The 70,715-nt window shown below is 45.1% G+C and overlaps 7 protein-coding genes across 9 annotated transcripts; 1 reads left to right on the top strand and 6 right to left on the bottom strand.

Moving 5' to 3' along the window:
- Positions 1 to 13,063: 13,063 nt before the first annotated feature.
- LOC147242272 (trace amine-associated receptor 1-like) lies at positions 13,064 to 15,913 on the bottom strand. Its single transcript, XM_086189603.1, has 3 exons — positions 15,814 to 15,913; positions 15,136 to 15,451; positions 13,064 to 14,062 (listed from the first exon to the last, which is right to left on the bottom strand). The coding sequence occupies exon 3, from the start codon at positions 14,048 to 14,050 to the stop codon at positions 13,064 to 13,066; it is 987 nt and encodes a 328-aa protein (XP_086045729.1). The 5' UTR covers positions 14,051 to 14,062; positions 15,136 to 15,451; positions 15,814 to 15,913.
- Positions 15,914 to 18,316: 2,403 nt separating this feature from the next.
- LOC147242271 (trace amine-associated receptor 1-like) lies at positions 18,317 to 19,288 on the bottom strand. Its single transcript, XM_086189500.1, has one exon. It carries the CDS (start codon positions 19,286 to 19,288, stop codon positions 18,317 to 18,319), a length of 972 nt encoding a protein of 323 aa, XP_086045626.1.
- A 2,561-nt stretch (positions 19,289 to 21,849) lies between these two features.
- On the bottom strand, positions 21,850 to 23,033 carry LOC147242270 (trace amine-associated receptor 1-like). Its single transcript, XM_086189466.1, has one exon. The coding sequence runs from the start codon at positions 22,840 to 22,842 to the stop codon at positions 21,850 to 21,852; it is 993 nt and encodes a 330-aa protein (XP_086045592.1). The 5' UTR covers positions 22,843 to 23,033.
- Positions 23,034 to 24,940: 1,907 nt separating this feature from the next.
- On the top strand, positions 24,941 to 28,444 carry LOC147242269 (uncharacterized). 3 transcript variants are annotated; one of them, XM_086189456.1, is made up of 6 exons: positions 24,941 to 25,049; positions 25,140 to 25,280; positions 25,391 to 25,471; positions 25,561 to 25,691; positions 25,779 to 26,028; positions 26,176 to 28,444. In XM_086189456.1, the coding sequence occupies exons 1-6, from the start codon at positions 24,966 to 24,968 to the stop codon at positions 27,334 to 27,336; spliced, it is 1,848 nt and encodes a 615-aa protein (XP_086045582.1). In that variant the 5' UTR covers positions 24,941 to 24,965; the 3' UTR covers positions 27,337 to 28,444. The 3 variants fall into 3 exon arrangements, with proteins under 3 accessions (XP_086045582.1, XP_086045583.1, XP_086045581.1); XM_086189457.1 differs by lacking the exon at positions 25,140 to 25,280 and having other exon boundaries at positions 24,945 to 25,049; XM_086189455.1 differs by having other exon boundaries at positions 24,945 to 25,280.
- Positions 28,445 to 33,780: 5,336 nt separating this feature from the next.
- LOC147242268 (trace amine-associated receptor 9-like) lies at positions 33,781 to 34,773 on the bottom strand. The gene has a single exon (XM_086189553.1). It carries the CDS (start codon positions 34,771 to 34,773, stop codon positions 33,781 to 33,783), a length of 993 nt encoding a protein of 330 aa, XP_086045679.1.
- Positions 34,774 to 36,689: 1,916 nt separating this feature from the next.
- LOC147242267 (trace amine-associated receptor 4-like) lies at positions 36,690 to 37,682 on the bottom strand. Its single transcript, XM_086189599.1, has one exon. It carries the CDS (start codon positions 37,680 to 37,682, stop codon positions 36,690 to 36,692), a length of 993 nt encoding a protein of 330 aa, XP_086045725.1.
- An 18,457-nt stretch (positions 37,683 to 56,139) lies between these two features.
- LOC147242266 (trace amine-associated receptor 1-like) lies at positions 56,140 to 57,126 on the bottom strand. The gene has a single exon (XM_086189571.1). The coding sequence runs from the start codon at positions 57,124 to 57,126 to the stop codon at positions 56,140 to 56,142; it is 987 nt and encodes a 328-aa protein (XP_086045697.1).
- Between the last annotated feature and the right edge of the window lie 13,589 nt (positions 57,127 to 70,715).

Genomic DNA, 70,715 nt, shown 5'->3' with positions numbered 1-70,715 from the left:
ATCAACCATTCCACCTGAACACACACAGGATAAAACTGCAAACACAGTACAATTTTACAAACAATATCAGCCAAATCATTCACAAATCATGATGCCAGCTTGGTGTGTACTTTGTGTACTTATGTTTTGAGGAATCTAGTTAAATCTTTAATTTGCTGACTTATTCTGTATTTTGTTGGTTAGGGGTAGGTGTATCAAATGTGACCTTTTTATCGTACTTTCACTTTGTCAAGTGCAATGTCACATCAGATGAGTGTCATTCAGTGTCACTGTGTGTGTGCCCTCTTAATTTGTCCTCCACAGAGCCTCACACCACAGCAGTCTCAGCATTTTCAATTTGTATTATTCAGCCCCTCCTGTTCCACTCTCACACCTCCTGTAATTGTATCCATGCTTTTCTTTGCCATTCTTGTCCATGACAAAGGACCCTAGTCGTCATTGAAAACAGTCTATTAACAATGTGCAATTGCGTCCCTCTTTATTCCAATGTGAGCGTTATGCAGCATTGTCAACCATGCGTGAGACGGTTTAACGAATGCTTTATTGTTTTGGTCCACTTCCTGTATTTGGTCCTAATCAAACCTTCCCATGTTCCACTGACAAATGGACCAAGTTCCAACTGTCCTCATCCTTAAAGTATAACTAACTGACTTTTTGAGGACTGATGTAAGATGTTGTCTGGAGGCCCCTATTTTGTGAACTATGCTGGATAGATTCCTAACCCTTTCAGGTAATTCACAAACATGCAACAATCGATGACATTTCAAGAGGAAAACAGACTCGGGTTGTGAAAACCTCTGTCAAACTGAAATCAAAAATCCTAAAGTGACCCTCCAAACAAGTTGAGCCGATAGAAAAGTGATAATTCAATGTAAACAACAGGATCTTCTATATGTCAATCAATGAAGCTTCTACAGTGTACCTTGAAAAAGAAGGTTCTTAAACATTTGACATAAGTGAATATAAAATTTTAAAAATTAAATCAGAACTGCTTAAGTGCACAGAATATCCTTTGGCTATGATATGGAATAAAAACATGATGTGCCAAAACATATTAATATGCATGCAATAAAAACGACAAAGAATAATACTACAGGTGAGGTAGTAAGGAACCTTCACAAGTGACACAAGAGACACAACCACGAGTGGATGGTGGAGATGGCTGTGTTGCCTCCTGGTCCAAAAAAATTCTTAGTAACTCCTGCAAAGACAAAAATCCGTAGGTAACCGAGCAAAACAGATCCTAATAGAAGAAAATATTTCTTTTATATTAATGAGTTATGTTGCGCTAATTACATCCAATTTCAAAGTTGACCTTTTTAAGCATATTTCTACACATTGTAACTGTTTAAGTCATAAAATGAAAATAAATAACAATAAATAGTAAATTTTACTTTAAATGTATGTGTTATTATCGGTTTTTTGAATAAAACAAACTAATACATCAAAAAATAACTAAAATGTAGGAACGTAAATGTGCTGCACTAATTTAGTCGGTTTAACAATCATCCACTCAGAGTACTAATCCACCTCCACAATCGTCCATAATAATCCGTAAAAGGCCTGATATGCATTGGTGTTGTTTCGCACACTTCACGATCGAGTCCTATAAACTGAGGACACAGTAAAATAGATAAATTGATCAATCCATGCATCCATTTTCTACTGCTTATCCTGCTGAGGGTCACGGGGGGGGGGGGGGGGGCTGGAGCCTATCCCAGCAGCCTTCAGGTGAGAGGCAGGGTTCCCCCTGGACAGGTCACCAGTCCATGGCAGGGCCAACACATAGAGACAGACAACCATTAGCTCTCACAGCCACACCTACGGTCAATTTAGAGTCTGGATTAACCTGGTCCCCTCTTGAGGTCTTTGGACTATGGAGGAAGCTGGAGTACCAGAGAGAACCCACGCAGCCACAGTGAGAACATGCAGACTCACACAGAAAGACCCCGTGCCCGAGCCGGGACTCAAACCAGGAACCTTCTTGCTGTGAAGCGACAGTGCTGACCACTGCACCATCGTGCCGCCCCAATAAAAGCAATTCTAGATATGATACATGACAAATATTTAACAGCGTTGGAGCTTCATGTCGGATGGGGAACTCCCACTGGATGAGGAGGTAGCAGATGCAACAGACATCTGCCTAGCAGCACACCCTCCCTTCCAGATGTAATGCCGATGCGCTGGACCTGTCGCAATACAATTCTGTGCAGCCTGCTTTCATTCACCAAAACAAGTGCCACTTCAGTCAAACAGTCTCACCATGTTCACGTGCAAAATCAGTTCTAACCCTAACCCTTTCATAAAGCAAACAGTAAAGCTTGCTTGAAATTCATCAATTAAGCGGCATCCCAAATCATGAAAATCACCTCACCTTTATCCTGTGACCATTTTTCTTCATCCGAAATCTTGTCTTTTTTGGTGTGCTGTGCCAGATGAATACATTTGTTTTGACTCCATGTTAATTCTGATTCTCACCAACATGAATGACAGGCAGCTTAGCATGTCATCGACCCATCTTACCTGTCAGCAGAGGTCACTCCTCAAATATTGAGGCTGGACTTGCAACTTGAAGGGCCCCCCTCGTGGGGGCCAGATGCACTTACATCATCTGCATATAACAGGGGACATCTGTAGATGTGTGTGTACTCACCCAGTTTTATCGTACTTGGAGTCTATAAACTGATTCATAGATATGTGCACTACTGTAAATTAAAGGCTCTGCCTTCCTTTTAGTTTGAATTTGCATCAACAAAGTTTCCATAACAACATATCTTTTACAAAATGGAGTTGTTAGCTTTACATACTTGGGAAAACATACCAGCAAAGTCACCAGGGCAAATGAGAACATCCAAGCAAGGCTCAGCAAAGCTTGTGAGGCTTTTTTTTTTTCATCAGATGATCTGGTCGTCTTAGAAATACAATGTCAGGACCAAAGTTTGACTCCATAACAGCAACGCATGGCTCTGACTGTTGGCGAGTGGTAAAAGGAGTCCTATTCAGATCAATGTATTCCACAATGGGTGGCTAAGAAAAATCTGCCGCATCTTCTGGTCCAACAAAGTGTCAAATGAGAAGCTGTAATGCAAAAATGACTGCAACACTGTGATCCGTGTAATAAAATGGTGGCAGCTCAGATGGCTAAGCCCCACACTCTGATTGGAGCAGGACAGGATACCAAAAGCAGAACTAAGATGGTAACTTCATGGTAAATGAAAAAGGGGACAGTCGATGAACACCAGGCCCAGATCAGTTGAAGCTGACATGAAAGAAACAAGATGTTCATGGTGCGAGGCTCAGAAGAGAGCAAAAGACAGAGATAAACAGCACTGGATCATCCAAGCCTGGTTTCCCACTTGGGGAGGAGAGGATCTAGTAAGTCAGGCTGAAAGGTCCTGGGGAAAACAAAGCAGACGTGGTTACTGAGGGCAGAGGCAAGAGGGGAGTCAATGAAATCAAGCAGGGTCGAGGCCGGGGAGTCTGTCCGAGAGAGGTCGCTGGAGGTTTGGGCATGAATGCTTCACAATCTGGCAGGGAACAAAGGAAGAGGGAGACTTATATAATGTGGGAACAGGTGCAGGTGATTGGGCTTGATTGGCATAAGAGGTAGGCTGAGTGAGTGAGAGGTGATACATTCAGGGGGAAACGGAAACCAGAGATGACTGCTGCAAACCGTGACAGAGAGAGGCCATTACGGCCCAGTACTTTCAACCGTTTGTGACCTGTTTTCCATGATCACCATCAGAAATCACTGAGGCTTCACTAAATTTAAGGGACTAAATGGTGTTAAATGACTTAATAAATAGTGAGCCATTTGCACAACTGCTCTGAATGCAAATGAATGGTCAACAGAAGCTCCTTGGTGTGTCATTACCATTACTTGTTGCACTTTGTAGTTTGGCCTTGGTGTCTCGCAGTCTCTCTGTGTTTCCACAGATCCACCAGAGCCCCAACCGCCGCCTGCATCGCACCCCCCCCCCCCTCTTATTCCCTACTGTTACACCGGCCTGTGCTCCCCTTCCATGAACCAGTCTGCCATCCAGTCCCCCATCAAGCTGGCTTGCTCTCCCTGCCTCCCCTACCAGAAGCTTCCTTCTTCAGCTGTTATTAACATTTCCGTGTTTCCCACATTTTGTATTATAAACTGTTTTCTTGTCTGTAACAACATCTACTGCACGTCTGTCCGTCCTGGGTGAGGGATTCCTCCTCTGTTGCTCACCCTGAGGTTTCTCAGATTTTTCCCTGTTAAAAGGGTTTTCTATGGAGTTTTTCCTCAGTCGATGTGAGGGTCTAAGGACAGAGGATGTTGTTATGATGCCATGAAGCCTGGAGACAAACTGGTGGTGAAAATGGGCTATACAAATAAAATTGCCTTGCCTTGCCTTGCCTTGCCAGAGTTAGGAAGTTTTAAATGGAGACAGAATTACGAAGTGGCACAATGAATGGTTATATATCCAAAATTTATCATTCTCTGTGTTAGGTTGAAGAACCCTAAGGGAAAGGTCAGGTTTTGGCAAACACCAAGGAATATTACAACATCATCATCTCCCTGTTTGGAGTTGTTATTGAAAAGATATTGATGTCCCGGGAATTACTCCAATGTTTGGAAATGTTACCGAGAGGATGTTAATGTCACCAAGAAGTTGTTAATGTTCCGAGAAGTTCATTAGACCAAAACAGGTATCAGTTGTCAGAACGCACGCACACACACACACACTCACATACACACATCAGTCCCGGACGGTCCAGCTCTCTGGAGTTGGAAGAGCATCTCGGAATGTTCCGGTTGGAATGACCCAGGCACACACTTACACATTTACACGCATATCCAAACACACACACACACACATCTGTAATCAAAATACACGCCTCTTTGGCTATAAACATAGCTCGATGAGATGTGTGAGGGGGGCTTTTCTCGACGGGGGCAACTTCTGTTTCTCTGTGTTGTAGAACTTGAGAGACTTTGAGAATAAAACCCATCGGCTGCACTCTGTCTTTTCCTCTGGTCTATTCTTACATTTTTGTCACTTGGTGACCGGTTGAGGTTCCGATCGAATCCTCTATAATTAATGTGGTGCTCCAAGAGTATAAGACTAGGAATTTTGCATATTCATGTGCATCTTTAAGCTGCATACATTTTGATGACTGTATTGGTGGCAGCAGTATTTGGACTGTTCTTTGGGATATTGGTTCAATATTCTCTTTGGACAATCGCTGGACTTTCTACTTCACCTTGCCATCTCTCTTCAGCTAGTTAGCAATGTCGACTATAATTTACGAATGCTCTATTTTGTGGATGAGTAATGTTGCTGCCACTGCCATTTTGCAGGGGTAGAAGGCATTTGCCCCACAGATTAAACACTTGAAAGGGGCAGGCGTTACACAGATGCTTTGGTTCTTCTCCACATAGATGACAGGATGAGGGATCCATGCAGCCCTGTTTGCAGGAAGGATACTCCATCAGGGACTGGTCTCCATGGAGAAGCATGTTGGAGCTCCACGTCTCAGAGGAGTATCAGCCAAGGTTGGGAGTGAGGTTTCTGTCCCACCCCTCCCAGACTGGGTCACCATGACTCAACAGTATCGATGAGCAGGTGTGGAAAAGTGGTCGTGTTGAGGCCAAGTAATTAACTAGTAACAATCCTCCGTCCCTGGGCATCTTTTCGAGAACAAAAATTCATTTCATTTAACAAAGGCTTTTTTTTAATTAAAGAAGGTTGGAAGTTTCTTTGAAAGAGCACAAAATAATATAACAGGCCTAAAATACTTTATGAAAACAACAACTAGTTTTCATTTCAAATTAGACATCATGGTTTTATTATTAGAATAGATTAGAAGTAGAATTCAGATTTCTAGTCAAACTGATGACATTAATTTACCTGTGGCACTTTGAAATTGAGTTCAGTTACAAAAATAAATGAAGGAGATGGACAGCGAGAGAGAGAGAAACATAAACTTAGGTTCAATGAAAATAAAAACATTTCGGTCAAGGGCTGCCATACACACTTCCCTTCGACTGTAACCCACAAACAGATACAGAAATATGCCCGAGGTGACAACTGAGTGGAATACTAGAGCATATAACAACATATGATTTATTAAAATGAAAATCTCAATATGGGTGGAGCAGTGGTCAGCTCTGTCGTCTCCCAGGTTCCGGGTTTGAGCCCCGGCTGGAGCATGGGGTCTTTCTTTGTGAGTCTCCATGTTCTCCTTGTGCCTGTGTGGGTTCTCTCCGGTTCTCCAGCTTTCTCCCACAGTCCAAAGACATCAAGAGGGGACCAGGTTAATCCAGACTCTAAATTGTTGTCTGTCTATACGTGTTGGCCCTGTGATGAACCGGCAACCCATCCAGGGTGAACCCCACCCCTTGACCTAAGGCTGCTGGGATAGATGGATGGATGAAAAATCTCAGTATATGTAATAAGTCACAAATTATCACACCGGGTCGTGGGGGCAGCAGCCTCAGCAAGGAAACCCAGACCGTTCTCTCCCCAGACACTTCCACCAGCTCTTCCGGGGGAATCCTGAGGAGTTCCCAGGCCAGCCAAGAGATATGATCCCTCCAGCGTGTCCTGGGTCGGCCCCAAGACCTCCTCCTGGTTGTATATGCCTGAAACACCTCCCAAGTGAGGTGTCCAGGAGGCATCCTCACCAGATACCACCTCAACTGATTCCACTAGACATGGAGGAGCAGCAGCTCTACTTCCGAATGACTGAGCTTCTCACCTTATCTCTAAGGGAGAGCCCAGCCATCCTGTGGAGGAAACTTATTCGCTTGTATTTGTGATTTTGTTCTTTTGGTCATTACTCAAAGCTTATGACGATAGGTGAGGGTTGGAACATAGACTGAAAGGAAAGAAAGCCTCGCTTTTTGGCTAAGCTCCCTCTTTACCACAATAGACTGGTTTAGCACCCACAACACTGCCGATGCCGCCCCAATCCACCTGTCAATCTCTCGCTCCATCCCACCCACACTCATTCTCCGTGGCCTCACCGAACTCCTCCCATGGCTGAGTTTTTGCCTTGGTGACCGCCATGGCTGCACACCGCTTGGCCTGCCGGTACTGGTCTGCTGCCTCTGGAGACCCACAGACCAGCCATGCCCTGTTGGCCTCCTTCTTCAGCCTGCCTCGAGAGCAGAACATGGTCCATTTGGACTCAGTGTCCCCCACTGCCCCCGAGATGCGGTCAAAGCTCTGCTGGAGGTGGGAGTTGAAGATCAACCTGACAGTTTCTTCCGCCAGGCGTTCCAACAAACCCTCAACACTCATTTGGGCCTACCAGGTCTGCGTGGCATCTTCCTCTGCCACCTGATCCAACTCACCACCAGATGGTGATCAGTTGACAGCTCCTATCTTCACCCGAGTGTCCAGAACATACGGCCGCAGGTCAGATGATATGACTATAAAATCGATCATAGACCTATGACCTAGGATTTCCTGGTGCCACGTGCACCGATGGACTTCCTTTTGTTTGAACATGGTGTTCGTTATGGCCCTTCTCCTAGGTCGAGTCTGCCTTGGGTGACCCTACCAGGGGCAAAATGCCCCAGACAGCATAGCATTCTTGTTTCCCACCCTGAATATGACATTAAATATAATGTGACCACTGTATGAATATGGTCTATACTGTATTTGATAACATTTCGATAAACTATTTATTGTAAAAGACATTCGTGATAGCAAAGTACATGATTTATTCACTTTAATAAGTCATTGCTCTTTTTTAAATCTGGTAGTTGTACATGATTACCTCATGTGTCTCACCTGCATTGATTACACCATCTGTGTCGTGTTTCCCCAACCTATTTTTCCTCTGTTTCCTTTTGTCGGTGTTGTATCATTGTCAGGTGTTGTCGGATTGTTAGTGTTGCTGTCAGTGTTCCCAGTCTCAGTCTCAATTTTTCCTCTCTCGTGTTCCCAGTTTCTCCACATTCAAGTGTAAGTATTGGTTTTGTTGCTACTTTATTCACGTCCAGGACTTAGACCTGTTGACCCCTTTGTTTGGTACTGTAATGCCCTGACTGCAGGAAGGATAGCCGGAGGTCTCAGTTCTTTCTAGAGCTTTATTCAACTGTTAACAAGTGCTGCTGTCACAGCCACAACTCACGCTGAACTCTCTCTTTTAACAAGGTGTAAAAGCCACCGTCTCCCCAAGCCATTCCGTTCTCCTCTCTCACACACTCATGCCCACAACACACGCCCCCTTAGCTCCCCCTCCCATACCCATGAAACAGTTAACCCCTTGCATGCCACGAAAATCAACAACATAAGCATTACACTGGCCCCCCCCCCTTTATGAAGCCCCTCGCCCTCGAGGGGTCATTAAATAGCCTTCAAACCGTGGCCTGCTTGGGGCCAACCCAGACCCACCTCCAGATGTCAACAGAGGCTGAATGGGTGTCACAGAAGATGAGGTCGGGGAATCTGGGTCTGCTGAAAGTTCGGGGCTGATTCGCGGGGCAGAACTTTGTTCAAATGAAGGGGACGCCCCCCCCCCCCCTTATAAGGTGCCAACCTATCCTGGTGGAGGGCCACTTTCCTGCCCCTAGGGGGCACCTGAACCCTATGAACCACTTCCCCCACCCGCTCTAGCACCCAACAAGGGCCATCCTAATGTCTGTCTAGCTTTGGATGTGAGGGTCTAAGGGCAGAGGATGTTGTTATGATGCCATGTGAAGCCCTTTGAGACAAACTGTTTGTGAAAACGGGCTATACAAATAAAATTGCCTTGCCTTGCCTTGCCTTGCCTTTGGGCAGTGTCCTTTCTTCTGTTTGGGTGTGTAGACCCAAACCAGCTCCCCAGACTTGAAGCTTCTGCCTTTGCTCCTCAAGTCATAGTTTCTTTTCTGTCTCATGCCAGCCTTCTCCAGCTGATCTCTGGCAAAAGTATGAGCGGTCTCCAGATGATCCTGCAGTTTCCTCACATACTCCGGTCCTGGAGGGTCTCCAGCAGTGTCTGGTGGCCGTCCAAAAGCCAGCTCAGCTGGAGTCCAGATCTCTCTCTCGCAGTTGCCACAGCCAGTTGCCACAGCCAATTGCAGCACACGGACGCTGGGACAGAGCATCAGCGTTGGCATGTTGGGCCCCAGGTCGGTGAACAACACTGAAGTGAAACGACTGTAACTCCTCCAGCCATCTTGCGACCTGGCCCTCCGGCTCCCTGAAGGACATCAACCACTGAAGGGCGGCGTGGTCCGTCCTGATAGTGAAGGGTACACCGCACAGATAGTATTTGAAGTGCCAGGCAGCCAACAAAACAGCCAGTAGTTCACGTCTGGTCACACAGTAGCGCCTCTCGCTCTTGTTAAAGACACGGCTGATATAAGCCACCACCCGCTCCCCTTCAGGACCCACCTGGGCCAACACTGCTCCCATTCCAACGTCGCTGGCATCTGTATCCAGTGTGAATGGCAATGAGGGGTCTGGTGTGGTGAGAACAGGGGCATTTGTGAGGGCCTGCTTCAGTGTTGAAAACGCCACCTGACAATCTGACGTCCATGTGAAAGGCTGGTTATTTTGGTTATTTTATTTTTCACAAACCTTCGGTAGTCAGAAGCAAGTCCAAGAAAACTTTTGAGCTGCCTCTGGTCGCCTGGAACTGGCCAGTCCCTGATAGCCTGGATTTTCTCCTGGAGTATGCTGATGCTGTCACCATTCACTTTGTGGCCCAGGAACTCTACCTCTCGTTGCATAAAGTGACACTTCTCCAGGTGCAGCTTCAATCCAGCAGCTGCGATCCTTCTCAGCACCAGCCTTAGGGAGTCCAGTGCTGCCCTGAAGGACCTCCCATGAACGAGGACATCATCCAAATACACAAAACACTCATGTCGAGGAACATTGGCCAGAACACTGTCCATAAGCCTCTCAAAAGTCCCAGATGCATTACACAGTCCAAAACTGAGGACTTTAAACTGCCAATGTCCCCTGCTGGTGCTGAATGCGGACTTTGGCTGAGATTCCTAGTCAAGGGGAACCTGCCAATACCCGCTGTGCATATCAAGTGATGAGAACCATGAGGAGCCTGACACCAGATCTAGTGTCTCATCGACTCAGGGAAGGGGGTAACAGTCCTTTTTGGTCACTTTATTGAGGGGCCTATAGTCCACACAAAACTGGAACCTTGGGCTTTACTTTCTAGGGACCATGGACTGTCTGATGGCTCAATTATGCCCGCTTCAAGCATGGCTCGAACTTCACTATCAGCAGCCTCCTGTCTTATCATGGGCAGACAGCGGAGCCGCACTTTGATGGGCCGTGCATCCCCAGTGTCAATATGGTGCTCAACCAGGTGTGTGAGGCCCACTTCATTCTCACTGAGGACAAATATGTCCTGAAATTCCCATAGGACCTGCCACAGGTCCACTCGCTGTTGATCATCCAGACAGGCACAGTTCTTTTCCCAGATGCCCCGGACAGCCTCCATCCGATCTGCCGGGACATCCACCTGTTGCAGAGGTGGGACTGAGTCATCTGACGACATTACAGCTTGAGTGGGTGGTATTGGTGAGCTTGGCTGAATCTCACCCAGCTGGGGATCAACTATGTCTGAATGTGCAACGATGCAGAAGATAGGTGCCACAGGGAGGTCCTGATTGTAGGGCGGGATCTTTTGGATTGCCTGCCCTTCAGGCAGGATGAGGATGCCTGCCCCAATGCTGATCTAACACGGTGCTTAAACTCACACCACAGAGAGTCTTTCAGATTAAAAAGTCCAAAGCATGTCTGCAGAGCTCCAACCAACATAGAGTAGTCCTCTCTCTCCTCTATGCTCAGGTGCAGGAGGCAGTCTGCAGCTTCCTCCATCAGTGAAAGTGCCAGCTGCACGGCTTTAATCTTCTCAGACCAGCCCGCTGTAGCTGCTAACAGCTCAAACTGCGCTCGATAGGCTTCCCAGCTTCCTTTGCCGGAGAATAGTGGTGTTGTCGTGCGGGCCATGATGAGCTGCTGGGCGCCGCCATCTTTGTTTACATTTTCGCCCGCGTTGTATTCATGAGCGGACTGCGCGCCATCCCAATGGTGGGGAATGGCGCCGTCCAGCCGCTGCGAATATAAGTTCTCTGAGGCGCTTTCTGGCATGTTTATAGCGCACTCGTCGATTTCTTTCTTTATCTGCAGTCGGGTACCTGAGCTGGAGAACATCCTCTCTCCCCGTTCAGAGCAGCGGCTCATGTAGTGGGTTAATCTCGAGCTTCTGACAACAATGTAATGCCCTGACTGCAGGAAGGATAGCCGGAGGTCTCAGTTCTTTCTAGATCTTTATTCAACTGTTAACAAAAGCTGCTGTCACAGCCACAACTCACGCTGAACTCTCTTTTAACAAGGTGTAAAAGCCACCGTCTCCTCGAGCCATTCCGTTCTCCGCTCTCACACACTCATGCCCACAACACACACCCCCTTAGCTCCCCCTCCCATACCCATGAAACAGTTAACTCCTTGCATGCCATGAACATCAACAACATAAGCATTACAGTACTTTGTATTTTCCCTTCTGTTGGTACTTTGAGTTCCTGTATTTTTACTTTGTCTTTTGAACATTAAATACCTTCTGTTGAACACACCAGGAACTCCCGGCCTGCGGGCATAGGGCCAGTTGGCCGCCCTCCTGCTCAGCTGCAGTCACGCCCAGTTCCCTCTCCAGTCAAGCTGCAGCCACTTTCGGACACCATTCCTGTTCTGGTGTCTGGGGTCCTAGCAAATGCCATTCCTGTTCCAGCATTGAGGGGTGCAGCACCTAACTCTGAGGTAGAGGTCAGAGCACCAAGAAGGAGGAGGCGAAGAAGCTGATCCTCAAACTCTGGTGTGTCTGAGCTTGTGGCTCCCGGTCTCCAACCTGTCCCGGCGGATGCCATTCCTGTTCCAGCGCCGGAGGTCCTGTCGGATGGCATTCCTGCTCAGGTGTCAGGGGTCCTGGAGGGCATCACTCCTGTCCTGGTGGACACCACTCCCATTCCTGCTCCGAAGGTTCCGTCGGATACCGCTCCTGCTCCTCTTCCTGTGGTCCTGGCCGACGTCGCTCCTTGTGGTCTTCAAGGCCTCCCAGGCCACCCCCCAGACTCTCTGTGCCTTGCTTCTTGGCCCCTGGGCCTGAAAATGTATTTCTTTTTGTTTGTTCTTCTTGTGGTGTCTTGCCCTGATTTGGTAACTTACCCGCTTACGTCGTCTACTTGTATCATCTTAGCCTCAGCGGAATACAGGTCTATCTTTTTTACTTTTCTTGGGTGTTCTGTTTCACCACTTGAAGCCTTGCCTGTCTGTCATCCCTTACTTTTAGTTTAAGCAAAAACCACTGACTGAGCAACAGGAATAACGCTGCGTAACTCTCAGCCAGTGAGTCAACCCACACTAACATGGTACCCAGTGCTAGTAGAAATGCACCCGTACCGAGCTGAAGTGAGCCAGTGGAAACATACCCTTTGTCTCTCAACTGGCCTAGGAATGCCTCTGGATCCTCCATGAAGAGCTGGACGAAGTAGTCGGAAAGGGAAATCTGGATGTCTCTGCTTAGGCTGCTGCCCCTGCGATCTAACCCCGGGAGCGGAGGAGGATGGCTGGATGGATGGTATGTTTTAATGAAGGATTTACCAACTGTACTAAAGCATTGTCCTCCATGTGAGCCATACGAAACATAAGCATGGACATCCTGGTTCAAACAGGATAGAAATGAGGACGAAATAAACTCTCTTCTTTAACTTCATCTCGATTGAGGTTTAGTGAGAAGACTATAACACACAGGCTCATTAAGCTCATAGTCACTGCAATATGGTGTTTTTAGTTTAAGACATCACAAGCTGACAGACTGTATAGCTGTCAACGTATTTTTGAAATGGATGTATGTCAGAACAAGTCAAATCGGGCTTTAGATACATATGTACATACACAAGCACATACATTTTTTTCTTATAATTTCAAAATCTTATAATGGGGGTACATAATATGAAACATTGTGTAAATACCTTCATCTTATTATATGATGGTGGTATTTCATCGCTAAATGCCTCAGCAAGCCATCTCAGCTGGAAGATGTCTACTAAAAATGTAGGCATCCCATTTCACAATCAAAACAGTTTTGAATCAGCAACATCCCCCTGAAATATTTTTCCAGTAATTACCATTCTGAAAGCAGATCGGAACCAGTTGTAAAAGAAAGCATAAATAAATGGATTCAGCATTGAGTTTGACAGAGTGAGCCAGTTAAGTGTTTCAATCACAGGAACAGGTGTAGGATTATAAAGTAATGGCTGAAAGACGACACAAAAAAAGTATGGAGACAAACACAACATGAAAACACCCATAACAGTGGCCAGTGTTTTGGTGGCCTTCCTCTCCATCTTACTGACAGTTGCTCCAAATTTTGTGCTTTGAATACTGTTCATCTGTTTCTGAGCAACCAAGAAAATTTTCAGATAGATGCAGATCATAACGATCGCTGGCAAGAAAAATGCAAAAACAGGTCCTGTAACGTTTGCCAAAACAACATCAACGGAGCACATTTCTTCACATGTTCCTTGACTGTATCCCCCAATTATGATTCCCATTCCAATCAGAGCAGCAATTCCCCAGGTCACCAGGATCATTATGAAAGTAACATGACCATTTATTTTTGTTCTGTACGTCAGAGGCTGACACACCGCAAAATATCTGTCAATGGAAATACAACATAAGTTCAGAATAGATGACGTGCAGAGTGATACATCAAAACTGTCTCTGATTTTGCAGAATAAATCTTCATGATAGAGACATGAGGTTACAGTGAACGCCATGCTGAAGGGAAAAACTAAAAGTCCAACAAACAGATCAGCAAAGGCCAGAGAGAGAATGAGATAGTTAGTAGGAGTGTGGAGCTGTTTGAAGTAAATGATGGAGATTATTACCAGAAGGTTCCCAAAAACTGTGACAACAGATAAAATGGCAAGAAAACTATATGTCAGTACACATATCATTGTAGGGTTTCTGGAAAATACGTAAGATATATTAACTGGTTCATAGCAGGGATGAAAGTTATTCATCAAATAAGTCTCGTTGGAGGTCACATCTGGTCCCATCCTGGATGGACTCTGCAATAAGGATCCATAATATAAATTACATTTCATTCAGCATGAAATAAAAATAGAACAGGCATTTTCTCAAAGTAAAAAAAAAGAAATAAGGAATTATTGTTCACATTCTTCCCTTACCTAACATCAATATTGTCCGAGCTTCAGTGACGTGTATCCAAGTCCCTTTTCTATTGTGAAGAACCATTGTACTTGGTTCAGCATTTATCAAACCCTACTTCAGTATCATAACCAATTCAAACATTTATCATCCAATCAGATTTAAGTGCCTGCTTGCGTGTGTTGCAAATACAAAATAATGAGCAATCATATACCAGGTGTGTGTGTGTGTGCGTGTGTGTGTGTTGGAAAATTTGGCTGTCTTGTCATCTGGTAATTATTGTGTAAAACACTCACCAAAAGCAGCAAACCAAGCAATTTTCAGTTACATTTGAAAACAAAGCATTATGGGATAAACTGATCTCATGTACTAGGACTTCATCACTGAAAAAAAGTATTGATACTTCGAAGTATTACAAAGATTGCATTGCATAGCATAATACAGAGAAACAGTACATAAAAAAAATTACATCAAATATCTCCCATTGCTTTTCCTTGGACACATTACCCAAGTAACATTAGATGTTACGAGGGAACATGTCACTACACATCGACACATTACCCTGCAGGGCTGATTGACATGGAAAGTTTGACAAGTTTGGTGAGTTTGACAACGTGGAGCCCCTGGCATCATCTGCCACTCTGATGGCTGGCTTCACAGCTGAACAGACCCTTCAGGCCACACACACGTACCTGCTTGCAGACAGGTTTGGTGTTTGGTGAAGTTAAGTTCCATTACTGTTTTGCATCACTATATGGCAATAATAGAATTCCTATGTCACCCTATCCTCACTGTAAATGAGTTGGAACTTTTTTATTTCCACCGAGTCAGTCGGCTCTCCCTGCCTGTGCAGGCTTTCCCAGTCTCTTCTCCATCCATGGAAATTCCTCTTGAACCCGGTGAATTTAGGTAGACTGGCTGGTTTTATTCTCACCACTGGTTGTGGGACCACCGTAGGCTAAAGCTCTCTTACCCTTGTTTCCTCCTCTGTGATTCTTTGGGTGGTGAGGAATTCTGCCCTTCTGGCCTCAAAGTTGTTGCCAAATATTCTCAGGTCCTTTCCTCTGCCCTCTTGGCTGTCTGATCAGGTTGGATCCATTTTTCCCAGTTCTACACGCTTGCCATTGCATCATGGATAAGCGTCTTCGCTCCTTCCCGCTGCAGTTCATAACAGTCTTTATTGATAGCAGTGATAGGGCTTGCATGGGCTCTCTCACGGGCTACTTCTGCTTCTTGGGTTGCAGTGTTTACCTCATCTTTCCCATAACTTGGCCAGACGTTCAATTGGACTGGAATAGAAAGGGATGAAATAAAATAGGTTGATAACCTTAAAGATAAACAGAAAAGACATGCATTAGTTGTCAATAAACTCAACTAAATACCAATAATCATTTCCCTAAAAGTTTTCCGAAACGGTAGATGTTAACAATACTTGATTCTCAAACTCAAAGTCTTTCAAATAACCAAGGACCTAAAATAGTTAATGATTAAAAAAACAATATACTTAAAGTACCATCATGATTAACTATTTCAATTAACATAAAATGTCAATAAAGTACATAAACCTAAACTAGCAGAAGCAAAATAATCCAATTTAAACTGCATGCTACTATTAACCCATTCAAAAAGTCATGGAGAAGCATGGCTTCACCTCATCATCCATATTTAAATTTGTTCTTTTCTACCATGTGCATCTTCTGATTGATCAGGAGCTGTGGTCATGTCTTGTTTCAGAGAGCAGGTGAGAGGACACACTGAGCTACCTCCAAACATTTCATGCCATGCTTTCCAAGGGTGGTGAATATGGTCTTTCTAGAAGCACTTGCTGAGAGTTTGGGTTCCACCAACTCTTCAGTGTGTGGTTGCCCTCTACAGGTTTGGAATGCATTTCAGTGCATCCAGTGAATGTGCACAGTGAATTGAGATTTTACATGTGGTTGCCCTCTACAGGTCTGGAGTGTATCAGAGTGTATCTTGTGAATGTGAATTGGGATTGACACAACAGGGCTGCATGGTGATGCAGTGGTCAGCACTGTTGCCTCACAGCCAGAAGGTTCTGGGTTCGAGTCCCGGCACGGGATCTTTCTTTATGGAGTCTGCATGTTTTCCCCATGCCTGTGAGGGTTCTCTCCGGGTGCTCCGGCTTCTTCCTACCGACCAAAGGCATACAAATGGGGACGAGGCTGATTGGATACTCTAAACTGACCGTGAGTGTGAATGGTTGCTTGTTTATCCCCTGCTGTTAAACCGGCCTGGGCTCCCCTCCCATGAACCAGTCTGCCATCCAGTCCCCCATCAAGCTGTCTTGCTCTCCCTGCCTCCCCTACCAGAAGCTTCCTTCTTCAACTGTTATTAACATTTCCGTGTTTCCCACATTTTGTATTATAAACTGTTTTCTTGTCTGTAACAACATCTACTGCACGACTGTCCGTCCTGGGTGAAGGATCCTCCTCTGTTGCTCACCGTGAGGTTTCTCAGATTTTTCCCTGTTAAAAGGGTTTTCTATGGAGTTTTTCCTCAGTCAATGTGAGGGTGTAAGGACCGAGGATGTTGTTATGAAGCCCTGTGAGACAAACTGTTTGTGAAAACGGGCTCTACAAATAAAATTGCCTTGCCTTGCCTTACCTTGTCTCTGTGTTGGCCCTGTGATGGACTGGCGACCTGTCCAGGGTGAACCCCGCGTCTCACTTATAGCTGCTGGGAAAGGCTCCAGCCCCCCCCCCCCCCCCCCATGACCCTTAATAGGAATAAGTGGAAGAAAATGGATGGCTGGATGGATTTTACACAACAGATAATATGGCCATATGGCACCTGATGAAGTCAATATGGTCAGCTGTTATGGGGCTGCTACTGGAAGTAGTCCGGTTAAATGAGGTTTACACCACCCTCCTAAGCAAGATATCCACAGGACAGCCATGCCCTGCCATCCTTGCCACATGGAGACTGTAGTTTTTGATGCTGTCTACAGGCTTTTGCAAGAATTCAAGGTGCCTGACAGGGGGTTTGACAATGTCAGTGTAGACTTGTTGGGGCTTCTATTGTTCTCCCATGGGTTGTCTTACCTCCTCGTCATGCTAGAGAAGACACAGTGGCTGGAGGCTCTCAGCCACACGATCCACAGAGGGGCCTCATCATTCAACACATCTTGGATGGCCCTGTTTGGCATCCCATCTTATCTTTCCTCTGATTGGGGGTCCATTTCACATCCAAGCTTTGGAATGGGGTAGCTAATATGCAGGGAGTGAAATCCTTCAGTGCCACAGTGTACCACTGGCTGCTTACTTCCGTCCATGAAGGCTGCTGTCATGGCCCTGCACAAGGACAGCAGCTGGTTGGAGAGGCTGCTGTGTGTCACACTTGGCCTAAGTTCTATCTTAAAGATGTCCTCCATTCTTAGTCCACTGCAATGATTTCCAGCCAGCTGTTGTGGGTCCCTTGGGAGTTCATGCTTGGAGCTGCAGCCCCCAAGGCCACAGACTAGCTACTCCTGAACATTGCCAGAATTTTGCACAGAATGCATAGTTCTCAGCATGGCCTGTGTAGGCTCATATTCCAGACTACCATGTTCAACTGACCTTTTAGCAATCATTTTGAAGTAATTTTCTTAGCAACAGGAAAAGATCTTGTCCAGTTGGCCGTGAGGAATTCATTCTCAGATTAGTTCTTGTTGGTGTCGATAAACCAGATACATTGCCTTGTCTTCAGTGCATCCAAGTATCCATGGACTAATGAAGGACCATCACCTTGTGATGAGCAACAGCAGGCTGTGACTTATTGTGGGATCACTTATCAAATAGAACAGTATGGTACAGCTCTAAAATCAGGTGACTGTATGCCAGTTATGGATTAAGTGACAAATATGTTGATGATGGCATATTTGGTTCAAAATCATTTGAAAAAAATCTCTTTATGTCTTCTTAAAAGCTGTTTTTTTACTTTTTCATATTCATCTATTTGATCAGTGTCTTTGAAATAATGGAGAAACATGTCCAGTTGAATCCATACAGACTGGGGCTCATTGGATGCATGACATTCAAAAAAAGATTCATTCATTCATGACTACAAAGAAAAAAAATTACAAAATGAGATGTTGAAATTTATCAGGAGAAATGTCTTGATTGTTTTAATCCAAATATCAGCAAACAATTACATAATCAAAACAGTTTTGAATCAGCAACATCCCCCTGAAATATTTTTCCAGTAATTACCATTCTGAAAGCAGATCGGAACCAGTTGTAAAAGAAAGCATAAATAAATGGATTCAGCATTGAGTTTGACAGAGTGAGCCAGTTAAGTGTTTCAATCACAGGAACAGGTGTAGGATTATAAAGTAATGGCTGAAAGACGACACAAAAAAAGTATGGAGACAAACACAACATGAAAACACCCATAACAGTGGCCAGTGTTTTGGTGGCCTTCCTCTCCATCTTACTGACAGTTGCTCCAAATTTTGTGCTTTGAATACTGTTCATCTGTTTCTGAGCAACCAAGAAAATTTTCAAATAGATGCAGATCATCACGATCGCTGGAAGGTAAAACGAGAAGACAGGTCCCATAACATTTGCCAAAACAACATCAACGGAGCACATTTCTTCACATGTTCCTTGACTGAATCCCGCAATTATGATTCCCATTCCAATCAGAGCAGCAATTCCCCAGGTCACCAGGATCATTATGAAAGTAACATGACCATTTATTTTTGTTCTGTACGTCAGAGGCTGACACACCGCAAAATATCTGTCAATGGAAATACAACATAAGTTCAGAATAGATGACGTGCAGAGTGATACATCAAAACTGTCTCTTATTTTACAGAATAAATCTTCATGATAGAGACATGAGGTTACAGTGAACGCCATGCTGAAGGGAAAAACTAAAAGTCCAACAAACAGATCAGCAAAGGCCAGAGAGAGAATGAGATAGTTAGTAGGAGTGTGGAGCTGTTTGAAGTAAATGATGGAGATTATTACCAGAAGGTTCCCAAAAACTGTAGTAACAGATAAAATGGCAAGAAAACTATATGTCAGTACACATATTATCGGAGGGTTTCTTGAAAATACATAAGAAGAATTATCTGATTCGTAGCAGGGATGCAGGCTGTTGTTGAAGGTCAAACCTGATTCCATCCTAAATGGTTTCTAAAATACGGAAGCAGTATATTAAGAATAATTGTGAGATATTTAATTCAGCAGGAAATACAACTCAAGCAAAATAATTTACAGGGTTTAATGGTAGAAAAAGACTCAAATAGAACAACAACATTGCAGCAACAAATCATTCCCTTACCAAGTAGCACCTCAATGAAGCACATGCATCAAGTGTTGTGCGTCTGAAGTCACTTTGTTATTATGCAGAACATTTAAACCTTCAACACTCAAACTCTCTCTCATTACCATAATCAGATAAAAGTAGTATCATCCAATAAGCCTGGAACACCCACATCCTATTTGCATGATTTAAACAGACTCATACACCAACTTTGTGTGTGTGTGTGTGTGTGTGTGTGTGTGTGTGTGTGTGTGTGTGTGTGTGTGTGTGTGTATACCTACATCTGGCCATTATCTCTCTGGCTTTGTTATCTACTCTGTCAGTAGCATGAAGTTCTGGGGGTGGGGGTGGGGGGGGGTTCTAGGTTCATTATGGGAGAGCTTCCAACTGCTTCCACTTACCTCGCCTCTTCCACAAAGCAGCAGCAGGCATATGCTGAAGGCCTGAGCATCCTCAACCAATCATCATGCAGGTTGACCATTCAAAGTTGTCTTGCAGACCTCCTATGGCCAAGTAACCACTTGTCACATTCTGAACTGCCCTCAATGTGGATTACATCTTGGTCTCCAAACTCTGGTCACTTCTGGACATCAGCAGACTCAAAAATGAATGCGTTGCCATCATTATCCACAAGAACTAATCAAGAACTAATGCTTCTTTTATCTCTCTCATTCATCTTTTAATCCTGAGGAAAAGGAGTATATTAGCTTGTTAACGGGTTAATTAGCTTTTTGTAATTTGTTTTTAATCACAAGAAATTAAGACAAACAGGACATTTATAAATGTTTACCAGTTACTCTGCTTTTCAGGCTACACTGTCTTCTCTCTTAGATATGCTGCTATAGGCTGAGACTGCCGGGGATCTCCCATGGTGCACTGGGCTTCTCTCTACTCCTCTCTGTGCTCCTATATGTGTCATACATAAATCACACTCATATGTATTACTAACTCGTCTTCTTCTCCGAAGCCTTCAGGCTCCCCTCATCCCTGATCCCAGGTGCTGCTGGAGGAGGCTGCAGACCTGAAGAGGCTCAAGCTGCCACCCGTAGCTCCACCTGCTCACGTCCCCGTCTGTCCATCAGTCTCTTCCCTTCTCTCTCTCTGTATCTCTGTCCCTCTCTCCATCTGTATACCTGTCTTCCTCCATTATCTGTCTTTGTCTCTGCCCCGCTCTCTGCACCGGTCAAAGCAGAAGGCCCGCCCCACTGATCCTGGATCTGCTCCACATTCCTGCCTGTTAAAAAGAAGGTTTTCATCGCTGTTGTTGCAGGATGTGTTTGCTGATGGAGAATTGTTGGGTGTAGATTCATTGAAGGAGTGAGGTACTGGACCTGCTCTACTAGTAAAGAGTTATGAGAGAACTTTTGTTGTGATTTGGTGCTACACAAATAAAACTGACTTGACTTCTCCAAGTGTTTTCAAGTGTCAGCCACTCTTATGGAATAATGGAGCTGAGAGAAAGGCTTGATGTGACAGAGATGTACTGAGTGAAGTGACCATCTCTCGAGCTTTTACCTCACCTCAGAGACGTATCTCAACCTCACGATCAGTGAATCGACAACAGCACAGCCGCTTAAAAAGTTAACTGTAGAGCGTGGCTAGGCAGGCAAGACGTCACCAGAGATGATCCATGTCCCCTGACAGTCGTGACACCAGAAATTGCTGCATTGTTAAGTGGTTAAAATTTGAGAGTATGAAAAATCATGATGAAATACAAGGCAAATCTGTGAATGTGAAATCTTGTCAGACACTCATACATTGCACAGCATTTTACAAAAGTTCAGAAATACGGGTTTCATGAAGAATATACCGTATGTCCATGTGTGTGATCAGGCCCAAGCAGCGCTGATTTACTGATCAGTATAAATAAAGTCGGTCAAAATTGTTGTTATTGTTTTCACGTCTAAGTTTTTTGGGACTATTTTGCCTCAGTTCAATTTTTTTTTTCCCCCTCTGGTTCCCAAAATGCATTCACAATGAGCACAGAACAAGACATGGGCCTTTTTCAAAAAAAAAAAATCAAATACTTAATTTGCAATGCAGCAAGAGGCCTGAGTCGTCTGGGTCATTCCCAGTGTAGCGTAACATGCAGTTGGAAGCTGATATCTGCACGTTATGCTATCAGTGGTTTGACATTTTCATACATCAACAGGGTACACATGATTCAAGCCTGTGCAACACCACACTTCCATTCATGTTGGTAAAATGATTCAATCAGAGCTTGAGTGAAAAAGAGTCACTTTAGCAAGTGACAACCTCATTTTGCAAAAATGTAGATGCTCACAAGAGCCTTGACTTTTATTCACAATTTTTAAATACCAATACAAACATAGTTTTCTCACTGAATGCATGCGCAGCACTGGAGACATTTTTAAAAATTATTTTCACATCAACATTTATATTGAAAAAAAGAATGAAGTCAGAGGAGTTTTGAGTTAGTAAAATTACCATAAAATATTTTCCCAGACATGATCATTCTGAACGCCGTTCTGAACCAGCTGTAAAAGAAAGCGTAGATAAATGGATTGAGCATGGAATTCGAGAGTGTCAGCCAGTTGAGTGTTTCAATCACAGCAGTTGGCGCTGTTGTGTATGTTAAAGGCTGAAAAATTATACAAATGAAGTAAGGAGTCCAACATAAAATGAAAACTCCCATAACTATCGCCAAAGTTTTGGTGGCTTTTCTCTCCATCTTACTGACTGCTGCTCCAGACTGACTGCTTGTGTTGTGGATGCTGCGCGCTTGCCTCTGTGCCACGAGGAAGATCTTTAGGTAGATACTGAGCATGACAATGACAGGTATATAAAATGAGAAAATACATGCCAGAGTGGTTGATATCAGTGCATCAACTAAACATCTTCCTTCACATTTACCTTGATTAAATCCTGCAATTATGATTCCTATTCCTATGAGAGCAGAAACACCCCAGCTCACCAGGATCATGATCCCAGTCACACAACCGTTCATTTTACTTTTATATGTCAAAGGCTGACACACTGCATGATATCTGTCAATAGAAATACAACAGAGGTTTAGAATAGAAGTTGTGCTCAATGCAACATCAAAGCTGCCTCTTATTTTACAGAATAAATCTTCATGATACCAACATGAGGTTACAGTGAACGCCATGCTGAAAGGAAAAACTAAAGCTCCCACAAGCATGTCAGCAAAGGCCAGAGAGAGAATGAGACAGCAAGTAGGAGTGTGGAGCTGTTTGAAGTAAATGATGGAGATTATTACCAGAAGGTTCCCACAAACTGTAGTAACAGATAAAATGGCGAGCAAGCTATAAATCAATACACAAGTTATAGAAGGATTACTGGCAAATATGTAAGATGAGTTATATGGTTCATAGCAGGGATGAAAGTGATGAATAATCAAAGTCCTGTTGAGGGTCACATCTGGTTCCATGCTTCGATATTTCTGCAAGAATGTTCAATATATAATCTGATAATTTTTTCACGTTATAAAACATATTAAATTCAGATTATATGTAAAACTACGACTAATAAAATATATCGGTCACTGTTTCCTCACCTCTGTTCCATTCATCAGATCAGCGAGTGCGTCAAAAGTCACTTTTCCATTTTCTGGATGTTTGAACTCTGTACATTATTTATTAACCTCTATCTCATCACCATAATCATTACAAAGACGAATCATCCAATTAGGTGAAGGCGTCTACTTCCTGGTTACATGAGATGTATTTGTGTCAGTGTGTGTTGCTTGTCTCCACTGTATTTCCCAGCTATCATTGTGTAGACAATTTAACTTAAGATTTTTTTTTTGTTTTGGCTCTAGTTATGGTTGAATTATACTTTTAATATACCGAATATACAATAATTTAGCATAGCATGAGATTGCCACCGTGTCAAGGAGTCTTCCTCACAATGAAAGTTGACTGAGAACACAATCTTCCTATCAGTGTAAACATATGCAGCATCTAAAAATCTTTCTCTATCTTTCACAAGAATAGAAATATTTATTAATCCATCACAGGGGAAATTTAGACGGTTTAAGCAGCATTTACGGAGGGAAGAACTGTCCAAAGACATGCAATTGGGGACGAGGTGTGGATGTGAGTGTGAATAGTTGTTTGTTTCTCTGTGTTGGCCCTGCGATGGACTGGTGACCTGTCCAGGGTGAACTCTGCCTCTCACCCGTTGAGCTGGGATAGGCTCCACCCCCCCCCCCCGTGACCCTTCCTGAAAAATAGGAATGTTTTATTGCACCACAGATATTGCACATTTGTGTAAACAGACACGTGAATGTGAATGTTCACTGAGTGCTGTTTTACAGCCTGATGGCTGCAGGCAGCAATGACCCTCCTTCTTGCACTGAGGGTGCAGCAGTCTTGAACTGAAGGAGCTGCTCAGGGTCTCCAGTGTGGTGCTGGGGGAGGGAGGTGTTGTTCATGATGGATGTCATCTTGGCCAACATCCTTCTGTCTGCCACCTCCTGGATGGAGTCCAGTGAACAACCCAGGACAGAGCTGGCTCTCCTCACCAGTTTGTCCAGTGTCTTCCTGTCCATGACTCCACTATCCCAGCACATGATGGCGTAGCACACTGCAGAGGCCACCACAGGACCTTGAAAGTCTGGAGTCGGGCCCTGTTAACCCCTAAGGACCTCAGTCTCCTCAGCAGGTGGAGGCAAGTCTGGCCCTTCTTGTAGAGGGCATTGGTATCCAGTCCAGTTTATTGTTCATGTGAACTCCCAGGTACTTGAATGAGTCCACAATCAAAATGTCAGAGCCATGGATGTTCATAGCTGTGTGTGTGTCTGTGTGTGTGTGTGTGTGTCTGTGTGAGTGTGTGTGTGTGTGTCTGTGTGTGTGTTTGGTCGGAGGCTCACAGCTGTCCTGAAGGTCCTGAAGGTATGGTAGAGTGCTGCTCCTTGTCTTTGTGGGAGGCCACAGAGGTGGGGTTGATGATGATGATGAAGGCTGATGGAGTGCATCATCATCATCATCATCATCATCATCACTGGCAGGTTGAACCCACTCAGCTGCAGGAACTCCATGAGCTTTATTGATCACTTGTGTCCTGCTGTTCTTGACTTATTAAATCAGAATAAGGGGAATTTTCAGATCTGATCTCAGAGCCTCATTGGCTGTCAGGTTCCACTCCGCTCTCTCCTGTCTGTTCTACCAGTTAAAGGATTCAATCTTTTTTTCTACATCTCTCACTTTTTTTCAGCTCTTTGCAGCTTCGCTGTCACTTTGCAGTTTCTGCAGGAAATTTTTCTGAGGGCCTGAACACAGAGGACTACATGTTCTCACACTCACTTCCTTCTTGATCCACCTGAAGGTGAATGTGGAGGGAGGGAGCACGCTGGTGTGCGGCCAGAGTGCTGATGTCAGTGGAGATGACAGAAGCAGATCACAGCATTCAGTCAAGATGACAACATCAGAGGCAACATTACTGACAACAGTGATCTTAGGATGACAGATTCAAGGACACCGGAGTGTAAAGGAACACGTTTCCTACTCTCTACAAACAGAAACCAGTCTACCAGTCTACCAACAACTCAGAATGGTTCCCTATCAGGAACTGGTGAAGTTGGGACAGGGCGCATTCGGCCAAGTTTTCAGGGCCAAGGAAATGGAAACTGGCAGAGTAAGTAGCTTTAGCTGGGATAGGATCAGACGAACTGTTGTCATTGACTTAGTTTCCATGTATCAGCATCTGCTCTCATGTGTCCCTCAGATTGTGGCTCTGAAGTTCATAGAAAAAGATGGTCGCTCATATCAGGAGATCCGTCTCCTCAAGAGGGAAATGACCATCATGAGCAAAATCCACCATCCCAACATTGTGGCATTGTTCAGCTGCTTCCAAATGAAAAAATATGTAAGACAGCGATGAATCTTCCCTCTGAATGCCTCCTGCTCTCAGGTGGATCCTTGATCCGCTGCACCATCGTCTCATTGTGTGACCAAATCTCTCCACTGTGTCAACAGCTTGTTTTTGTGATGGAGTACGCTGGAGGCTCCAACCTGCTCCAGGCCCTTCACAATCGTGGGACCTTCCCAGAGAACCAGGTACTCCTTCATTACACACAGTCACGCCGGACATGACACTCACTGAGGCTTCACCCCATCAACATTTGCATTTCTCTCCCTCTTCCAAGGTCCAGAAGTTTACCTGCCAGCTGCTCTCAGCCTTCCACTACTTGCATTCACGTCACATTATTCATCGGGACATGAAGACGAACAATACAGTGCTGGGTGACGATGGGGTTGTGAAGCTGTGTGACTTTGGGTAAGAAGATTTAGACGTTGAAGGAAAACATGGCTGTGAGCGTCATCATCTACAAGTGTGTTGATATGTGATGCCGTTCTGTCTCAGGTTTGCCAGGGTCTTGAGAAAGCCCACTTCCAAGCTGACGTACCAGATGGGAACCCCAGCCTTCATGTCCCCTGAGCGGATAAGGGGGGACCCCTATGATCACACTGCTGATCTCTGGGCTCTGGGCTGCACTCTGTATGAGCTCCTCACTGGGAAGCTTCCCTTCCTCGGGAAATCCAGACCCCACCTGAAGCAGCTCATCCTGGAAGGCTCGGTTGACTGGCCCAACAACATGAGCCCCAGCTGCAAGGTACAAGAGCTACATTCTTATACTGTGTCCTCAGCTGCTAACTAGTTTAGCTAGCTACTGTGTTAGCATGCTCAAATTGCATGCTTATTAAGACAAACAAAAGTGTATCATCCTGCCCATCATGACCGTGTGACGTCTCCTTTACAGAGTTTCCTGAGAGGTCTGTTGATCAGAGACCCTCAGAAGAGGTTGTCATGGCCACTTATCCTGACCCATCCTTTCGTTGCTGGGGGTGTTCAGTTTGAAGACAACGGTGAGACTGAGACAAGCAATGAGACCAATTTTAAAGACAGTGAAGAAGACAGCGATGAGGACAGTGATGAAGTCAGTGATGAGGGCAGCGATGAGGACAATTATGAAGTCAGTGAAGAAGACAGTGATGAAGACAGTGAAGAAGATGTTGCTGAGACCAGCAATGAGACCAGTAATGAAGTCAGTGACGAAGACAGTGATGAAAACAGTGATGAAAACAGTTATGAAGACAATGATGCAGATGATGATAAGGACAGAGATACAGACAATGATGAAGAAAATGAGGAGACCAGTGACATGACCAGTAAAGACACCAGTGATGAGGACGATGTTGAGACCAACAATGAAGAGAGTCTTGAAGACTCTCAGCATTCACTGTCAGAAAAGCTGGTAGGAGACGACTATGAGGGAAATGAAAACATGAGGGTGAAGCTTAAGAACCTCCGATGGATCCGGAAAAAGCTGGGTCTGAGGTCCACCATGGACAGAACCAGGGAGGCCAAGATCAAGGCCCTCCCCTCGAAGACAGACGTTGAAACGCTCCGTCTCAAGATGAAGAAAGAGATTGAGGCCGCGCGAGAGGATGCAGCAAAGAGGGAGCGTTCTCTTCACAGGGAGAAGGAGAACCTTAAGGTGACACTCAAAGCCTGTGTGGAAAAACTGGCAGCTGACCTCCAGGCAGAGAGGCGGAAAAACGCTCTCCTGGAAAAGGAGCTGCAAGAGGTCCGCCTCCGTGAGGAGGTCAGGAACAGATGTGAAACTGCTCTTGAGGTGGCAGAGACCCGCCAGGTGGAGGTTCACACAGAGGTGGGGGTTCATCAAGATGAAGTCAGGGAGGACAACCTGGACAATGAGAGGATGCAGAAGTCATTGAACCACAGGGGGAGACATCCAACCACCAGAGAGGGGGCAGAGCCTGTTCCAACAGCCCCTGAACCTCTGGAGGACGCTGCAGTGCCAGAAGTTAAGAGAAGGTCCTTCTGGAAAACAGCTGGGATCTGTCTGGGGTTGACCCTGATCCCTGTGGCCGTAGCGGCCCTTATTGTCAGACATTGATGACCCAGCCTGGGGTGGGGGCTGTAACGGTGGATCAAGAATTTTGGTGATCTGGTGATTCCTGTATTATGAAGCAATGGTTCTCGAGGTCTGAGGGTCCAGGGTCTGAAGAGGCTCCCAAGCGGGGATGGGATAAATAATTAGGGTGCAAGCACTGACTGGTCTTGAAACATAAGGAATTCAGGGTTGTATAAAAGTACCTCAACTGCGCCCCCAGATACTTTCAAATTATTCTCCCTTGCTGTTTGTTTCATGAACTTGAAATTCAGCAGACGTGTGGAACAAGCTGGTCAGGGGCTGATGCTGCCAGAGCCTGGCAGGGCAGGTCTACTACCTGGATCCAGATCCTTGTTGCCCTGCAGACCTTCAGAGGACTCACAGCTGACTCATCATTTCATGTTGTTTTCATGCTTTATTCATTAAATGTTCTTTTGCTCAAAGTTTTGTCACTGAGTTGGTGTGTACATTTGTCAAGACCATGTTTGACTCCGTAGTGTCTCTGGACCCCTGCCTAATCGGACCAGCGACGACACGTTTAGCCACTCATCATCGTTCAACCACTGGCTGTTGAGGTGGCGCCCAGCAAACCAAGTGGGCTCCATAGAGAACTGGAAAACCTTCTGGGGGAGACCTGGTCTGATTAGGAGAGCTCTCATCTCGAGAAATATGGCCCAGTTTATAAGAGAACCAGAACCCTGACATCCTAGAGTTGAGACCAGGAGGCAGAACTGCTGTCTCACAAGCTTCTCTGCATGTCCACTCAGGGGCAGTTACCCACCCAAAGCCCCATAGAGACTGTGTCTGTCCCCTGGCCATGTCAGTTTATTCACTCCAATTCTACTGGAAGAGGAGTCAATCAGAAAAACCTAATTGAAATCAACACAACCACCGAATTATTAAATATCAGATCTCTGATGCAGAAAACTGTTTTGATGAATTAATTAATATATGGGGTGGCACGGTGGTGCAGCGGTTAGCACTGATGCCTCACAGCAAGAAGGTTCTGTGTTCGAGCCCCAGCTGGAGCACGGGATGTTTCTATGTTGAGTCTGCATGTTCTCCCTGTGCCTGTGTGGGTTCTCTCTGGTTCTCCAGCTTCCTCCCACAGTCCAAAGACATCAAGAGGGGACGAGGTTAATCCAGACTCTAAATTGACTGTCGGTGTGGATGTTGTTTTAAAAATGAGAATATACATCCCAGAGTGGTTGATATCAGTGCATCAATTAAACGTCTTTCTTTACATTTACTTTGATTAAATCCTGCAATTATGATTCCTCTTCCTGGTGAAACAATATCAATGTGCTCCATCCAAGAGCACCATCAAGTGTTACAATATGAATGCAATATAATCAGTCAGGGGTAGCCATTTTTTTCTTGTAACAGATTGAGATCATTACATATATTATAGGTCTATTGCAATGCTTATGTTGACCACCACGACTTGTAACTTTACTCCCTCCTGTGGCGTAAAATGATATAGCTGTTCAGTTTTGTGCATATGGGTCACTGTCTGTCTCCGGATCATAATACTGCTAAGTTTATGAAATAGAGCCCGAGTATATTACATTGCTAAACTCTTAACATGGCTCTTAAAGGGTACTGTTGATTGACGGTTCTTTTAAGTATCACTCCAAACTACTGTTACCAGAGACAGAGCCAGAGGAGCGAGAGTATGAGGAGGAGGATGACGAGTAGGATGGCGAGGACGACGACGAGGAAGGCCAAGGACCGTAATCTCTGATGAGATCCGAGCCACCCTGTTTGACCTTGTGGTCAACCTCAATCCTACTGAGGAATTTGTTTCTGCCTGGAGATGGAAATTCTATGACTGAAATCCACAAATGGGTATGCCCCTTTTCCAAGCTGTGGAAGACGCATGTGGACATACAGCAGTTGATGCTTTTCATGGCTGGATTTGCCACGCTAGAGAAAAAAAATTGCTTGTGATGTGGATGAGGTGCTGTGGCCAGACTGAAACAGAAGAGAGGGTACAGCAGTTTTTTTTAACCCTAACTGTATGCAGTAAATTCTTCTGGTGTTTTGTATGTGGACCACTGTATGTGCAACACTGTGTTGGTCGGGATGTACACTGTGTACATTGTTTTTGTGGGAAAATTAAAATGTATTTGTACTGTGTGTGTGTGTGTGTGTTCTGATTATTGAAACAATATTCGAAAATATTTTTGTCGTAAGCGGTAACACTGAACAAAAAAGGCCCAAGTACTTATGATGAATGGAGAAGTGTTTCCCATTCATTATCGTGTTTTACACTGAGCACCTCTCTCACGATCCTTGTCTTGTGTGTCCTGTTTTACTTTGTAGTCATGTCCTGTCTTCCTGACCTCCCTCCTGTGATTACCTTATGTGTCTCACCTGGTTGATTGCGCCACCTGTGTCTTGTTTTCTCTCATGTAGTTAACCTCTGTGTTTCCCCCCTTGTCCATTTTGGGTCATTGTTGAATGAATGTTGTCAATATTGTATGTTTGTCATCGAGCCAAGCCACATCTCAAGCCAAGCCACCAGTCTCTTTAATAAACCTCTTTTGTGCACCCTTTTTCACCTCGTCTGCATCTGGGTCTTCTTCCCCACACCTCACCCCCTGACAGAATGACCCAACCATCAGAGACCCAGCAGGCTACTCTCCTCCCACACCTGATGAATATTTTTGAATATTTCGTCTGGAAGGCCTGGCAGGGGCACCCAGTTGGCCTGGGGCGGGTCCTCACTTGGTGCAGCAAGTCCTCGGGTCAGTTCAGCCTGCGTCCGGGAGAGCCAGGCGCGCCCAGCCAAGGGCCAAGGGCAGTCTGGCCAGGCCTGAAGAGTTAATTTTTTTTGGTGCTCTTGTTTCCTTGCACTTTCCCGCCTCCTGGCCACCCTCCATCCAGCCTGGTGTTTTTTGTTGTTGGGGTGTCCGGGAACCCCAAACCAAAACCCCAAAACCCCCCTTTGGGGGGGGGGGGGGTGTACTGTCACGATCCCTGTCTTGTGTGTCCTGTTTTACTTTGTAGTCAGGTCCTGTCTTCCTGACCTCCCTCCTGTGATTACGGCTGAGTCCTAAATTGCCAAGGCAACCTACATCCTACTACTACGACCTACTGCTTCAGCTTACTTCTACAACCTAACACATCAACACGTTTTTAGGGGACGAAGAAGAAGTCCATGGTGCATTGTGGACCATTGGTTGCTCCGTAGGATGCAACTGAACCGTCCTACAATGTGGGCGTGTTTAGGCTGGACTTTAGGTTGCGAAGTAGGTCGCTACTTGTGCCAGTTGTGGTTTCGGACAGCCTACGACCTACTCTGTGACCTACGATCCAACCTACTTTGGCAATTCTGACACAGTGTACCTCACGTGTCTCACCTGGTTGATTGCACCACCTGTGTCTTGTTTTCTCTCATGTAGTTAACCTCTGTGTTTCCCCCTTGTCCTTGTTGGGTCATTGTTGATTGAATGTCGTCAATGTTGTGTGTTTGTCATCAAGCCAAGCCGCATCCCAAGCCACCAGTCTTCAGTCTCCAGTCTCAAGCTACCAGTTTCTTTAATAAACCTCTTTTGTGCACGCTCCTTCACCTCGTCTGCATCTGGGTCTTCTTCCCCGCACCTCACCCCCTGACAGCCTCATTGTTCAACTGGTTCTTATGAGTGTCTGTTCATCAGGTGGTTTGTCTCATTTGAACACAAAATACCATTTTGAGAAGAAATAACATTGTTTTGAACGTCACAAAGTTCATTTTGCAGGAGAAATGAGGGGTTTTGCCCATTGGATGTGTGTGTGAGCAATGCTTTTGGCAAATGTGTGTAAACAATTGAAAAAAAAAACTGCCGATAAAATTACTATTTGTTATTAAAAATAATAATGCACATCACTTTTCTTTGTAACCTATTCTTCTTTTTTAATTTTCTGCTTTGCATTGCAGATTATATGAACAAACTGCTGGACCTCATCTTTGAATAGGTTCTCCAGGACCCTGCCTCTTACACAGACAACTTGCTGAAATCCATGTCTCCTCTGTGCCAAACACGACCGACCTGGCAAGCTGGTCATAATCACTGGCTATGTGTCCCGGCTCAATCAAGGGGAGGTCTGAGCTCGACATAGTGTTCTTTGGCATCAGGAAACCTTGCCCGTATCCTCAGCACCACACAAGCAGGCACTACCACTTTGACCGTATGGCCCTAAAACCTCCAACACCAGCTCACAAAGCTTCTGAGGGCCAAAGATCTGTTAACAGCTGGGCACAGATTATTGTCATGCAGTACAATTTCAGGCTTTTAATCTGCAGTGATTTGGGGGAGAACGCCAGACAACATGACGTGAATGACCTTGACCACATCATGGTCTGACAGAAATATTATAAAAAAAACAACACTTTTTTGTGAAGTGAATATATTTTCATTCCAAAAAGTTTACTGTGAAAATGGTATACTTTGTTATTGAAGTCTTTTAGACCTTTTTCATTTTCAAAAAAAACTATTTCAGGGATTCCTGTGTGTACCACTTGAGGGGGCTTGGACCCCAGTTTGAGAATCACTGCTCTAAATGAGTTCCCCAGTCCAGGCTGCAAACTGCAGAAAAGCATCAAGCCACATGAGAGCGATTCTCTGGTGATGTCCTAGATGAGGAAGCAGTTCAGACAGGACTTGGATGGTCACTCTACATATCTCCACTTCCTCCACTTTGCCTCAGGACCAATTACAGTTTGCATTTTTTTTTCATTTATCAGCAGTTATGAAAGACCCCTTTATGAAAAGTTAACTTATTTTGATTGTTCAAAATAGAAAAAACTGAGAGTGTTGAGCACATCGGCTTCCGAGAGGTAATTTTTCATAGCGCATTTGTTGGTACTTGGGCATCTTCACTTGTGAGCGAGGTGTTTACAAAGTGCACTGTACATCAAACTGAAAAAGACAGGGATTGTTTGGAGAGATTTTTTTTTTTTTGCTGAATAAATAACCAAACTCACAGACTTGCATTGCATCTTTCCTTTGTGTGTGTGTGTGTGTGTAGAAAATATGAACCAATGATATAATTATTCCCTAGACCATGAGCCAAGAAGATCACTGGATGATGCAACACTCCTTTCTGTTTGTTCTACATCTCTTTGTCCTCCTGGGTTACTGGAGTTCATTTTCACTCTCTTTTTCTTGTATTTTCCCTTTTGCCTTCAGGAGGCGGAGTCAGACAGTGGATTTATTTTTTACCTGCCAGCTATGAAATGATGATCCAAAAAATGGTATATTCACAATACAGTTGCTAAAATGCTACAAAATACAATTAGAATGAGATTGTATGGAATCGCGAGTAATTAAACTACACAATTGTATCATTACGCAACTCTTGATGTTATGTCCTAGGTGTGTGTGTGTGTGTGGGGGGGGTTCACTTTGGACATGGAGCTCCTTTTCTTAAAACTTTTAGAAACACCATATTAAATACAATTATGAATTATGGAGAAAAGATACAGTGATACACAGCAGCATTTTGTGCTCATGTTTGCTTCAGGTAACAACGACCTACCAACAACCTTCTACCATCCACACATACCCATGTACCCTCCACTATATGGCCCCCCTTCCCCTCGAACTCTTCCACTCCACATGAGAGAACCAGCAGAACAAAGGTGAAAGGTTAATTAACACAAAATGCATCCTCATAACAATCCACCTCGTCCTCACAACATCCGCAGTCGTGCGTATCTGTGCCCCTCCTTGTCAAAAGACCGACGTTTGGTAAGCAGTGCAGAGGGGGTGCCCTCAACGTCGGCTGTGGATGTCAGGGGGAAGTTGAGCAAACATCAGTCTCAACTGGTCAAAGCAGAAGGCCGTCCACACTGATCCTGGATCTGCTCCACGTTCCTGCCTGTTAAAAGGAAGGTTTTCATCGCCTCTGTTGCAGGATGTGCTGCTGATGGAGAATTGTTGGGTGTAGATTCATTAAAGGAGTGTGGTTCTAGACCTGCTCTACTGGTAAAGAGTCATGAGGGAACTTTTGTTATTTGGCACAATAAAAATAGTTGACTTGGCCTGACTCTTTCACGATTAGGGGTGAGACAGTGGTGACTGAACACATGCAAAGATGGAATTTGTGGTATGCGCAAGTTTAATGAATAGAAAAAAAAGTATAGCTTTTTTAGCCTTGGTTTACCACAAAAGAAAAACAAGAACAACTTTGGAATGTTTTCAAATGACATTTTATGTCCTGCAATGAATAAATAAAGGTGCATAAACCACACTTGCATTTACATTAAGATAATGATTGATGCAAAACATTTTTGTACGATCACACTCAAACTGTAAAGGTAATTCATTTGAATATGCGGATAGATTTATGTGTGTTGTGTTTGATCAATTTAAAATAAAATGAACCCATGCTTTCTGAGACAGTGAATGTACACAACATCAAATTACGTTCAAATTAATATCCAATTTAATCATCAAAATATCAGTTGAGGTTTGAGTGGGTTGAATTACCATAAAATATTTTCCCAGACATGATCATTCTGAAAGCCGTTCTGAACCAGCTGTAAAAGAAGGCGTAGATAAATGGATTGAGCATGGAATTAAAGAGTGTCAGCCAGTTGAGTGTTTCAATCACAGGAACTGGAGTTACATTGTATGTTAAAGGCAGAAAAATGACAAAAATGAAGTAAGGAGTCCAACTTAAAATGAAAACTCCCATAACTATCGCCAAAGTTTTGGTGGCTTTTCTCTCCATCTTACTGACTGCTGCTCCAGACTGACTGCTTGTGTTGTGGATGCTGCGTGCTTGCCTCTGTGCCACGAGGAAGATCTTTAGGTAGATACTGAGCATGACAATGACAGGTATATAAAATGAGAAAATACATCCCAGAGTGGTTGATATCAGTGCATCAACTAAACATCTTCCTTCACATTTACCTTGATTAAATCCTGCAATTATGATTCCTATTCCTATGAGAGCAGAAACACCCCAGCTCACCAGGATCATGATCCCAGTCACACAACCGTTCATTTTACTTTTATATGTCAAAGGCTGACACACTGCAAGATATCTGTCAATAGAAATACAACAGAGGTTTAGAATAGAAGTTGTGCTCAATGCAACATCAAAGCTGCCTCTTATTTTACAGAATAAATCTTCATGATACCAACATGAGGTTACAGTGAACGCCATGCTGAAAGGAAAAACTAAAAGTCCTACAAACAGGTCAGCAAAGGCCAGAGAGAGAATGAGATAGTTAGTAGGAGTGTGGAGCTGTTTGAAGTAAATGATGGAGATTATTACCAGAAGGTTCCCACAAACTGTGACAACAGATAAAATGCAAAGGGCAGTATTTACCAATCCACATATTACAGAAGGTTTACTTGTAAACACATAGGATGAATTTGATAGTTCATAGCAGGGATGAAAGTCATTCATAACATAAGTCCTATTGAAGGTCACATCTGGTTCCATGCTTCACAGTTTCTGCAATAATAATCTATAGAATAAAGAACATTGTTTCTTTCAGCAAATATTGTCAGAGAGGAAGAAGTCATCAGAGAAGTTCTTTGTTCATTTTAACTTGTTGTCGTAATATCACCTTAGCATGCGTCCTTAATGTGAGTCCGTCATCACTTTCTCATTGTGCTTAGCTTTTGTTCTTGTACTTTACTTATAAACAAATATCTCATTACCATAATGAATGCAAACATTGATCACTCAATTAGATGTCGGTACCTACTGTTGATGAAATGTGTGTGTGTGTGTGTGTGTGTGTGTATTTGTGAGAGACATTGGGAATGGGAGGGAGGGCTGCCTGTTGTTGTATGACAGTTGTGCAGCAGAGATGCCTGTTGCAGTGCTACACCTTTCGTTTCATCGGTCGCCCAGCCTGACCCTCACTCAAATCGTATCAAAATGCAGTTTTGATACGATTTTCTGAACTGAATTGCTTCTGAAATACCAAATCTCTTTCTGGCATAGAGAAGTTCAACCAAGTTGGAAGTGATTGCTCATGAATATGTTTATTTTTTCAGTCCTTTTTTCCATATTTGTTCCATTGCTAAAGAGACAGTACTTTCAAACAGCTTTATTGGAATTTTGTCTCTGTTAAAAATAAATCATGTAAACAGATGGTGTACAATAAGAATGAAGAAACACATTAACTTTCAAGTCTCTAATAAGAAACTATTACGTCATATATGTGTGTGTCAAGAGTACCTACGATATTAATCTATACATAAACATCTTCACAATTTGTGCTTAATTTTATTTGTTGTGAATTTGAATTTTTTTTATTGAGCACAGCTACAGTACAATACAATACAAGAGCAAGACAAATGTCACAAAGATAAAAGAATAGTCTTTTTCTCACTGTCTTTTGTCAGTATTGGTTTATGTATCATTACATTTTTGTGTTAGCAAAACCACAAAAGTCGTTCCACCCTTAAAGGCTGAGACAGGCACCATTCCACAAACTGCAGGCCTGTTTCTCTCAAAATCCTGTCCTTGTTTTAGAAATGCCTGTTGTCAAACCCCAAAATTTGCTCAACCCATCCATTTACTGACAGTCAGTGTGCATTTAGACCCAACAGATCAGAATCCCTCACGGTCATCATTGAAATAATGAAAAGACTCACAAATGCCTTCAACTAAAAGAAATATGCAGGTGGATTATTTATTGGGCTGCACGGTGGTGCAGTGGTCAGCACTGTGGCCTCACAGCAAGAAGGTTTCAGGCTCGAGTCTCTGCTCAGGCACAGGATCTTTCTGTGTGAGTCTGCTTGTTCTCCCTGTTCCTGCGTGGGTTCTCTCTGGTACTCCAGCTTCCTCCCACAGTCCAAAGACATCAAGAGGGGACCAGGTTAATCCAGACTCTAAATTGATCGTAGGTGTGACTGTGAGTGTGAATGGTTGTCTGTCTATATGTGTTGGCCCTGTGATGGACTGGTGACCTGTCCAGGGGGAACCCCGCCTCTCCCCCGAAGACTGCTGGGATAGGCTCCAGCCCCTCATGATCCTTCGGTAGAAAATGGTTGAATGGATGGGCTTCATTGCCAATGCAGCATATTCATTTATTTATATATCAATATACTCCTTTTCAGGCATGTCAGTGCCTTTTCTTTATGTTTTCTTGCTTATTTGTCAAACTAATCTAAATCCTTTTGTTTCACGTGCTGGAAATAAATATTCATTAATTCATTCATTCATTGTTACCAAGAGGGTTAAAAAAAAAGAGTGTTTTTTACATGTAGCTTAGGTACAGTCAACAGTAGTGTGTATGTGTGTGCATGTGTGTGAGTGAATGAGAGAGAGAGAGAGAGAGAGAGAGAGAGAGAGAGAGAGACTTGTGTATTATGTGTCATATTTTGAGACCCCAAACAGTACAGTCAGAGCAGTTTTGCATCAGTAAAATCACCTTGAATTATTTTTCCAGAGACTATCATTCTGAAAGCCGATCGGAACCAGCTGTAGAAGAAAGCATAAATAAATGGATTGATAGTTGAATTTGACAGGGCCAGCCAGTTAAATAATTCAATCAAAGGAATTGGCAAAGTAGCAGGACTAAATGATATGACAGTGGTGCAAATAAAGAAAGGAAGCCAACATATCAAAAAAAATCCCATCACAGTTGAAAGTGTTTTTGTGGCCTTTCTCTCCATCTTACTGACATTTGATTTTGTGCCATGACTACTGGTGCTCTGGATGCTCAGGGCTTGTCTCTGCGCCACAATGAAAATCTTGAGATAAATGGAGAGAATTACAATCACAGGGAGGTAAAATGAGAAAATGAGTCCTATAGCGTTTGCCATTAAAGTGTCAATTAAACATGCCTCAGCACATTTTTCGTGGTTCATTCCTGCAATTACAAACCCAACTGCAATTAGTACAGCAACACTCCAACTCACTAAGATCATGATCCCGACAACATGATCACTTATTTTAGCTTTATATGTCAGAGGCTGACACACTGCATAATATCTATCAATTGAAATGCAACACAGGTTCAAAATAGAAGATGTACACAGTGATACTTCAAAGATGGCCCGTACCCTGCAAAAGAAGTCATCATGATAAATACATGAGATGAATGAGAATTCCATTGACAAAGGAAAGACTACAATACCAACAAGCAGGTCAGCCACAGCCAGAGAGAGGATGAGATAGTTTGTAGGGGTGTGGAGCTGTTTGAAGTAAATGATGGAGAAAATTACAAACAGATTTCCACATACCGTGATGAAAGCTAATAAAACGAGGACAAAACTAAATAACAAGCACATTCCAGAGGGGTTGCTTATGAGTACGTAAGTGACATCTAGTTTAAAGCAGGGATGTATGTCGGTAGGAATATTAGTCATGTTGATGCTGTTTTTCGGATCCATGTTTGTTCATTTATCTGTACATAAAATATACGGCAAATGATTTTTAGAAATGTATCAGTACTCAACATCGACAAAAAATATAAGTCCTAAGTAACTGCATGGCCATGGTCAGTGTGGCAGCCTGCAGCAAGTACATTCAATATTTATTAACTCTAGAGGTCATGAATATGAATTAATTATACAAGTTTTCCTCATCCAATCTTCATTATGACACACTCCATCCTGTTTGTGTGTGTGTGTGTGTGTGTGTGTAACTAAAAGAATTACTGCTGCAGAGTTACAGATAGCATACTCCCTTGGCCATGAACCAAGAAGATCCCTGGCTGATGAAATACTGAAGTTTCAACCCAGTCAAGCCATCCCATTATGGTTCTTTGAAGGATAAAGATGTTCACAAATCCACTAAATTGAACAGACCATAGATATGAGCTGCCAGCCAGAAACAACAACAAAAATCCACTAAACTTGTCGAGCTGTTGCTGCCATCTTCCAGCAGCAATGCTATTTTTATGCTTGCAAGAGTCAAAGTAAATAATATTGTGTACACTTGACGAGCAGAAAATATGAGTTCACAAACAATATTACAAATATAACCAAACACCCCACTCTCCCCAAATCAATATCAAGATTAAAAAACAAACACAAACAACAAACAAATCTGAGTACGTAGCCTATCAGCCTAATTCTGAAGTAGAGAACTCATTTGCAATAACTTCCCATAACAGGGCAATAAAAGGGTTACAAACCCCATCATGTGGTGTTGGCACATATTTATTTTTAGAATTGTACTGTGTCTAAATTTTGCTCAAAATTTTTGCTCACCATGCTCCTGCAACATTTAAATTATTGGTCATTCCAGTTCAAACTGCTGGCTGATGTATTCTGCTTTTTCACACTGGATCTGTCAAACAATTTCGTTGTGGTTATTTAAATCAATAGCTGGTAATTTTTATTACTCGTAACAATTGATTTAGAGCCACATATTAGCCAGTGGAAATCAGATACAGGACAAAAAAAATAAATAAAACAGAGAGAAACGGTCTAATGAAACACCAAAACAAAGACCTACAGAGAGGGGAGTGAGGCATCTTTGTTGCTGTACAGTATAGCTGCCTTATTTGAGATCAAATCAAAAATTTTATTTTGTGTGTTGAAATAAAACAACATCATGGTGTGCAAAAGTTGGCAGCGCGATAGGATTGATCATGGCAGCCTTTGAAGGAGGGGGTTGGACATCTGGGGACTGGGCACTGCTCGTAGTGCAGAAGATCTATGTCTTTCTGATGATTTGAAATCAGTCACTAAATGGAGATGGATTGTCGAGTTCTCTTCTTTCCTCTGTTTATGGCTGAAGAAAAGTTCTTTTAAAACTTTGTATTTGGAATTTAAACTGTCAATTTGTTTATTCCTGTTTCACGTATTTAAAATAAATGAAAGAAAAAGGATTACAATTTTTGAGGCCTGGTGAGAGCAGGCTTCGGAGATGGTTGTAGACTAGCTGGAAAAAGGTAGGGAAATTGCTGAGGCTCAAACAGAACCGCCTTTAAGATGCAAGATGAACCTCTGGGAGAACACAAGAAAACCAGTGAGGGTGTACAAGTCATTGTTGGAGCATAAGGAGTCAACAAAGTACTTGGCAGCTGGGAGGACCTTTGGCATTGAGAGCCACGGTGACCTCTCTGTCTACAGGACCCACCAAGAGGAAACCCAGGATAAGTTCTCAGGTGAGTCCTCTCCAACCTAGACCACTGAGAGCTGCATGCTGGGTGTTGGTTGTTAACTTGGGGTTAATTGAGTCCACCTGCCTGGGTGGACTCCGGAACTTTGATCTTAAAACGGCTTCAGGAGATAAAGGACCAAGAGGCAATTCTTTAAATCCATGAATGGAAGAGCTCAGACCTAGCTTCCGTGGTGATTGGTGGGGAGGGGAGGTGAGAGAGGGCAGATCTTCATCTTCTGGAACCACATCCTCTCCCTGTATTGGAAAATTAATTTAGGGGGTGTGTTAATTTAGCCAAGAAATTGCTTGGATTACCGCAAATTCATAATTTTCCCCTACTGACATCAGCATTTCCTTGTCTTCTGTCTGTCCCAACAGACTGTGCCTTTCCTCCGCTAGCACTAAGGGCATCTGATAAGGAGGGGGAGGCCCCATTGTATTTGTGATCGCAGTACCGATACATTTTACACACAGAGACCTAAATACATGGAATACAACAAAAACCACACAGGACGAACAGTGAGACTGCTACGACTAGTGAGATGAATATGGAAGTCATCATGTTTTTTCCATTTACCAAACATTCTTCCCATCCAGTCTCCAAATGGATTATTTACACCAGAGTGCTCCACCATTTCTTCAGACGTGTTTTGAGCCACAAAAGACACAGCATTCTTGCCTGAACATTGAGCAAACGCACCCTTTTTTGGTCAGTAAGAAGTCTAGTGCAAGTCTGTTTTGGTAGGCCGTGAGGTGGCATCGCTGGTCATATTGCTTAGTCTTTGGAGGTTATCGTGGACATCATTTATCTGGTGTACATTCTTTTTGATAATTATCCACCAGAATAGGGATGATTGGCAACCTGCTGCAACTCTGTCAACTTGTTTGTATTCATCAGAAACCCCTCAGGGTACCCCGATGGTGTCATTGTAGGGTGGGAAATTGCATATAAATCAAACTGGACATTCCTTTTGTGTCGCCCCACTCGGGAGTTGATGTGGGCCCCCACCAGGTCTGCAGCACTTGTTTTTCAATAGTTGTGGGGGCTATAAAGACACAATGGTACATCTTCCACCCCACAGCAGCAGCAACATATTGCCTATTGCCAATATCAATACCAATGTTCATCAGACTGGGCAAATTTCAATTTGGTAGCATTATCTCACCCTGTTACATTTACTGTGACGAGGCACCATTCCAGCTCAAGAGACCTGATGCTCTTTCGACCCCGTTTTACACAACAGGTATGATTGACAACCACGGGCGTGAATATAGGGGGCTGGGCATCCGGTGGAGCCAGAGGATACTTCTCTAGATAGTTGCACCCAACTGGTGGGATTTTCAGTAGGATGTCGTTCTAACATGCAATGTGTTTCATTATCAGAGAATGGAGTGGGGATGGTCATGAGGGGAAGCCGGGCTGTAGAACACGCCACACAATCCTCCTTAGTCACTGTTTAGCTGTTTGAAGCCTGTTTCCAATGCTATGGTTTGAGTAACAGGTAAGTCTTCCACATTTGAGGCAACATAGGTTTTAGGGTGGATGGATGCATCGAGTGAGGATGGATGGGGCATTGTGGACACGTTGATGTAGGTAGTGATTAGATGGTCAGTTCCTGATTTGACGGACCCCATATGAAGGCTACTACATCAGATTCTCTGGATTAGTGACTAGATGGTTGGTTCCTGATTCGACGGACCCCAATATATAGGCAGGGCCAGAGTGGAACTCATTGTCAGCCACAGAGTTTCATGCCTCAGTCCAGCCCACTTTGGATCACAACCTATTATAAACAAAACATCCTTTTGAACAATATCATAATTTATGTTGTGTTCAGAGAGTTCACAGATTTCAAAACCTTAAGAATGAAATAAAATAATAACTACAAATATTAGCTGATTGGATTCTCTAAATTGACCATAGGTATGAATGTGAGTGTGAATGGTTGTTCGTCTCTGTATGTTGGCCCTGCGATGGACTGGCAACCTGTCCAGGGTGTACCCCGTCTCTTGCCCGTAGACACTGGGATAGGCTCCAGCCTCCCCACGACCCTTAATAGAAAGGAATAAGTGGAAGACGATGGATGGATGGACTACAAATATTAAATATAAAAAATATAGTCCTTAATCATCTTGCATCTTAGGACACTTTTCATGTAGAGCAGATCTACACCATACTCTCTTCCATTTCCTTGCCTGTTTCGGGACCCATTGGGGCCCAATCTTCAAGTCTACTACCGAACCCTGGACATCTCTCCTCCTGTCTTCGACTAGCCTCGCATATTTTCACTTCATCCCTTTTGTGACCATCCTCTGTCCCCTTTTGCACTCCCATCCCTTTTAATGTCTTGATAATTACACCAGTTTCTTTCCCTGTTTCTCTGACATTCAATAACCCCCCACGTACTACCACCACTGGTGTCATAATGTGGCCTTTGGGAGGATGTTGTATCTTTTTCCCCGTATGTCTAAATGGCTTGTTATGAGGTAACTGGGGTTGGATATGCCACTTGGTATTGAGGTGAGTATATGGCTGTACACTTGACAAATCGTCCTCTTAAATCTTCTGCACGTATATCCCTTTTGTGATAGCTGAGGCTTTTTCAACTTTAGCCTTCAAGCAGTCTTGTTTATTTTTGCTTTCTTGATGTCAGGTTGGGGGACAGCCCCCACCCTCCCCAACCTTTGAACACACCTCTTCTTGTACCTGTAAAGTCCATTTTTCAAAAACTCTTTGGCTCGATTTTTGGGCAGCTTCAGGTAATTTTTCTCTATGTTTCATCCATGTGCAGTTCAGGACCCATCCCGATGTCCCTTTTCCGCCTTAGACTATGTTCAGATAAGTCTTAAAATCGCTATGTAATCCCCAGACACAGGGAGAATTGAATGACTCAATACAGCCAGAGCCTCTGAGCGTGGACAATAAATTCCTACACCCTTGTATAGAAGGTGCGCCTGTCCGCCGGAACACCAGCTCTCTGATCCTATATCTTATATATATATATATATATATATATATATATATATATATATATCCCAGATAATCTATTCTCTCCCACCTTGAATACAGAACTGTGTTGGCCTGAGATTATGTGAGTGGAATTCTCCTCGGGTCTGTACCTCTGGATATACACTCGTAGATCTCAACAAAATGGCTCGATCACAGGAAGCCCCCCATGTATTTTTCCTCTCTCTGACTCATCATCTTCATCTTCTTCATCCCAGTCTCCTTTCGCACATTTTTCTAACATTTCCTTTGTGTCTTTCATTTCATACGTTGTCTCTCTTTTTTTCTCACATCAGTTTCTTCTAAGGAAGGTATTATATTAAAAGTGAGCCCCCACCCCACCCCCCAATAACTTCTGTCTGTGGCAGCTGCATAAAGGGGTTGTGGGGGTTGTAATCTCCCCTTGGGTGTCTTTTTCCAGTTCTTTTGGTTTCATTATGGAGCAGGCAGTGAGCTCACTAAAGCTGCGAGACATCATCGGCAACCAATGCATCCACCGGCAAGGCCTTGGCTCTGTCCATTTCCAAACGTGGGGAAGTGCAAATACAAGGACCAGGCGAGAGATGGTGCAAGCGGAGGTCCGGAGCAAGGAGCAGGAGAAGCGGCTAGCCAGGGCAGTGGAACAAGGTTCTCAGGGAGCTTGGACAAAATGGGATTTGCCCAAGCGCAAGGTCACATGGCAAGAACTGTGGCGACTGGAGCCGTACCATATCTCCTTCCTCTTGAGGTCCGTGTACGATACCTTACCTTCACCAGCACATCTGCACACATGGGGACTGAGAGAGGATCCACTCTGCAAGCTCTGCAGCCAGAGGGGGACTTTGGCTCACATACTGTCCGGATGCAAAACAGCCTTAACCCAAGGGCAGTATAGGTGACGCCATGATAAAGTCCTCCTCTCACTCGCAGACACTATCAAGCAGGAGAGATGCAAGAAGAGGCCAGCGGGCACAACCACAGCAAGAGCTATCACCTTCCTTGAGGAAGGAGCTTGGCCTACCTCGACCGTAAGAAGAAAGCCCAACATTCTTCAGACGGCAAGTTCCTGGGAGATGAGGGTCGACGTGGGGAGGAGACTGCAGTTCCCGGAGGTGGTTCAAACAACCCTCCGGCCAGACATTGTGCTGTGGTCAACCAAAGACCAGAAGATAATTCTGGTTGAACTAACAGTGCCATGGGAGGAAGGCTGTGAAGTGGCCCATGAGAGGAAGACCTCAAAATACCAGCCCCTGATCCAAGACTGCAGAGACAAGGGCTGGCAGGCATGGCTGTTCCCGGTGGAGATCGGGTGCAGGGTTTCCCAGCCAAGTCGGCTTGGCATTTGATGTCAGCTCTGGGCCTGGATGAGCGTAGCAAGAAGCACGCTGCTCGTAGGATGGGAGAGGAGGCGGAACGCGCCTTGTGTTGGTTATGGAGCAAGCGAGAGGAGGAAGGCTGGAGGTCAGGAGCAGGTGGGCAGTGAGCTGGCCACTCACTGCCGGCCCACCAACCAGAGAGTGTTGTGGTTGAGTGAAGGTTGTGTACCACGTGATGACACCCGCTCCTGGCCAAAAGCCACAGCTACTAGCAAAGGTAGCTGAGGCAGGCACTCCAAGTGTATGTATCTCGGCTAGAGCTTGCTCCTTCAGCCAGGGTGGCTGACTATTAGATGAGACTGGTGGTGCACCGACTGGTGTGGTGTGAGGTGTGTAGGGAGGTGGTGACTCACCAGTGGCTGCGGTGGCTTCACTTTCTTCCGTCTTTTTGTCTCCCATCTATACCTCTTGCACTGTGGTACCTGATGATCTGAGGAAACAATTGCTGAAATGAAGACGGGTTAGTTTGATCTGATCCTCTATTTTTTCGATTACTTTTTGTTTCTTTCCCTTGTTCAAATTCTTTGTTCAGTTTTGCAGACTTATTAAGGAGTGTTTTCTATATTTGTCTAATCTGTGGTGGGAGGGGGTCTGTGGGATTGCCAAAAATCCCTTCTTTGGTCATCTTTCAAAATTGTCCAATTCTCCTTTCACTGTTTCTGAGGGGAGGGAGTTTGTGCTTCACCTTCTGCTAAGCAGGCCACAAATGAGCCAGCCTGAGGTTTTTCATTTGTTTCACTCATCATTTAACCCAGTCTCATGTCATAACGAACAAACCAAAGATTATACACAAGAATTGAGCAAAGATTATGGAAATAAAATGCATATTTCTCGCTAGAAATGTCATCAGAATACTTTATTAAATCAAAACTATTTTGGAATAAGGCACTTTCCTCCGAAAATGCCAGGAGCGGCTGCCATGTTTTTTGTTTTGAGAGGCCCGCATGAAAGAGTCCCATGACCTACCAGTGTTCCAGTAGAAAAGATTTGGGGAAAAGAAAATGTACACATTTCACAATTTTTAGGTCTTTATCGTAGAACTGATACGTTTTGCACAGTGGACAAACGTAGCCTTTTTACGTTTTGACATGAGACTGGGTTGAAGGTTCATAGCAGCCTGTAACTGTTGCTCCATCTCAACTTTTGCGTTTTAAGTACTTTTCCTCCTTTTTTCCTTGTTTTCTTCATTTTGTTCCTTGATTTAATTTTGCAGTTACAGGCCCTCTCTAAAGATGCTGAGAGAGTTTTGGTTGTGTTTTATATAATCTTTTTGACACTTTGTTCAGTGGCTTCTCTGTTGTCCAGCAACTCGATGGACGCGTTGTTTAGCCCAGTGATCAGCTGATCTTGCTCATGCTGGCTGGCATGGTCCTTGAGTTGCAGGACATTCCTGCTGAAGTCCAGTGGTAAACACACCGTAGTTGCAGAGGAGGAACTAACCAACAGTGAAAACGGTACAAACATAAGCTTCTGGAGAAGAGGAGATATTAACCATGTCTCCCCACTTTCATCATGGGAAACATGAGGTTGCTGGGGAATGGTGCTAGCCAGGAGTATCTTGAGTGCAGTGTCATGTGCTTTACGGAGACATGGCTTCTCCAGGATGTTCCCGACAAAAACATCTCTCTGGTGGGGTTCCAGACTGTACGGGCCAATCGGGATTTCACTGCATGCAGCAAGCAGAAAGGAGATGGGCTTGCTGCTCTCATTAACAACAAGTGGTGTCAACCTGGTAATATCACGGTTAAAGAATGGATATGTGGCGCAGAGTTTGAACTGTTAGCTGTTGGACTGCACCCCTATTACATGCCCCAGGAGATCCCACATACCATCGTTGAAACGGTTTACATCCCCCTGTCCACCAACCCAACAACAGCCCGTGACATCCTCCACGGAGCAGTCATGGAGCTACAGATGTCGCACTCCAGTACCCTCATCACCATCTCAAAGGATTTTAGCCATTTAAACATGGAAAAATAACTGACAGCATTCACTCAGTATGTGGACTGTCCAACCAGAGAGGGGAAGACTTTGGACATGCTGTATGCTAACATTAAGGAGGCATAAATCTCCTTACCCCCCCCCCCCCCACACACACACACACACAATTTCTGTTTTGACTCCAGTGTCCCAAGTAGGGCTGTGAGATGTTACCCAAACAACAAACCCTGGGTAACAAAGGACATCAAAGCCATCCTGAACGATAAGAAGAGGGCATTCAGAGATGGCAACAGGGAGGAGCTGAGGATCATTCAGGGGGACTTTAAGTTAAAAATCAGGGAGGCCAAAGAGAACTACAGTACAGGACAGGAGGAAGCTGGAGTCAAACTCCAGACAAATAATATGAGGGAAGTCTGGAGTGGCATGAACACCATCACTGGCTACAGACCTAAGGGCAGCAGGGATGTTGAGAGCAGTGTGGACAGGGCCAACAAGCTGAATTCGTTTTTCAATAGATTCAACACAGCGGCACCGGGTCAACCCCCATCAGTCCATGCTGGTATCTGTCCCCAACCAGCGCCTTTGGATCTCCTGACACCACCACTCCTTTATTCCCACTCTTTGCCCTGTTAGGGTCTCACACCTCCACTTCACACTTCTATCCACCCACCACAAATCTACACTCACCTGGACCAGCCAGCCAGCTCTGTGAGGATCATTCATTCATCGTCTTCTGCTTATTCCTTTCTATTAAGGGTCGCGGGGGGGGGGGGGGGGGGGCTGGAGCCAATCCCAGCGTCTATGGGCAAGAGGTGGGGTACACCCTGGACAGGTCGCCAGTCCATCGCAGGACCAACATACAGAGATGAACAACCATTCACACTCACATTCATACCTACGGTCAATTTATAGAATCCAATTAGCCTAGTCCCCAGATTGCATGTCTTTGGACGGTGGGAGGAAGCCGGAGTACCCGGAGAGAACCCACGCAGGCACGGGGAGAACATGCAAACTCCACACAGAAAGAGCTTGTGCCCGAGCTGGGACTCGAACCCGGAACCTTCTTGCTGTGAGGCCACAGTGCTAACCACTGCACCACCGTGCAGCCCCTCTGTGAGGATCATGTTTTTTAATTTCTTCGGCGCCTTTGATACCATCAAAGTAGCCTGATGGCTGGCTCTGCTGGGTGATAAGCTGATGGAGATGCAGGTTGAAGCCCCTCATGTGCCCTGGATTATTGACTACCCAACTGGCAGACCACTGTCTGAAACACAGCTCTGCAGGAGCACATACTGAGTGGTCAGTAACACTGGTGCACCTCAGGGAATGGTTCTCTCTCCCCTCCTCTTCATCCTTTACACCACAGACTTTAGCTATCTGTCAGAGTCCTGCCACCTTCAGAAGTTCTCTGATGACTCAGCCATACACTGTAAAAATTGATACTTTGGATTAAAAAAATCTGCGTCAATTTGTCACATCTAATTTTTTTAGTTTTTTTTTACAAAAAATAGTTTCGAACAAAGTAAATAATGTAGTAATATTAATTCAGAAAATATAATTAAAATAAAGTAAAGCTTTCAAATACAATGAAATCATAATTTCAACTTGCAATTTTTTTTATGCTTTGCATTCACTTATATTTTCACCGTGGCTTGAGACAAAATCTTGCATTACAAAGTAATATGTCGTATGAATACAATGCATTTATTCACTATCAGATTCATTCAACACAGGACGAGATGGTATTACTGTCCAATGTGCCATTAGATGTTAAGTCACATGAGTTGCCTTGATGTTGAGAGTGGCGTGGGGGTTGTATCTCCGTAAATTTTAGGACACATCATCAGTAGTGTTCCTTTGAATCAGGGGGTGTTTCGGCCTTTCAACACTAGACACCCTCATCAAAGGTGGCCAGCTACAGGGTGATCAATCCTGAGCTTGTGTCCCATGCCCAATCACAAGCCCACGGGACTATGCATGGCAGGGGCACCCACTCCCCTGAGTCAGGCCTAAAGCTGACCGCATACCTCGCTCCTTTTCCTCTTGAGTCGAGAGGGGGTGATGGAGATGTTTGGAGAGCTATTGGGTGGGTCCAGCAGTTCTTTGAGCCCAGCAAGGATCTTTCAGCTTCGTCCAGATCCACTGGCTGCTTCTTTTGGCTGCTTCAGAGACCGATGTAATTGTCTGTCGCAAAGCCTGTCCTTGGATACCAAGATCTTTTAGCAGTCTGATGGTAGAAGCTGCCACAAAACCTCGGCATCCTACCTCAACTGGATTGACTCTCGCAGTCCACCCTCGTTGCTGTGCGTCTGCAGCCAGTTCTGTATAGCGCCATAGATTCCCAGAGTAGGTTGTAGGGAACTGAACCAAAGGCATTGCCCAAGTCGAGAAAGGTGACATGCAGGTCTCTCTCTCTTTCTTTCTTCGCCTCTTGGATCTGGTGCCAGATCATACTGGTATGCTCCAAACAACCAGAGGACCCTGGAATGCCCGCCTTTTGTGTGGATGTGTCAACGTATTTGTTCTTTTCCAGGTATGTAGAAAGCCTCTGTGCAATCACGCTGAAGAAGATTTTTCCCTCCATGTTGAGAAGGCAGATAGGATGAAATTGGTTGATGTCAGCTGCATCCTTCTCTTTGGGGATAAGTACGCCTCCAGCCCTTCGCCAAGCCTTAGGGATTATCCCTTTCTGCCACACTATTCTCATCAGTTCCCAAAGATAGCGGAGAACATCCGGGGCGTTCTTGTAGAACTTATATGGCACTCTGTTTTGGCCCCGGGGCTGATGCTGATCTTGTCGGCCGCACTGTACTCTCCACTTCCTTCCACTTTGGAGGGCCAATCTCCAGGTGGTGGGATGTCATGTGGGATAACTAGCTGCTCATGCCTTTTATCGTTGTGGTGACAGTTTCCAGGTGTTTTTCTAATTCTTGTTTTGTGGTTTTCAGGGTTCCACTTTTTTCCTTGGTGAACAGATCTTTAGTAGTAGTAGAGCAAGACCATCCCTAGCTGTGTCAGAGGCCTTCCTCCACTGCTTTCTCAGCTGTCGCCTCTCTCTGACCAGTCTATCGATCTCCTGTTGCCTCCTGGATTTGACTGGTGCAGGTATTTCTTTGTGGCTTTTCATTTCCTTCACCCCAAACCGCTCTTCTGCATACTGGTAGATGATGTCACCAATGTTTTCAAGTTTTCTCTCCGCTGTACCCATTTGTTGCTTTAAGATGTTAGCCAGGTCGTGGCTGACTGTTTCCCACTCTCTTTTTCTGCAGCTTTAGGCCACTTCACTCTTGGTTTGCACCCTTTGATCTTTCTCTCCAGGGGAGATCTCTGTGGTTGGGTGGGCTACTCCACCAGCCTTTCTGTGCTTGTACCCTCCTCAGTGACAGGGGTGTGCTGTGCTTCACTTGACTGACTTGCCCGATTACTCCTTAAGAAGTACAGGTCAACACAAGGCCCTTGTCTCTTCTCTGTCAAGAATCCTTTCCTTACCTTCATCCATCCACAGGTGCAAACCTGGAGTGTGTGTCCTGCTGCTGCAGCAGTCACCTCATGTGTCTTATTCTTACTCGTAGTCTTCTCCATTCGTGGGTTAATAGCCGTGTTGTCAATCATTGAGCCATCTTGCGCCCCCGCTCTCGCAGGCTCCAGGGGTATGTTTCCTTGTTTATTTTCCGTAGCATTTGGCGGGTGGCTCCGACGATTTCAAAATCATCAGAGCCTGCCGCCATGGGTAGCTGGCCCATGACAGCCCCAGTGGGATCTATTCCCTCCAGTCAGCAGTCTCTCCATGCCGTCACACAGTCTTTCCCATGTTGTCAGCTGAGCTTTCCCAGCAGTCACTGGATGTTTCCGGACATTCATTCATTCAGGAAAACTAATGAAATTGCGTCAACTTGTCACAACGAATTACTTTCCGCCAAGATAAAATTATGAAAAGACACACTCAACTTCTCACATTTCTTTTATTACATCTTTATCATGACAGTAACTTTTTCAAAATGTTTTGAGGCAAGCTGGGCTATTCTTTACAATAAAACTGTTTAAAAATCAAATTAAAAATACTTAATTAAATACATTTTCAATAAATCCTGTTGTTCAGTTGTTCAAAAGCACAACAAACAGCTCAGCTGAGGTAGGCTAATCTTTATATAACATAAAAAAACATAAAAATAAATGTGAAAAATATATGTGAAAATACAATAAAATTATATATTCTTTCAAAAGCCCAAAAAATAAAGTGCACAGCCCTCCACTAATCAACAAAGCATCAGATTTTGTGTGAATGCCCACCAACGATGTTGCATGAAATAACTGTAACAGCAATTAACAAGGCACAAGTTTAGGGTCCTTAATAAAACGAGTGCCATTTCAATTTAAAGAAACACGTGGTCCATTTTAAAAGTAACATGACCATCTGACCCTGGCAAACCTGAATAATAAAGTTTTCAATCATTAAGCATTTCATACTTCTGAGGAAGTTGGCGTGAAGCCAGACAGAAGTTCCAAAGCTATGCATCCCCAGGCATGCAGCTGAGTTCGCAAAGCGGCATCTGCTAGGTTAATGCTATCACTAGCTAAAGTTAGCTAACCGAGAAATATAGGCTTGGACTAAACATGGAATTCCTTGCCTCTTATTCACACAAAAATTTTGCAACAATTATTATTATAATTTAACAGACTCAATCATTTTCACTTTAAAACTTACAGTATAATTTAGTGACGTCCAATAGTAGAATTTTACTTAAGTAATAACAGACAGACATTCTACTTGCCTTTTCAGTAGAGAAATCTCATTGTCTGTCAGGTTTGGCAGTCTGCGAGGTCCTGGCTAGCCCGCTCAGTCTGGCCATTGGACTGGGGATGGTACCCCGAAGTGAGACTAGCCGTAGCTCCCAGGCCCTTGCAGAAAGCTTTCCATACCTGAGACGTGAACTGGGGGCCCTGGTCGGAGACGATGTCCGTGGGGATCCCATGAACTCTGAACACATGCAAGATTAGGAGGTTGGCTGTCTCCAAGGCGGTGGGGAGTTTAGGCAAGGGGACAAAATGAACCGCCTTGGAGAAACGATCCACAATCGTTACAGTAGTGTGATTACCGTCTGAGGGAGAAAGCCCGGTAACAAAATCCACAGCGATGTGGGACCAGGGGTGTGGCGGTGTTGGGAGAGGCTGCAGGAGTCCCGTGGGAGGTCGATGGGAAGCCTTCCCATGGGCGCAGACTGAGCAGGTGGCGACAAACACGTGGAGGTCAGCAGTCATGGAAGCCCACCAGAACAGTTGTTGCACCAACATCAAGGTGTGGCGGACCCCAGGATGACAGGCGGGCCGGGAGGCGTGGCCCCACAGAAGAACAGCGGATCTTGCTGACGGAGGAATGTATAGTCGCCCGGCTGGGCAGCCGTCAGGGACCGGGTGACCCTAAAGCGCATCGTGGACTTCCTGCTCTACCTGCCATAACACCGCCCCTTCCACACATGCAGGGGGAAGAATGGTTTGCTGCTCAACCTCCCCCTCCTCCACGGCGAAGTGTCGTGACAGGGCATCAGGCTTCACGTGTCTGCAGCCCGGACGGTAAGTTAGGGTAAAATTGAATCGCCCGAGGAAGAGAGCCCAGTGGGCCTGGCAAGCATTCAGTCTCTTAGCAGTGCGCAGATATGACAGGTTTTTATGGTCAGTCCACACCATGAAAGGCTGAGCGACCCCCTCCAACCAGTGTCGCCATTCCTGAAGAGCTAGCACCACCGCCAACAGTTCTCGATTACCCACATCATAGTTTCATTCCGCAGGCGAGAGGCAGCAAGAAAAGAAAGCGCAGGGGTGCAGTTTGTTGTCAGCAGCCTGGCGCTGGGAGAGGACAGCCCCCACTCCTGAATCTGATGCGTCCACCTCCACCACAAACTGCAGCTCGGGATCTGGGTGAGAGAGGACAGGTGCATGAGTAAAAAGTTCTTTGAGACGATCAAATGCTTCTTGGGCATAAGGTGACCAGGAGAAGGGGCATTTGGTGGAGGTTAAACAGGTGAGAGGGGCAGCGATTTTACTATGTCGCGTATAAAACGCCGATAAAAATTAGCAAAACCCAAGAAACACTGAAGCCATTTCCTGTTTTCTGGGACTGGCCACCCGCTGACTGCTTTTATTTTGGCTGGGTTGGCTTTCAATTGGCCCCTTTCAATAATAAACCCCAGGAATTAAACGGTAGTCACATGAAACTGCACTTTTCTGCTTTTACGAACAATTTGTTTTCAAGTAGCTGTCTGAGAACTTCACGAACATGTTCCAAGTGGTCTGTCTTGGAACGAGAGAAGATCAATATATCATCAAGATACACAAATACAGTCTTATTAAGCATATCACAAAGTACATCATTAATTAGGCACTGGAAAACCACTGGAAGGTTCGTTAATCCAAAAGGCATTACCAGATACTCGAAATGTCCAAGGTGCGTGTTGAAGGCCGTCTTCCACTCGTCCCCTTCTCTTATACGCACCAGATGGTATGTGTTGCGGAGATCCTGTTTGGTAAAGATGGTGGACTCATGTAGGGGGCTAAATGCTGAGTTGAGCAGAGGCATGGGGATACTTGTTCTTTACAGTTATATCGTTGAGGCCGGTGTAATCGATGCAGGGACGGAGGGAACCATCTTTCTTCTCCACGAAGAAGAACCCCGCCCCAACGTTAGAAGAGGATGGCCGAATCAAACCCGCAGCAAGAGTCGTTAATGTAAGTCTCCATGGAGACCCTCTCAGGTTTGGTCAGTTTGTACAGTCTCCGAGTAGGAAGTGGGGCCCCTGGCAGCAAGTCTATCGCACAGTCATATGGTCTGTGTGGAGGAAGTGAACAGGCAGAGTCTTTACTAAAAACTACTCAGGGTAGTCCTTGGGCACATTGCTCAAATTAATAGTCTGTCGTTCGGGCAGGGCGGGTCCGTCGAGCCGGAACGGCAGAGCGGAGGCAGTGAGCGTGGCAGTAGCTACTCCAGCTGCGAATGGTGGCAGTGGTCCAATTAATGTGTGGGTTGTGCAGTTTTAACCAGGGGAGACCCAACACAATGGTCATGAGTGGAGAGGAGATTATGTAAAACTCAATGGTCTCGTGATGATTGCCCGATAGAGTCAATTTGCATGGGGTGGTTCTGTGAGTCACTGTCTCAAGGAGTTTACCATCGATTGCTAGGACCTCCTTTGGAGAGGGTAAGGAACTCAGGGTCAGACTATTAGCTGCAGCGAAAGCCGCATCAAAAAAATTGTCATCAGCCCCTGAGTCGACGAGCACCTGTACTTGGTGTGACCGGTGTGTCTCGTGCAGCATACCTTGGACTCGAATGCAGGAGGAAGAGGGAGAAGAAATTCGGCTCACCAGCGCCCCCTGACCTACTGGTGAGCCTTGCCTTTTGGCACTGCCGGACAGGTGGCCAGGAGATGGCCCCCTTCACCACAGTAGAGACAGAGCCTTCCCGTCATGCGTCTCTGGTGTGAGCCGGGCTCGCCCCCATTGCATGGGCTCATCGTGTGGACTGGGGCTGGCGTGGGTCTCCTGGGCAGCAGTCAAGGAGTAATCCCAGTTGTGGGCGGAGTTACCGGAGCTGTTGAACTGGGAAGCAGGGGTACGCCGAGCCTGGTCCGTCCTCCTTTCGCTCCGTCTCTCCCTGATCCTATTATTTACTCTGACACTTAATTCGATGAGATCGTTCAACGTATTACTATCCTCTCGAACTGCCAATTCGTCTTTGATTTCACCTGCTAGTCCCTTCCGATAAATGGCTTTCAACGCCGCCTCCACCCACCCACGACTGGCCGCCAGAATGCGGAAATCAATGGCGTACTGCGACACTGAACGGCTGCTTTGTTGTAGATCTAATAAGTGCCCTACTGCTTCGCTGCCCTTAACAGGGTGATCAAAAACGCGTTTCATTTCTTCCGTGAACTGTGTGTAGTCTCCCAATATGACTGATCCCCCTGAAGTGACGGCTAGGGCCCAAGCCGCTGCTTGTCCCGACAATAAACTCATAACAAAAGCTATCTTGGACTGCATAGTGGTGTAAGTGTGTGGTTGTTGATTGAATACTCGTGAGCACTGAAACAGGAACTGAGAGCAGGTACCTAAATCGCCTAAGTATCTGGGAGGACAAGGTATGAACGGTTCTCTGGGAGCCGGAGGAGCGGTAGCAGGTGAGTCAGCAGGCTGGGTGGGTGGCGACGGGGCCGCTGGTGTGGAAGGAGGAAGCTGATCACCCAACGTCGCAAGCTGGTTCTTCATCTGTGTGATACTGGCGGTTAGTGTTGCAAATGGTCCATTTTGTGCTGCAGTGTGGACTCGTGCTGGCCCACTAGCAGACCTTGAGCGGACAAGGCGTGTTTAAAACTCTGTCTCTGTAGGGTCCATGTTAACTGGCCGGATGATTCTGTTACGATCTGCTCTGGAGACAAAGGCCAGGACCCGGTAGGTAGAGACAGGAGTAACAAAGTTTATTCAGAAAAGTGCAAAACAAATAGTCACGTGGGACAAGTATCAAAACAACACCAGAGAACTTCGCCTGGAAAAAGGTTAACATAAAGCGCCTCACAAAAAGGTGAGGGAAAGACAAAACCAGAAATACCTCTGAGGGATAACAAGACTAAACAAAGAACCAAAGCAAAACTACTACCAGCAAGCACACAGCGAGTGGTAGGCACTGGTAGGAGGACTGGAGCCGAAAGCACAAGAAGATACGTGTAGTCAGGAGAAGGAATCATCCGGCACTGAACCACTGGCAGTGCCGATAGATATATGCTGGCCAAACGAGCCAAATGCAATCAGGTGTGAGCTCAGTGTCACCTGGGCCCGCCTCCTACCAGCCTCAAAACTGCAAGAAAAAACACTAACAGAAACACTGGATCAAAAAACACAACACTAACAAAACGAAACTTGGAACACAACACCGTCGACACGTTGTGAATGTATAGATCTGCTGTTTTGGCCGCATGAGACTGTCGTGGAAGTGGTATAATGCGGGCCTCAAGTTGTCACGCCCTTTTTCTTACTAATGAACTGTTCTTGTGTAAAGTGTTCTCCAGACAATCTTGATATTTGCACTACTGTTCTTTAAAGTACTACAGTATATTGTTATACCTTTTATACCGATTGCTAAAAAAAAATAATGGCCCAGTGCTGGCCAGTGCCAAAATAAATAAAAGCCTGTTACCAATAGACACCTGATCTCATTTAAACGCCTGGGGCCCACATCGATTTTGCAAAATAAACGCCCGGGCTACTCATTGGTCATTTACAGTATGTGCGGTTGTCAAATAATTTCAGTTACCAAACACCGCCACAGTGTTCGCTTTTGATACATCTGAACATGAGCGCCGATCCTGGCGTACGCAAGTTTTTCTTGCGTAAACCACGTTGATACATAAGGCCCCTGGTCTGCCACTCCAAAGGCACCGCCCTCAATGTCCATGCAATGTTGCAGAGACGTATCAACCAAAATAGCCCTAAAACATCCAGAGCCTTGAGGTACCCAGGGAAGATCTCATCCACCCCACCACCACTTGGGTTCAGGCGGGGCTTGCCTTTCTTACCAATCAGGCCTACCAAGTCACACTGTCATTGCCCTAGTGAGTGCTGAAGTCCCCCAGTGGGACAATGGAATCCCCAGTCAGGGCACCATCCAGCACCCTTCCCAGGGACTCCAAAAAGGGAGGGTACTCTGAACTGCTGTTTAGCGCATGAGTGCAGACAACAGTAAGGATCCATCCCCTGACCCAAAGGAGCAAGGAAGCAACACTTTCGTCCACCGGGATGAACCCCAACATACAGGCAGAGAGTCTGGGGGGGGACAAAACCCCAACCCGGCCCTCCTCCTCTCACCTGGAGCAACTCCAGCAAAAAAGAGAGTGCAACCCCTGGCAAGTTGCCGCCTTCCCCCCTTAAGGTGATGGATGGTTTGCCAGAACCCTTTCAAAGCTGACTGATAATCATTCTCCATGGCCTCACCGAACTCCTCCCACGCCCCAGTTTTTGCTTTGGCAACTGCCTTGGCTGCATACCGCTTGGCCTGCCAGTCAATAGGTTTGTATATACAGTTGAAAAAAAAAACTTTAGCCATGAATTTACCTTTACAGACACAAAGGAAAGGCTTAGGTTTTTTTGTAATGTGCAACTTGCTACTCACTTCCATTCAGACTAACAAAACATTTAATGTTACACAGCTGCACAATAGATGTCAGGCACATCAAATAAATACATCCATCAAGCTTCACGTCCTGTGAATAAAACTAGATTAAGACAAAGTTGTGCACTGTATATGAGCAAATGTTTTTGTAAGAGAATTTCATGAATGAGGGGAATACTATTGCCTCAACTGGTTGGTCTTAATAATAAAATAAAACATAAATATGTGATGCTCAGGTATAAGCTGCAAGGTATGATGACAAATAATATATTAGAATATCATTTAAGTTCTGTGTTAGAATAATCACTGAGAAATATTTTTCCAGATATGATCTTTTTAAAAGCAGACCTGAACCACCTGTAAAAGAAACCATAGATAAAAGGATTAAGCACTGAATTTAACAGTGACAGCCAACACAGAGTTTCATACAAAGACAGCGGCACTGTCACATGATGTAGAAGCTGAAAGGAATAACATAGAAAGAAGGGGGTCCAACAGATGAGAAAAACCCCCATAACGACAGCCAGAGTTTTGGTGGCCTTCCTCTCACTCTTACTGACAGTCACTCCAGACTTCCTGGTTGTGTTCTGGATACTGCATGCCTGTCTCTGTGCCACAAGGAAAATCTTCACATAGATACAGACCATGATGATCATTGGTAGGTAAAAGGAGAAAATAGGTCCTAAAATATTTGCAAGTAAAACATCAATATTGCAATTTTGTCCACATTGTCCATGGCTCAATCCTGCAATAATAAAGCCAATGGCAACTACAACAGAAACACTCCAGCTGACCAGGATCATGATCACAACCACATTGTTAGTGATTTTAGTTCTGTATGTCAGAGGTTGGCAGACTCCATAATATCTGTCAATGGAAATACAGCAGAGATTCAAAATAGAAGCTGTGATGAGAGCGACATCAAAGATTTCTCGCACGCTACAAAAAACATTGTGTTGGTACATACAAGAAATTATAGTGAATTCCATACTGAGAGGAAAAGCTACAACACCAACCAGCAGATCAGTCACAGCCAGAGACAGAATAAGATAGTTAGTAGGAGTGTGGAGCTGTTTGAAGTAAATGATGGAGATTATTATCAGAAGGTTCCCACATACTATGATAACAGGTAATGAGCCAAGAAGAGTATTTACTAAAATACACATTGTGGAAGAGGTTCTTGCTCGTACAGATAAATGGTTTACTTCATAACAGGGATGTATGACATCGACATGAGTGTGGTTGAAAAAGACCTCTGCTGCCATGCTTTTGAATCCCTGCAAATCAGGTTTCTGTTCATGATATGCAACATTTAAAATTCTAGAAATGTGTTTCACAATAATATGAATGCTACAAAGAATAATAAAACAATGTTTTTTTCTTACCATGTATGGTTACAACACTCTGTGCATCATTGTTGGTTCCTGTTCTTCAGAACCGTGTCACTGTGGAGTCTTGACTTTTTATAAAAGTTTATCTTATTACCATATTACAAATATTCTTCAGTCATCCAATCAGAAGTCCAACTATAGTTTAACGAAAGTTGGTGTCAAGGTGACATGTATGGAAGCCCTGAGAGGCTTGTGAGCTAATAATTGAGAGAGGCTGATTCTTAGTTTTTCTCTCTTCTGTTTATGACTTACGAACAAACTTCTTTTTGTAATTTATGGGACAATTAACTTCCTATCTTTTTCACCAACTGGAAAATGACAAAAAAAAATGTGTTCAAACTTTCATTGTCCCTCAGTGCCATCCACAGCTAAAGTTTCCTAAATTTTTCCAAAAGTGTTCACCTGGACCGACAAATCAATTTAATCCACGAAACAGTCAATATTCGCTAATATCAACTAAATAGGGATGACTCTGATCTTAGAAGGGTGAGATCCGAGCACTGGCTATCACTTAGACACGTGACCACAGTTTTGTACACAAAAGACACTAGATAGTTAGATAGATAGATACTTTATTCATCTCCAAGGAGAAATTCACACGACGACTCCTCTCTTATGAATAAAAATGTTTCTTAAACACAATGCATCAATCGATCAGCAGCACGTTGGTATAACGGTTCTATCTAACCAAAAGATATAAAGTGATAACGTGTGAGTGTGAGTGTGTGTGTGTGTGTGTGTGTGTGTGTGTGTGTGTGTGTGTGTGTGAAAGAGAGAAGGAGGAGGGGAGGGTTGAACCTGGTTGCCAAGCAACCAGTTAGCGTTGGCAGCAGAGGCTAACAGCTGAGGCTAGCTAGCTGCTGGTTAGCACCGTGGAGGCATAAAACACGGAGCGGTCAGTTAGTAAGCTTAACAGCTTAGCGAAAGAGAGAGATAGGGGAAAAGACAGAAGTAAACCCAAAAATGTGTGTTCACACACTTGTGCAGAATCAAGAACATGTAGCACCTTCTTGAAATGTTACAGCGTTACAGCGGCATAATGCCATATGATAGTATCTGCTGTTTACAGGACTTCCGTCACAAAAATGTGCATTCATAGACACTATATAAACACAACTAAGCTATTTCTCTGCCCAGAAAATGCCTAGTTAGGGGAATCCTTACTTGGTCTAGTGGGACGACAAGGTATTCAATCTCCACTGGTCCGGGTCGAAAGTCGCTGGTCGGGCTCGGTTTGGAGGTTCGCAGAAACAGAAGCGGGCAGCCTGCAAGGATCTGCTGGAGTTTACTGGTTCCCTGGTGAACAAACTTGGCCAAGGTTTCGTTCACCAGGGAACCAGTTCCCGCGGTTATCGTGGCTCAACGGTGTCTTGTTTTGGTGAGTGGACGGGGGGGAGAGATGTCCGCTTGCGGAGTTCTCGCCGTCGCTGTACTTCCAGGCCGAGGTGAGAAGAGGTCTGAAAAGAACCGAAGAGGAGAGCTGAAGAGGTCCGGTTTTACTTGACCTGGTATTTTTATATGGTCAGGCCGGTGATGTCACTTCCTGTGGGTTGGTGCTGGCTCTTAGCCAATAGCGTCGCGGCACGTGAACTTCCAGTCAAGTGGGGCGCGAGTTTTTTGGGGGGGGGCGGGGGTCAGTGGCCAGAGATGATCCCCCTTTTTACAACCCTTTGTTTTAAGAGCGTGTGGTCACTCCTAATGCAGGCTTCAGAAAGGGGTGTTAGGCCTCAAAGGCCAAAGTCCTTTCTTCAGATGGATTAATTGTCAAATCTCTGAATGAATCTGTTCTCTTGGTTGTGTTAGCCCAACATCCCTGTGCCTGCGTGTGTTCTCTCCATGTACTCCAGCTTCCTCCCACAGTCCAAAGAAATGCAAGAAGGGACTAGATTAATTAGATACTGTAAATTAGTTGTGGCTGTAAGAGTGAATGATTGTCTTTCCTGCCCGTCATGAAAAATGAGGTTGGCAAAGTGGTGCAACAACTGACTGTGTTAGTTCATGTACTGAAATGCAAAGTGGAAACCAGGAGTTGACCACTCTGCAAAGAGGCTGATGTTGAGGAACAGAAAAAAATAGTATAATACGAATTTGGATTGGACAGTAAGAGAAGATGGATTTGAATGTTTGCTCCTCCGCCCCAAACCCAAACATGGGAATGTTATCAGTTACTGAAGGACATCTGCCCCATTGTTTATCCTCCAGGAAAATTCCACCCGCATTAGTGATGCAAAATTGCATGCTCTCTCCCCCCTCCCTCTTGTGCTCCTGACCCACCCCATCCTGACTCTGCCTTTCCACCTCCTCGGGGTGGCAGTGCCGAGACTTTGGCTGAAGCCTACCCCCCTCAGGAACAGCGCCGTGGTACATGCTGCGATGCCTCATGCTCACTCTGCTTCCATTTGGACAACTGACTGCTCAAGTTTAGCGTACTTACACAATCAAAGGTATATGCGCTTTGTAGAATTTTGATGTGTGCCATTATTACGGTAAACCAGTAGTAATTGCGATTATTTGTGATAGCCGTATCAGGAATTTGAGTGTATAATTTGAAATTCCCCAAAAGGGATAATAAAGTAATCAGAATCCTGAATTGTTGGCCTTGATATAGACGAGTGACCCGTCTCTCATCTGATGGTAGCTGGGAAAGGTTCCAGCCCCTTTGTAAAGCCCTTTGAGACAAACTGTAAAAACGGGCTCTACAAATAAAATAGCCGTGCCTTGCCTTGACAGGATAAGCGGTAGAAAATGGGTGGATGGTAAATGTTAGATTTATGTGCACATAGCTCTATTAAACATGGCCATCTTCTAATAACTGCTTGACATTTTTTCAAGTCTCAGAAAAAACAAGATATTAGAGAAAAAACATGTTTTTGGTTTGTAAAATTCCTTTAAGGTGAGTGCCTGGTGGCCGGGCCTTGGTTCGTGGGGCCCGGCCGGGCCCAGCCCAAAAAGGAGATACGGGCACGTCCTCCCTTGGACTCACCACCCATAGGAGGAACTGGAGGGGTCCGGTGCAGTGTGGTTTGGGTGGCAGTTCCAGGCGGGTGCCTCGGCTGTCTGAACCACGGACATGGAAGCTGGCTTTTGGGACATGGAACGTTACCTCTCTGGCGGGGAAGGAGCTGGAGCTGGTGGAAGAGTTTGAGCGTTACCGGCTAGATATAGTCGGCCTCACCTCGACACATAGGTCCGGAACCCGAGTCCTTGAGAGGGGTTGGACTTTCTCTTTTGCTGGAGTTGCTCCAGGTGAGAGGCGGAGGGCGGGGGTGGGCTTTTTGGTTGCCCCTAGACCAGTGTTTCTCAAACTTTTTCAGACCAAGGACCACTTAACCCATAAAACAACACTCAAGGACCACCTACCTCAAAATAGCCCAAAAACAATATGCCAACTATGTTGAGTTTCCATGTGCCGTTTCAACTTTGCAGGTTTCATACACTCGTTAGCCAACGTTTCATAGCACAACACACAGTGTGGTTTAGGATCCTCCTCGTCGCCAGTCCAAAAAAACCCAAACTGTATGTAGTCGCTATGGTACCTCCGTTTCAACTTAGCGGTGGTTTTTTTTCTCGTTCACGAGTTGGCAGCGGGTTCTGCTTCGATGACGACGCGGGCGCTGGATAAACATCCTGGGGTTCAACAACGTCTCCTGTCGAGTCAGAATTTTCCTCTGCTTTTCTTTTACACGACCCAATCCTAAGCCACTGATCCATTGTCTGATGTGATTGTTTGTTCGGGTTTCTAAATCTTTCTAGAATTTATGACTTCATTTGTGCGCGAGCCCTTAACTGACAGCGCGCAAGCCAGAAAAAAAAAAAAAAAACAGCGCGCGAGCCGGTAACTGACAGGACGGTTAACAGGCTAGATGGACGACTTGCGCACCCAACAGACGGGGCCAAGCGACAATAAATATCATTCCACGTTACGAAATACAGTGGGACTCACGTGCTTTATTCAATAACACGACACATTGTTCACAACAAAGATTGACATTTTACATTTTAAAACGTGATGTCTTTTCATCTCGCGGACCACACTCTGAGAAAGCCTGCCCTAGACTCTCTGCCTGAACGTTGGGGTTTACCCCGGTGGACGAAAGGGTTGCTTCCCTGCGCCTTCGGGTCGGGGAACGGGTCCTGACGGTGGTCTGCGTGTATGCGCCGAACACCAGTTCAGAGTACCCACCCTTTTTGGAGTCTTTGGGAAGGGTACTGGATGATGCCCCGGCTGGGGACTCCATTGTCCTACTGGGAGACTTCAACACTCACGTGGGCAACGACAGCATGACCTGGAGGGGTGTGATTGGGAGGAACGTCAGGCCCAACCTGAACCTGAGTGGTGTTCAGTTATTGGACTTCTGTGCAAGTCGCAGTTTGGCCGAAACACCATGTTCGAACATAAGGATGCCCACCAGTGCACGTGGCACCAGGACATCCTAGGTCGCAGGTCTATGATCGATTTTATAGTCGTATCATTTGACCTGCAACCACATGTTCTGGACACTCGGGTGAAGAGAGGAGCTGAGCTGTCAACTGATCACCATCTGGTGGTGAGTTGGATCAGATGGCAAGGGAAGATGCCGCGCAGACCCGGCAGGCCCAAACGAGTTGTGAGGGTTTGTTGGGAAGAAGAAGGAAGAATAGCCACGCTTCTAAGCAAGTGCTAATGGGGATCCATAATAAAGTAAAGTAGTAGTAAGTAAAGCATGTGGCCAAGATGCTGCCCCCTCCCCCCGAGGTGATGGACGGTTTGCCAGAACCTTTTCAGAGCTGAAGTAATCATTCTCCATGGTGTCAACAAACTCCTCCCATGCCTAAATTTTTTGCCTCAGCAACCACCATGGCTGCACACCACTTGGCCTGGTGGTAGCGGTCAGCTGCTTCTGGTAATAACCAGGGGCCTCATGTATCAATACTTGCGTGGATCTCATACTAAAAACTTTAGGTCGCAAGAATCGCAAAAGTTGCGTACGCAATAAAAAAACAAATCCGGATGTATCAATATGTGCGAACGTCAGAATCCACGCATGTTTCCTTGATACATTCCAATCAGTGTGGAATTGAGCGCAGATGTCGGAGCGACTGGTCCCGCCCCCGTTACGCTCACCTATAAATATGCAAATTTATTTAAATAGGGTCTCCGCTGTCCAAGTTCGCAAAATAACGTCAAATAAAAAGAGGTTCACGGTGTGCAAGCTGGAGGTGCTGGTAGGAGAGGTGGAGGAGAGACAGCAAATTCTGTTTTGCAGCCAATCCAGTGGTGTCAGTATAAACAATAAATGTTGTGAGTGGGATAAGAGGTGTGAGAGGGTGAACGTGGTGGGTTCAGAGCAACGCACCCCCACAGAGATTAAAAAATAGTGGTCAAATTATTGGCCAAAGTTCACTTCTAATCACCAGTGTTGTTTATCATCATGTTCATACATCGTAACTTTTAATGACGGAAAGAACGAGTCGCTTCGCGTGTTTGAAGTTTTATGACGACGGTCGAAAAATGTTGGCTCTTCCTTTACTGAACAATCAAAGTGATACAAAGCACAGTTTTCCTCACTAAACCTGCGTGAGCATCACTACGTCATAAGCTTGCACCACTGCTGGCGCTCTGAAAGATTTCCTCTCTATTTCTAATGCATTTCTGCAATTCCAACTTCCTAAACAATGCAAGCTAAACGTATAACTAAGTTCAGCACTGCGCAATCACTAAATGCAATAACTACAATAATCAATTGGCTTCAATCTAAATTTAAATAACAATATGGAAAATGGCACTAACAGGACCTCAAGGTGGAGGTCAAGTGGCGTACAGCTTGCCTCTGGAGGAGTGCCAGCCAGACAGGTGGGGGTCAGGGAGAGGGGCACCTGACGGAATTTGAGCAGCGGGTGGCGGCAGTCACGGGCAGCACCTCTGTCGGGGGGGAATTGTGCCGCCACCCACACTGACTCCGAGAGCCTGGAAGGTAAGTGGCAACTCCATTTCTTAAGCAACATTTCCACATGCTTTGCCACAGATGTAAAGGCAACAGATACACAGAATCAGCCATTTAAATAAACCAATATGTTTAATAGAAATTGATCCGTCAGCCATGCCACCGACATGCAGCACTCCTGCCGGCTCCCATGCCAGCTCAGTCATCCGCCAGGACCAGCGGCATTCAAGCCAGCTCGTCCTCACACAGGCGGTCCTGCAGTCGCAGGAGGACATAACGGGAATCAATGAGCGGCTCGACAGCCTGATAAATGTCCTGGAACACTTCATGGACAAAATAAATTAATCTGGCTTCATGAATCATGTAGTAGCTTCTTACCCTTTCACATTGTGGAAATGATATTCTGGCGTGCAAGGACGGCTGCCCGGCCAGGATCAACGTCCATCCCTCCAGCCTCTGCGCATCGATGATTTGCACATTGATGGAGTGGAAAACCTTACGATTAACGTAAGCGTGTTCCTCATGGGACGGCGCTTTTATGGCAACATGAGTGCAGTCAATGGCTCCGATTACATAGAGAATCTGGCTGTTGCTGCAAATTACGCTTTAATATTCTCCTGCTGGAAGGCTTTTTTGTGCCAGATGTATGTGCGGTTATCAAATAATGTCAGTTACCAAACACCACCACAGGGTGTCGCCAATAGACCAAAGTGCAGTTAATGCAAGAATCGGCTTTCCGCCAAGTCCTACGGCACCTCCGGGTTGTGTCTGAATTGCTAAGTGGCAACCTACGACCTACTGCTACACAGCACAATTCAGACACCCTCGATGATTGGTGGTGAAGCACGACCTCTGCTGGCAGAGCACAGATACCGCAATTACGTAGACAGAACCAAGGAAAGCCCCACCTGCTGTCCTGACTGTCGTACTGCACTCCACTCGGAGCGGACCGTCATTCATTCTCTATTATTAAGTACATTAACGAAAAAGTACAGGTGTGACACATGCGTCGCCTTTGGTGTGAATACGCCTTGAGTCATCAACAATGACTGTAAATGTTGGTGCTGTAAAAGAATGGGAGACTGTTGGTGGAACAAGTTTGCGCATCCACAAGTTTTTAGGGGGTGAGGTAGAAGTCCGCGGTGTATTGTGGGCCATAGGTTGCCCCGCAGGATGCACCTGAACCGACCTACAATGTGGGCGTATTCAGGATGGAATTTAGGTTGCGAGGTACGTCGCTTTTCACGCCAGTTGTAGTTTCGGACAGCCTACGTCGTAGCAGTAGGTCGTAGGTTGCCACTTGGTTATTCGGACACAACCCTGGAGTTGGCATGAAACAGCGCAAGAACTGACGAACTTTTCGCATTGATACATCTGAACGTGAGCATCGATCCTGCCGTACGCAAGTTTTTCTTGCGTAAACCGTGTTGATACATGAGGTGTCCGTGAGACACTTAGTTACAATGCAGTTTTCAACCACATGGTGACAGTGACACATCAGGCACTTGTTTAACAAGCTACAATATGAGAAAAGAAGAATGTCTTGTTCTTGTTTATGCTTCTGAGTTCCTGCAAACCAGTTTTCTGTTACTGACATGAAACATTTAAAATACTAGAAATGCATTTGACAATAATGTGAACACTACAAAGAATTAAACAATGTTTTCTTACCATGAATGCTCACAGCACTTTGTGCATGTGTTGATTTCTGCAATTCAAGTCCTTGTCACTTTGCCCAACCTTAATTTTCCTTTAAATATTCAACACATGAACAAAATAATTCATTCCTCAGTTGTCCAATCAAAAGTGGAACTTTAGTTTGATGAAAGGAGTTGTCAGAGTAACAAGTACGGAAGCCCTGAGAGGCACTTGAGAAAAACATCTAGGCAATCTGATTCTTTAATGTTCCATCCATCCATCCATCCATCATCCATCCATCCATTTTCTTCCACTTATCTTGTGCTGCCTTTTTTAGTGTTCCTTTTTGTTTAACTTTTTCCCATTTTTGTTTTCTTTTTTTTATTTTGTATCTGAAAAAAGATTCAACCTGCATCCTACTGTACTTGTTACACAAAACTTTGAAACATACTGAACTTTCATGAATTGTCCAAAAGTGTTCACCAGGGCTGACAGAGGAATTTAATTACATTGGTAGTCAAAGGTCAAGGTCACTGAGATTTGCCCTTGGTGCAATACCTCAGGAACACATCAGCGGGATTTCTTCAGGGACCGCACAAATCTTCACTTGAACCGCAGCATGAAATGATGACATTTTGGTGGTTTAAGGTCAAAAGTCACTGTGAGTGAATAAAAATATTTTTGGTCAACCTTAAAATTCACATGGAAACAATTCTGACATAAATTGGTGTCATGATGATGTGATGAGATTCTGTATCCAAGAGGTGAAAGGGGAATTTATAATGTGACATCCTAATTGTTACGAGTTGGACTTTTTAGGTGTATTTTATTATTGCTTGTGTTTTTTTCATGTTTTTTTTGTCTTCCTCCTGTCTCCGCTGTGGAGGTGTGGCCTGGCAGTGCAGCAGGCCCACTGTGCAACTGAGGCTCATCTCTGTAATTACTCTCCCTGCTCTTAAGCAGCTTGGCGGCTTCGCCTCGCTGCCAGACTGTCTTCGTTGTTGCCTGACTTTCCAGCCATTTTGTCCGCATTTTTCTAGATCACGTACCTTGCCATAGTTTCCTTGTACTAGTTTCCTTGTTTTTGTTAAGTCCCATTGTTTGTAGCATTGTTTGCTCTTGCATCGTTCCCAGTGTGGTTCCGTCCTTAGTTAGCTTATCCATAGAGTTAGTTTGTTTTTCCTACCTGCTCGTCATGGTGTAGTACATTATTCAGTTTAGGGCTGATTTTGTGTTGAGTTAGGACTTGGTATTGTTTGGTTGTTACTGTGGTTTTGTTTTTGGTTATTATTGAATCTTTAGGTCTGCTCGACGACTCCTTGTTTCTGTGCTTAGTGTTAGCCTTTTTGGGTCCGACTACTCACTCGGACTAGTAGTCCCAACACTAATGTTCCTGATTGGCAGGCTGACTGCGCCTTTCCTGGTGTTAAATCTGTAATTTTTTCACTCATTGTCTTCTGCTTATTCCTTTCTATTAAGGGTCGCGGGGGGCGGGGGCTGGAGCCTATCCCATGTCTACGGGCGAGAGGCAGGGTTCACCCTGGACAGGTCGCCAGTCCATCGCAGGGCCAACATACAGAGACAAACGACCATTCACACTCACATTCATATCTACGGTCAATTTAGAGTGCCCAAATTGCCTAGTCCCCAATTGCATGTCTTTGGACGGTGGGAAGTAGTCGGAGTACCCAGAGAGAACCCACGCATGCACGGGGAGAACATGCAAACTCCACACAGAAAGATCCCGTGCCCGAGCCGGGACTCGAACCCAGAACCTTCTTGCTTTGAGGCCACAGTGCTAACCACTGCACCACCGTGCAGCCTATGTAATGTTTTCATTTATTGAAATATTATAACTCATTAATTGGAGATATGTTCTCTTGTCTTTCTCAGTAACGAAATAAAGTATCATTGGAGCTGTGATACTCAACCCTTCCTTAATAATCATTATTCTCAAAGTTTTTGCTTCAGGGAGAAAAGAGATGTTTTTGAATATGGCTCTTTCATACATTTTTCTTTGTCAAAGTGGCTCCTGACAAGGACAAAGCTGAGTACCACTGGAAGTTTGATATGTGAGTGCTGAATTGCTCTCACTGAGGAAGTGTCACTTATTGCTGATTTTTATAACAATAAAACGCGTGACCACGACTCTGGTCTTACTTTAAATATGCAACTGATGTCATCTGCATGATATCTTGTGCTGTCAGAAATATCTGGGTGATAAAGTTTCATCAGGACTGCAGGAAAGGCTGTTTCGAAGTTGCATGCATAAAATGCAAATCCACAAATAAAAACTAAAATGGAAAATATCTGTTTCAGATTTATTAATGTAAAGAGGAATGTTACGCTGACTCATACTGGGTTTGGACCCGAGTCGCGCAACCACAGACAGACAGGACACCAGTGCTGCAGGATAATGCCCTAAGATTATTTATTAAATGAAAAAGGAAAAAAAAATCTGTACTAGGTAGGCTAGAAAGGGGGGAATGTGGTGATTAAGCTTTATATGAATGTAATGTGAAAGTAACTGAGTGTGTGTGTGTGTGTGTGTGTGTGTGTGTGTGTGTGTGTGTGTGTGTGTGTGTGTGCTGCGTGAAATGTTGAGTGTGCGTGCATTAACTAGTCCAGGGTGGGGTTCAGAGGTCCCAGAGGAGCTGAAGGCGGAGTGGGAATGAGACTGTTGGGGTCCAGGAGACAAATGGGGTTATGGCGAAGTGGTCGTGTAGTCATAGAGGAGGTCTTGGGAGGCGGAGGAATCACAGAGGTGGACTTGGGAGGCAGTGGAGGCAGCGGAGTCGTGGAGCGGTTTTGGAGAGGCATTGGAGTCACAAAGGTACTCTTGGGGATGGGAAAACAGGGGGAAAACTAAAATATGAGTGAATCAACAGAGCAAAAACTAGAGTGTTGGCAAAAGGGCAGTGAAATCCGAATTGTTACATTTACCACATGGGTTCAGTATGTTCAGGTGTCTGCAGAAGCTGCTGATTGCCAATTAGCAGCACCTGTGCTGCTGGTCCTCCCAGCCAGAGGGCCATCGATAGCACTGGGAGGAACCCTAACAGTACCCCCCCCCCCCCCCCCCCTACGGGAGACAGCAGGCAACCATCCAATGGCATCAGGGTTGGCTTGGTAGAATTCTTCCAGGAGGGCGGTATCCACAAGGTAAGTACAGGGAACCCAACTGCGGTACTTGGGGCCCTACCCTACACAGTCCACTATGTATTGGTAGCCCAAGCCATGCTGACAGACAGCCAAGAGTTTGTTGTCCAAGACCAAGTCACCCCCTTCCAAGACACGAGGAGGTGGAGGAATTGGAGCTGGGGCAGACAGAACACTGGAGACTACAGGTTTGAGATGTGAAACATGAAACACAAGGTGAACCTTGGCACTTCACATAGATCAAGTTTTTGTGGTCAGACCACACTATGAGTGGTTCCTTCGCCCCCTCCAACCAATGGCTCCATTCCTCCAGTGCCATGTGAACTGCCAGAAGCTCCTGATATCTCTATCATAGTTCCGTTTCGCTAGAGGGAATCGTAGAGAGAGGCTGGCGCAGGGATGGATCTTCTGATCCTCCCCCAACCGCTGGGAGGGGACGGCACCAATCCCTGTGTCCAACACATCCACATTGAATATGAACTGTCATGATGGATAAGGATGGAAGAGCACAGGTGCTTTGGCGAACAGGCCTTTCAGGGTCATAAACACCAACCCCGCCTCAGGCATCCAGCAAAAGGGGCGGAGGGTGGAGGTCAGTCTGGCCATGACCCGACCGAACCCCTGAACAAACCGTTGATAAAATTTGCCAAACCTAGGAGACGTCGGAGTTGGGTTCTCTCCGTAGGAGTTGGCCATTCCTCCACTGCCCGGATCTTCTTAGGGTCGGCACCCCCTCCACAACATGGCACAGACACTTCATGGAGGTGGAGTGGAACACACACATCTCCACCTTAACAAACAACCTGTTCTCCAGTAGCCTTTGGAGGACCAGGCAGACGGGTTGCTGAGCACCAGGATGTCATCCAGGTAAACCATCCCTAACGTGTTCCACATATGTCTGAGGACGTTGTTGACCAACACCTGGAAGACGGCAGGGGCATTCGTGAGGCCAAAAGGCATGGCCAGATATTCAAAGTGTCCCAGGTGGGTGTTTAAAGCTGTCTTCCACTCATCTCCTTCCTGAATGCACACCAGGTGGTAGGTCAGCGGCTCATAGAACTCAAGAAGGGGAGTGGATACCAGTTCTGGGGTTCAGAGGTCCCAGAGGAACTGAAGGCAGAGCGGGAAGAAGACTGTTAGGTTCCAAGAGACAAACGGGAGGATCCCTAGCAAGGAAATTCCCAAATATAAATTGACTAGTGCATTGACTTGTTGTTTTGTGGAGTGTTTTTAATGCAGATCAGTTATAATTTCAAAACAATTTTGTGAGTTTACATTTTTAAACTTTTGTATTCGGGATATTTTACCCACAGATTACACATTTACAAGTATAGTGATTTTCTTTTCACATCACCAATCTATCTCCCTCAGGGTAAGGTCAAAGGTAACCTCGCACTGCGCGGTGGTGGACCCTCTGCCCGGATCTCCGGACAGTGCTCCTTGGTGCTCCAATCTGACCCCTGGACCAGGTAGGCTAGACTCCCTGTTGGCTGGTTGCAGTAGTGACGGGGTGGTCAGCGGGGCCAGTCTGGAAGTTGGCCCCCTGCAGGTCTGGCCCATTCCTCAGCCCCTCTCATCGCCACTCTGTCCCATCACATCACATCTTATGTGACACTAGGCCTTGAGGGGCTGGACCCCCCAATTTTAATCACATCGTAGACATTTAGGGCTTGGGGGAGTGCATGAGGACGTACTGGGAGACTCTGCCGTCTGAAACCGGCGGGGCTCCCATGCCCAGGGTGCCTCCGCCAATTTTAACTACATTCTAGTCATCCACATCATCACATCTACATTCCCACGCACAACACGCACCCTGCACCCATGTTGGGATGGGGGGGGGCAGCTGGGGCAGGGAGTGGGTCCAGTGCTGCCTCCTTTGCTAACTGCACCATTGCAGGCCTGGGGGCCTGGCCAGGGCTCTTTGGGGGGGGGGGTGGTCCTCTTCCTGGCATGTTGGTTGGGCTGGGGTTGGTCGCGGGCCCTGCTGTTGTCCGGTGGATCGCTCGCTGGCGGTTTCACTAAGTCTGAGGTGCCCTGGACTGTACCAGCATCTATGGAGTACTCAGCCCCTGTATGTAGGAAGATGAGAGATTAAAAAGGGATAAAAAGAATAAAAGTATTTTTTTTTAAAAAAAGGAAAAAAATTGCTGCCACAAAATGTATTGGTTTGCTATGAATATCATTGATTTGGGCATCCCAAACAATCGATAGTCACAGTGATGCAAAGGGAATGTATTTATGACAGTTCCTAAAAATCTTTTCCAAATAACACAAGTATTGTTGAGATCTCCATGGTGAATTTTTATATTTAGACTCAACCTTAAGCATAATTAAACAGTTTTGTGCAATTATTCAGTCTCTGTGTTCTGTTTATTGCCTTAGATTCAGATTCAGATTTAGAAAACTTTATTTATCACTGTGGGGGCAATTACGGGAGCAGAGAGCAATACAGTTGGTTGCACAACAACAATAACAACATTGTAATTCATATATGTTACTATGCATTTACATCCATGTAAATCATTCAGAATATATGGAGGATAATACGCCTATATTTACATCCATGTCAGCATCAAATCATTTCAGAATGTGTTTATACTAAAAGATAGATGATTTTCAGAAGATAAATATGCATTTATTCATTAAATATTCTCACACACTTAAAGTAGGAGGGCGGCACGGTCGTGCTGCGGTTAGCACTGTGGCCTGTGGAGTCTGCATGTTCTCCCTGTGCCTGCATGG

Source organism: Aulostomus chinensis, chromosome 20 (genome assembly GCF_037954235.1).
Source record: "Aulostomus chinensis isolate RoL2024-O1b breed Wild chromosome 20, RoL_Achi_v1.0, whole genome shotgun sequence".
Taxonomy (NCBI): Eukaryota; Metazoa; Chordata; class Actinopteri; order Syngnathiformes; family Aulostomidae; genus Aulostomus; species Aulostomus chinensis.
The sequence above is the reverse complement of the archived record's forward strand: the minus strand, read 5'-3'. Positions and strand labels throughout refer to the sequence as shown.

Bases quoted from the DNA above. Each gene is read 5' to 3' on its own strand.
- LOC147242267 (XM_086189599.1), bottom strand. From the start codon at position 37,682: ATGGATCCGAAAAACAGCATCAACATGACTAATATTCCTACCGACATA.
- LOC147242266 (XM_086189571.1), bottom strand. From the start codon at position 57,126: ATGGCAGCAGAGGTCTTTTTCAACCACACTCATGTCGATGTCATACAT.
- LOC147242271 (XM_086189500.1), bottom strand. From the start codon at position 19,288: ATGGAATCAGGTTTGACCTTCAACAACAGCCTGCATCCCTGCTACGAA.
- LOC147242268 (XM_086189553.1), bottom strand. From the start codon at position 34,773: ATGGAACCAGATGTGACCTTCAATAGGACTTATGTTATGAATGACTTT.
- LOC147242270 (XM_086189466.1), bottom strand. From the start codon at position 22,842: ATGGAACCAGATGTGACCCTCAACAGGACTTTGATTATTCATCACTTT.
- LOC147242269 (XM_086189455.1), top strand. From the start codon at position 24,966: ATGGTTCCCTATCAGGAACTGGTGAAGTTGGGACAGGGCGCATTCGGC. The intron at 25,281-25,390 runs GTAAGACAGCGA...CTGTGTCAACAG, and splicing joins GCTTCCAAATGAAAAAATAT to CTTGTTTTTGTGATGGAGTA. The intron at 25,692-25,778 runs GTAAGAAGATTT...GTTCTGTCTCAG, and splicing joins GTGAAGCTGTGTGACTTTGG to GTTTGCCAGGGTCTTGAGAA.
- LOC147242272 (XM_086189603.1), bottom strand. From the start codon at position 14,050: ATGGGACCAGATGTGACCTCCAACGAGACTTATTTGATGAATAACTTT.